The sequence below is a fragment of the Salarias fasciatus genome, chromosome 22 (genome assembly GCF_902148845.1).
Source record: "Salarias fasciatus chromosome 22, fSalaFa1.1, whole genome shotgun sequence".
NCBI classification, from domain to species: Eukaryota; Metazoa; Chordata; class Actinopteri; order Blenniiformes; family Blenniidae; genus Salarias; species Salarias fasciatus.
Window position 1 is genome coordinate 12846364 of NC_043765.1, and position 72089 is coordinate 12918452.

The window sequence follows — 72089 nt, forward strand, 5'->3', positions numbered from 1 at the left end:
TCTGAGTCTGTGAATTCATTCATTCATTCATTCATCCTCTGTCCCGCTTATCCTGTTCAGGGTCACGGAATCTATGAATTGTAATCAGAAAACTATCTTGTTAAAATGAAATACAGCTCAGAAAAATATTTCTCGACTGTGGCAGTCTTATTCTGCTTTTTTGTACCTCACTGTAAGATTAAAAAAAAACAAAAAAAAAAAAAAAGGAAAACTATAAAAATGCTTCACAGTTTGCCTTGTCAGCTGCTATTAAAAATGTTCTGGCAGTTCTTTTGTCCATTAAGTTAATTTCATTGCTGCATTACATCAAAAAAAAAAAACAAAGGAAAATGAACCCTTACCATTATTGAGGAAGTAAATAAGCAAATTCCTGTCCGTCCTTATGACGAAGCTGAAGGTGCATTTATCAGGGCATCTCTCCGTCCTGAAGACCAACCCCAACCTGACTGGTAATGTCACCAAGAACAAAAATACACATTAATAAATAAAACCTGAAACGTAATTCCGGCTTACTGAAGATAAAACGCCCTTCTCGTGCCGTGTTCGGAGGGGTCAAGGCGGTGCCGTGCATGGCGGAGAGGTTGATGAAGGGCCCCCGGCTCTCTGACAACTTATTTTCGGTGGGTTTATCCGTCAACCACGTTGATTCCATTAGCCGGGACCTGACAGCGAGTGGCTGTGCTCCAAGCTCTATCAGTCTCACATCAGAAGCCAGTGAGAGAAAGAGAGATGGAGAAATAGGGGAGAAAGAGGCAGAGGGAGGTAAATAACGGCCGGGCCACGCTTTTACTGTACGGCTGCTCTCTAAAACAAGCCTTCCGAGGTGATAACGGTATCGAACGCGGTTGATGTGGTGTGGCTCATACTCGCGTGATTAACAGCGGTGTTATAATCTCAAGGCAAAAGTTTCACTCATGAATTATTTTTGACAATAAGTGGGAATAAATACGACGAGGGTGATGACAACGGCCATTATGCCGGCATTAGAGACCAGCAGCATTATTCCGTCCCGGCTTGAAGTGGGTCAAAGCCCTAATGCCGTCTTTGTGATCGTGACAAAGTGTAAAGCGACTGCCACCGCCGCCTTGTTATACCCTTTTCCCACGCACAGCCACATAAATCTCCTCCTCATTTACTGCTCGCACGATTGAAATTCAATTCCCCGGAAACTGGTTCTAAAAAGATACTTCAGGTCCGGCAAGTTATCGGTTTAGGCTCCTCGCATCCCCATTTAGGCAGAGCTGAATTAGATCTGAGGAGAAGGGAATGGGGTCAGAGCGTCATATTTCATGTTTAAACCAAAGCTCATATTTTTGTCCGAGCTTCCTCACAGCCTGGCAGTCGGTGCTGGAATTTACTCCCAAGTCTGAAATTACTTTTTTTTCCCCCTCTTTTTTTTTTTTTTTTTTCCTGATGGATTTTTCTGCTCTCAGTTCATCAAGCTCGACTTGTTAGAACAATTTCCCTTCAGAATGTTCCAGGGTTGGATCTATCCAGTGTAATGATGATGGAAGTCATACTAAACAGTTCTGCAACGTCTGTCACGGGCAGAGGGGCAGCTTTAGCTCCGAATAAGTCAGCGAAGGACTGAGAAGAATGAAATATTACTCATTTTGGGGGTAATGAATTTGAACATGATTAAAAGTCCTTTATTCTGTTGAGCTCACACCCAAACAATCCACGCTGGTGAGAACTGGCTCAAAGTCGGCGTTTGACAGAACAATTTGTATGATGCCTGAGAACTCATTAGCTTGAGAAAGCTAATTAAAGCTTTCTGAATGGTTCCTTGACCTGTGAAATCTGCAGGTCCAGGCAACCGTGAGAGAAGACGGAACAAAGTAGAAATCTTGATTAAAACCCAATAGGAACTCGCCGCAGGAATTGATCGTTTAAGCTCATTCCGGGTCACGTGGGTTCGACCCGGCGAGATCTAATTGTGCTTTGAGCAACATTCGCTGAGAGAGCGGACGGACCAAAAACACATGTTACATACTTCAGCTGAAACTGATCAGTAAACCTTCTCATCCCAGAAAAATGCATACAGCAGACAGTTTTCTTGAACTTTTTTTTCTTTCAATAGTTTGCCTCTACTCAAGGTGAAGCCCCATGCATAGTATCTACATCCTTATTTCTTTTGTGTGAATACTGGGAAAATATGACTATTTTAAGTACAAACAAAAAATATACTATTAGTTCAATATACAGTAGTTTGGCCAGTAAATGTAGGTTATTCTATCTAATTGAAATCATGTTTACCTTCTTTATCATGCATCTATTAAAAATCAACTCAAATCCAGTCGATAGATAGTTAGGCATTGCACTTTGGAAGCAGTTTTGAAAAAGTTTAATTTTCACTGATTCGTAGCACCGCTGTCATAAACACAAACATCCAAAGTGTCAGGAATGTTTGCTGTTTTCATTTAAAAACATTGTGTATACGGGGCTTCAGAGCAGTTTCAGCATTATGCCGTCTTTAACGCTGATTTTTGTTTGACGTTTGTGGAACTTTAATTAGCAACAGCATTGATATTTAATCAAAATTTCAAGACAATTCCTCTGTCTCTTTTTTTTTTATCCATTTTTACACTTCACAAAGTCATCCTCTGGACCACATGGACTCCCTGGGGAAACAGTGTTGGCCCGTGGGCCATATGTTTGAAACCTCTGATTTAATTTCCTTTCCCTTGAATGTTGTTGTTCTTATCTTGGTCTCTTTTTTCATTTGCTTTCTTTGCTCCTTGTTTTGCTTCTTCTTGTTCTTCTTCTCTTCATTGTTGTTTTGTCCCTTGTCTTCTCCTTTTCCTTTTTCCCTTGAACTTCCCATTGTTATTGCTGCTATATGCTTTTTTTTTTTTTTTTTTGCTTTGTGTTTTTCTTCTTTTTGGAAAGAGGAAATCAAAGGTATACCTTTGTTCTATACTAACAGGGTTGTTGCTAGTAATTCAAAAAATATGAATTTCAATCATATTTCATGCGTGTGTTTATGTTGTTTATGTAATATTTCAAGTGTAGCTATTATTTGTTGTAAATTGTTCAGTAATTGTGTAGCAACATAATTCAGAATCTTGCCTCTCCTGCAGTCTTCGGCTCAGCTAGTGTTGCTACTTGCTGGCATAATGGCAACGCGAACCACAACTGATCACACATTGATCCACTGGCAGGATCATTTTGTCTTATTGAAAAGCCTTAGTTTAAGTGTGACGGGTATTTTGAACCTCACAAAGTGTAAATCTTAACACATTTTAATGTAGCTTTACATCAAGGCTGCCTCCTTTTGTTTGGACTGTTTTGTATTTTGAGGTGAGTCACACGTCCCAATACTTTTGCTCACAAAAGAAAAGTCTGGGTTTGGACAAAAGGTGCTGTCTTGTGAACTGTGTGTCAGCTCCAGGTGTCAGTCGATCGGCATAAAAACTGAGATTTTTTTTTTTTGTCTCATATTGATTTTTTTTATGTCCAAACCAAATATTTTCAGTCTCCAGTCAGTATAAAGTGATTGCTCTCACTGTTCCAATGCATTTGAAAGGGAGTGTGAATGCATGAGCTTTTTTTTCTTTTTTTCTTTTCCTTTTGTCCTGGTCTTCATTCTGGAAAGTGAAGCCTGATTTATTTGAGCAACCTGAGAGCAGGTGAAGCCTTGCCCCCCACACCCGTAGTCTCGGTCTCGATGGTCCCGAACCACAGGACGGTAAAGCTGGATTAAAGAACACAAGTTTAACTACAAATGTCTCCACAAGAAATCTCAGCTCAGAGTATGAGCTGCCAAACGGTTGCAGGGAGCAAATCTAGCCTGATCTTTAAATGCATCTCTCTGCTGCAACGTTGCGCTCCGCTGTGAGTGAATATCTTTTAAAAGTCACGGGGAGGGGTCAGTCACTCTCCCGCCCGGTGCGTCATGTGAATTTCACTCTATCGAGTTCACTCCAAGGTAAATCCTTCCAGAGTGAGAGACAGATGATGTTTTATTCAGGGACCCCCTGCTCTGCATTTCAGAAACAGTGGGGCCGTGTGGATGTATAAAGCAGCGAAAATGCAGAGTGGAACCTGACTGGGCTGTCCAAGCTTTCAATTTCTGCATGAAAATTCAGGGTGAGACTCAAAACCCCGCTGTACGTTGCGGGAGCTATGTAAAGGGGAGCACTTCCAAAGATCTCCATGACCTTGGCTAAATAGGGAGCAGAAAGGAGGGACAAAGGAGGAAAAGAGCGAATCCCACAGGTGTTCCTCCTGTCTGACCTGAGCAAAATGGAAGAAAATGGGCTAAATTCTTCTGAGTGCCTGTAGGAAATTCAAGTCGAAGACCGAGAGCAGAAGGGGAAAAGGAGGTTAGCGCCCTCTGTGGAATTAGAGGCACTGCTCCCCCGACTGAGGGCTTTGGAAGACACAGCCGTTCACACAGGGGATTGTCTGGCAAAAAAACGGGATCGTGATCTGAGCTACTGTGATGCATAAAAGATATCATCTGCTGCTGTGCGGGATCGTTTCAATTTACACGAGTTGCCTCAGTTTCAAAAGTTCTGTTGTGAAAGTAAGTAAAAGTAAGGGGGGAAAAAAGTTGCTGTGAACGGTTCCCGCAACGTCGGGGTTAACTTCAGGGCTGGATTGGAAACTGTAATGTCCACGAGAATCGATAACTTTTAAAACCTGAGAGGCGAACTGCTGGAAAACTGCCTGTTGAAATCTACTGAATGAACACAGCAGAAAAATGAAAATAAAAAATAAAAATAAATAAAAAATCATAATCCTGAGTGTCAGTGGGCTGCATCGAATATGTTACTCTTTTGGCACACTCAGCCTCCTTTATTCGATTTCCTCCATCTTTGTCATCTTTTTATATCATATTTACACTGCTTTTATTCAGCCTCCCTTTCTCATTTCTCGCACCCGCACACCAACACTCATTCGCACGCTGTGTGACGGGTTCGACATGATCTTTCATTCAGGCCAGCGGCTGAGCTTAATGTGGTCCTGGGCTCCTGAGTTCCTTCCAAATGAGTTTTTCTATTATGCTTCTCCTCTCCATCCACTGCAGGGTTATTCCCTCTCAGCCATGTGGTCATGCGAATACTAAGCTGCCAACTACAGTGTGTGTGTGTGTGTGTGTGTGTGTGTGTGTGTGTGTGTGTGTGTGTGTGTGTGTGGTACACAGTGAAAGACTAAACTTTAATGCATCTGTAAAAACAAGAAAAAAAAATCTTTTAGTTTTCAGTCCAGCACTTTTTCTGTGATTGGCAGTGCTTCTGTCTACAGTAACACCCACGCATACGGTCTGCAGTGCACCCCCCCCCGAAGAACAAAGCCCAATCCTCCTGTGCAGAACATCCATTAGAGTTCTAAATTAAATCACTCTCATTGATCATTGTCCCTTGTTATCTCCCGTCTCTGATTGGGTGTTCTGATTCCCTTTTGTTGCACTGCTCATTAGCATCCCTGCAACCCGGCAACCGATTCCCCAACCCTGCCCGCACTTGCTCAGCACCCAGCCATTGATCATGGGTCTGTATTTACAAATACAGAGCCTTAACGGCATTATCGTGTGAATATGCCGGAGCATATCTGAGGCATGCGTGCTCACATAGTCATGCATGATGCACAGTATGACCCAGAAAATGCTCGCTGCTGCTGGTAAAAACTGCTAATTAACACGTTTGTCTTTAAATGCAGCAGCTCATCTGTTGGCATCAGCTCCTACTATCAACAATGTATGACTGGGCAGTTGAATAATTAACAAACGGCTAATGAAACACCAGCCCGTGTTTTTATTGCTCTCTTTTTGTTTTATTCCTCTATGCCATCGCAGTGCCAAAGGGCACCTTAGCAGATTTAAAAAAAAAAAAGACCATCTCAACAGTAGTAATTACTATAAGACATGGCACACTGATGCTGGGAAGCTCTCCAGTAGGACAAATATTCTGGATGAGGGCGAATCATTTATACAAGAGAAAGCTGCTTCACAAATCTAACTCGTAGTTTTGAAGAGTGCTGAAATGTGTCGTCCCAGATATATTTCAAGTCCATAAGCCTATATTTGGCAAGATTCTCTCTGATCATTATCATCTTATGATCCTCCTCACAGTATTTTATGTTTTTTTATGCAATCGCAGACAGTGTGACACAAACAGAATGACTAAGTGGAGGGAGACTGTGGCAATATGGGCCTCTGTATGTGTGCGGGAGAGCATTACAGAAGGGTAAAAAGATATGCCAAGTATGGAATAATGGTTTGGCATGTGTGAAAATGAACACAGTGATTGGGATTAATGACCTTATGGGAGCCTAAAGTGGGCATAATGAGCTGGAAAAGGCATATTCTAGATAAACCCACTGGAATGGTAATGGAACAAACTGCTGGAGTCAGGGACCCGCGTTGGGAGATATCGACTGTGGATCTGGACCTGATGGATTTCATTTCGGCGCACCTCAGGGTGATGAAACTCGTTGGCACTACATTATAGCCAACTTTCTTTTCCACCATTGTGCGGTTCAAGTGTTACGTTGTAAGATATCGATCAAAAATGATCGCGTGATTAATTTGAAACCGCTAATGGATTTCTCTACTTAGCCTTGTCGCGTGCGTTTGTCTCTGAATACATGACGAATGTTATGTGTGGAAATATGCCTTCTGGATATTAAATCTGTAGATAGTAGTGTGTAAAAGGAAGCATGTTTGTGGTGAATGAGACAAAAGCGAGTACAGTACCTTAGCGTACAAGCAAGTTGGGATAATAGTAATTGCATAATATATATTTGAAAAGTTGACTCCTACAAATACACATTAGAAATAAAGAAATAGAAGCAAACATTGTTTGTAACCCCTCAGCTTCTTTTCACTGTCTTTCACAGAGTTTGCACCATCCATTGAGTTGCTGGCGGCTCCAGGGACAGATGTCTCTGGTTGTCACTCACGTTATTTCAGTGGGAGCTGCAGGAGAAAGCACCAGGGAGAGGAAGTGAAGGGTGTTAAACTGGCCCTCTAGGGGGATCACCTGTTCCTAATGGAATAGTAGGGGCCGGAAAAGAAAGGGAAGGCTGAGCTGGAAGACGAGGGGGTGAATTGAAGGGTGAGGAAGATGAAATGAAGCAGAGAAAGTAGTTTTTTGGTGAACATGTGTCATGCACAGCTGCTGTGTTGGTGCCTGATAGCGATGCTCGAGGCTTTAGGCCTCAACTGTGGACACTGCAGCAGGGAAGCGGTCAGGGGAGGCATGCAGGGAAGGAAGGCAAAGGTTTCGTGTAGGTAAAGAAGAACAAGAACAGAGCGAGGGCATCAGAGTGTGATAACACAGTGGGATGATGGAGATAAAAAAAAGACTGCTGCACAAAAGAAGATCTCTGCCCCTATACAGGTCTTGCCTTATATTCTGAAATCACACACATCCTCTACCACTCCCAGCAGACTAATAGTCTGTGATAACTTTTATTCTTTGAGGTCCGTCAGCAGTATGGGTCCACGGGGACCAAGCCAACAAATTTATGAGGCCAGGTTAGTGAGTGGTGAGGGAGATGACTCAGGGAATGAGCGGAGGACTGTTTAGGTAAAGCTTTGGTTGCTCTCCCAAAGGTCCTCTTGATCATCACAGTTGCCCCCAGGAGACTATGACTCAGTTCAGTGCTCGTCTGCTCCCGTCACACGCTCATCATGTCACGGAGAGAGAGATGTGGGCTCTGGGGAAGTACCCACATACATTAGAAGACACACGCTTGCACACACGGATGTCCGCCCTGCTCTTCTGGCTAAATGTGATTTTCCTTGACATCTGGATTCATTTTCATCACTCTTGTGTTTGTGTCATGTTGGTAAATGACTTGACTGTGTGTGTGTGTGTGTGTGTGTGTGTGTGTGTGTGTGGGTGGGTGTGTGTGTGCGTGCGCACATGTGGGTAGTTATGCGTTTATGTGCCATATGTCTGACAATGTTGGTAAATGGCCAGATCTCCAGGGCCTGATTCCACCTTGACAGAGAAGCAACCATCTGACCGTGAGGGTAAACCAATTGTCCTTACAGATGGATGTGCACACTTGGTGATGGAGGGGCTTCATGACCTATATTGCAAGTGGGATTGAAGTCAGCGCGGTAGGATGAGGGTTTTGTTCCTTTATTATACCTACTTCACAAATACACTTTAAACTAAAAAGGGACCTTGTGTATGTCGGTCTGAGCATAATGAAATGTGTTCGATGTTAGTTTGGGTGTAATCAAAATGCTGTTTGGTAATTAAAATTAAATTATCATCCCAGATATGACATCTTATGCAGAGCTGCAGCCAACGGTTGTGCTACGAATTGAACACATGATAATTTGGGTGTCAAATTGTGTCATTCCCAGGATCTTCTCTGTGTATAGACAACAACCCTTCAGCTTCAAGGGTCAGTAATCATAACCTACAGTTCAGGTCACTTGCATCAAACGTGAAATGAGTACTGATGATCTTTTCGTTGACATTTCTGGTTTGCAGTGCAAGACCCAAGTAAAAAACGGATAATTGATCATCTTGACTTTAACACTGATGGACTCCAGGACTGTTCACACTGAACAGTGCATTCTTTTTCACTGAACTGTTCATGCATAAAATCACAAATAAGTATGCAACTAAAACAGGTAACTCATGTCAGCATTCTTTAAATTAAACAAAGAAAAAAACAACTAAAAGTTAAGACATTAATGTGCATTCTAAAGAATTTTTCGAGAAAAGTTGTTGCTATTGGGATGTTGCGCAAAAGTTACGTTGCCCTTGTCAGTGTTGATCCCTTCTCTGACTGCAATATTTGTGCAATAAATTCGGAGAGTTATAAATGCAGCAGACCTTAACCTAATGAGCACCAAATAAGTGGGAGGAAAGTCTTTGCAAAGTGCGAGTTGGAAAGCCCTTCAAACTAACCCTGGTCACTTCTACTGAAGGCCTGAAGCATTGATGCAGCATTGGCCAAAGAGAAAGTACCCAGTACATTTAATTCATTGTTTGTTTGTTTGTTTGTTTGTTGCAAGAAATGATATGTAGTCAGCTCCTCTGTATACAGCACTCTTTTGGACATCTTGAAAATTATGCCACAAATCATGATGTATTTTTTTTTTTAATCAATAGACTGATTTAAAACTTGCAAGTGAACTAGACTAAACTGGAACCTTTTGTTGTTGTTGTTTCTTTGTTTTTTTTTCCCAATTAATTTATACGGTCTTCAGGGCAACAGATCGTTACAGGGCAAAAAATAAATAAATAAATAAATTGAAGTATAGTGTAGGAATTGAAGTATAGTGCAGTGTGGCAGTGGTTTTATAGTGGTTTCGGACTGCTTTGGGGCTTTTTTGTTGTGTTTTCATCCAATGTCTGCACTGGTCTTACGCAAACTTCAACCTTCTGTGCCAGTACATGCTGGTCAGTTGTCTCTACATTGGCTGTTGGTGTGAATTTGGACGTGAGGTTTGCTCTTGGCCAACAAGAACATTGATTTTATGTGGTCTTTTTATTTGTCCTCTAATATTTATCATTAATTTTGCAGTTTATAAAACAACTCTGAAAACAGAGTTGAGAGATATTGTGCCTGTTTCTCATGTTTACGACTAAAAAAAAAAAAACACACTCAAACAAGCAACACAATACTTGTCATCAAATAAGATTTAAAGACACTCTCCACAAAGTCTGTACAAGAAAGTGGCACTAAATTAGATTAATCAAATATTCTCTTGCAGAGAGTGTTGACACGCCTGATTGGATTTACTGTTGATGCACATCTCGCAGGCGTTGGAAAAATCCACGTCAAACACACTGTGTTTGCCTGCGCCTCTCTGCTTGTTCCCATGTGTCCTTGGACGAAAGCCAGATTCTCGAGACCCCACCTCAGCGAGTCCTTGATCCCAGCACAGAGACATGCACAACTGAGCAGTTTGGGAGAAGATGGGTATTCTGTGTGTGTGTGTGTGTGTGTGTGTGTGTGTGTGTGTTTGTTGACCCACTTTCATGCAGTGAAAGAAACAGAGGGGAGGGAGAGGTAGAGCAGCAAAAAGTTCTCCCCTCTTCCTTCCCCTACCTCATCTAACCGTCTCTGCCCTGGCATCGGAGGGATGCAGCGGTGGCTATGGCAACGCTGCAGTAGTGAGTCAAAAAGATGAGACTTCTTGTTCTCACTCGGTCCCTTTTTTTTTTTTTTTTTTTTTTTTTCCTTCTCCCTCCTGTTTGTCAGCTCAAGGCTGTTTCACGGATGTGCATCTAGATGTTGTCTTTATAATTACAAAGATCCATATCTTCCGATTTATTTAGCATGCATCGGAATGTTTCTTCTGCTTCTAATTTAGTGTCATTTGCATTAAATCACTTTTGCGCTCTTTTTTTTACTGTGGGAGGGGTGTAAAGTAAAAATGTAAAAGCGTATAATGTAAATGTTATCACACAGACATTGTTTAAGTTAATTTCACTCTTCAGTTTCGGTGCAACTTATAAAAAGGTTTGAGGCCCCAGCAAAAGAGATCATGTGGAGTATCCAGAAGGTCTTGTGTTGTTAAGAAATCCCGTTTGTTGTGCTTTTGACTTCTATTTCAGCTCATTTCTCATTCCTCGATAACACCTCATCTGACGCCGTTTCTTCCTTTGCCTCCTGGGTGTGCGTGTGTTTGTGTGCATGAGCGTGTGTGTGTGTGTGCATGCACGCCTGCCATCTCTTTTGGCACAGTCCCACCACCCCTGCCCAGCAGTTTGAAGCTGAAGACTCCTGGCAAAGACAGAAGGGCTTTTGGGACCCGCAGCCGTATGAATTTTTCATTCACTTCCCTCCGCCAGCTCTCGCTCCCTTTCTCTCTTTATCTCTCGTGCCCGCTCGTCCGCTCCCTCTCTCACTGACAGGCATTGTCCCTTGCTCAGTCTGCAATAGCACACCTGGTACCTGTACAAGCAGAGGGAGCAAACACACACAAGCACACAAACATTGCACACTTGCTCAAACACACTGTGCAGCCTACATACAGAGTAAACAGCTCCTTGGTATTCTGCTTGTTATTCTATTTCCTTTTTTTTTTTTTTTTTTTTTTTTTTTTTTGTCTTTCCTTTTTCTCCATCCTCTCTACTCCTCCTTCTCTGGGTCCCTGAGGCGGTGAATGAGGAGAGAGGGCAGGGGAATGCAGAAGGATCCTTCCTTTGGGGGAATGTGAGAAAAAAGGAATGGAAGTGAAGAGGGATTACACACACCAGATTTCCACGAGTTTGCGCAAAAGACACATCAGTAAAACAGTACAATGGCATCAACGAGCACATAACCAACCCCAGCCAGTGCTCAAAAAGCTCATTTCTTTCTAATACTGCTGCGCTCACTCTGTTGTCGCTCACATGCGTTGATGTAGACGGTAAAAATCGAGCGTTGAAATTCCATCTCCGCTAAGCCACGCAGATTAGATGGAAAAGATGAAAGAGAAAACAAGGAAAGGAGAGGATCGAGGTTTTCCCATTTTCTGTCATCCACCTTCCACATCACATATGCATCAGTGCACACATATAGGAGATAAAATAAAGACCGCGCGGGACAACTTGACATGTCCTTTTCAAGGGCCAGAAAATAGAGCTGTCAAGTGGCGGAAGCATTGGCGAGCCATTGTATCTGGACGGAAAGCGGTTGAACCCCAAGGCCATGACATTTCCGATCCCAGCTCCCGAGACATTTAAGATCTCAGTGGGTGACATGTTACCTGGGCCCACTGTCTTCGCTGCAATGTTTCGGACTTGGCAGGTCGTGGAGCTACAGGTAAGGCGGAGACAGGCCGAGATGGCGAGCTCTGCCGCCGGTGCCAATCCGCTACAGGACCTGGGTAACTGCTTGACGGGGCTCCTGCGTGAATCTTTGGGGAAAAAGTGGAAATAGTAGCCTTCACATGCTCCTTACACTCTTTGAACAGTTTGAAGATTCCCTTGATCAAATATTGATCAAAGCCATTACAAAGCACTGTGAAAAGTCACAAGTGTGTAGTGGTATTCACATTGTCCATGTATATGTGTGTGTGTGGAAGTGTGTTTCTGGTTGTGTGGCAGACAGAGAATGGCAGAAACAGAGGGGCATACAGATAGAAAGACAAAAGGCTGAAGGAACAAAGGTATAAATAAAGTAGGAAGAAGGGTACATCTCATGTGGCTGCATGGATAAAATGACTCGTGTTTTAGTTATTTTAGGGCATTTTCTGTTGGGAAAGGAATAACACGGTTTCTTTGGGGACAGTGACACCAGATTTATTGCAGACTCTGTTGTAAAGCTGTATTTTTGTGAGATGCATCCATATCGGTACATGTTCCCATATTCCTGTAAATCACAATGGGTGTTGTCATGCTGTAATACTGCATTTGTTCTATTATTAACTGACTGTGGAACAGCTCCAGTACTTGTAAATCACATAGTGCAGAGAAAGATTGAAATGACATGCTTTATTAAAGGCAGCTGGGACGAGTCAAGATTGGAAGGAGCGCTCCCCTTCCTTTCCCGTACAGGGGGCTCATTTACCTTGCGGACTTGACATAAGTTGGACTGCAGGACCGCAGCTGTTTACATGTGCAGAACATAAACAAAGGCGTATAGTAACTGTCAGGCGCAGAATGCTATTTCGGAGAGAAAAAAACATCAAATGAGCGTGGCCTGGCTGCATGCACAGCTCACACCACAGGTGCACATTGTCGTTGAGACTCAGAGATAAAACAAAGATACAGAAACACCTGGTTTTCATCCAGTTTTATCTCTGAAAATCACCAGTTTCTGAATTTCGCTTCGCCCACTCATGTAAATAAGCACATACTGTTGAAATTTTGCATGCAATACCAATGTTTTGGATGCGCTTCACATCCACACATCGTTTGCCAAAGTTACCGGTAATAATATAGAAGTTGCTTTTTCACCTGTAATTGCAGAGACGTGCTCCTGTTGATTGATGGGAAATTTGCTTATGTAGCTTTGCCAAATGCTCAACTCTACTAATTAGAAGTTGTGTTTTCCATATCGGACCTGGAACTCTCCCATTTCAGTGGGAAGGTAATGTGTACCTTACGGTAAGTAGTTTTGATTAATTCTAGTGACTAGATTGTACGCTGGAGCACATTGTGGTTAGCGCTCTCACATCACAGCGAGAATGTCGTAGGTTTAAATACTGGATATCCTTTCTGTTGTGGAGTTTGCATGTTCTCTGGGTATGATTGTGAATGTATGTGACTGTCTACTCCTCTTTGCTTCCCCTGTGATGGAGTGGTGACCTGTCCAGGCTGTACTCTGCCCTCACTCATAATATGCTGTCAGTGGTATGATGGTTGGTTATTTTTAACATTTATGTTCTTGTATTGCAGTCAAGGATACACTAAGTGGTTTCTTTCTTTGTTTTTTATAACAGAAAGGCAACCCCTATTAAAAAAAAAAAAAAAAAACCCTACATGTGATGTTTAATGACCATTAAGACCTTGTTACACTTTTATTATCATTAATATTCATCCATCCTTGTTCTATATTGCCTCTTCCAATCAGCGCAGTGTTGTTCAAGACAGAATGTTGGTCGATCACAAGAGAAACACAAAAGTACACATTCACAGTCACATCTATGGGCAATTAAAGGTTACACAGCCTTCTCACTACGACATCGCTAATTCTTCATAGAATAATTCATTTCTTTATTTTACAATACATTTTGATGCAGATTCTATTGGGAATGGCGCAGAGGGAAATAAGGCATGGGGACTAAGTCAGGAGAGACTGTACAGGTTGATAAAGTGTTCAACCCTCTTAACGCTGATAGGGTTTGACACCACTTTGTATATCTATCCATCATATTCTGTTATTTTTTTCCCATAGCGGTTTGATAAAATGCTGTATCTGCAGCGGACAGGGCCGTCTTGCTTATTTTCGGCAACCTGAAATTTGAGAACACATTACCAGCTTCACCAGCCATGAACAACAGCCGAGATATCCAGCTCCGCTCTGATGTGCTTGAAAGCTGCAAAGGCGGAATTGTATTCATAAAGTTAGAGAACAAACTTGAAGAAAAAATGTGGCATCAGACTGCTGTCTGATGCTGTAAGTTTTTAATAATGAAAAAAGTCTCAGAAGCAGCTGTAGAAATGAAGAAAATGAAGCAAAGCATTGTGGTCGAACTCGTATGGATGTTACTTCGTATCCCTGGTGCGATGTTTTGTCTACTGACATGTCTGGTGTCTGTGTTTCTCTCATAGTTGACTCCTCTTGGTTTCCATACTTCAATGTGTTGTTGGTTCTAGTTAATGTTTGTCGTCCGGTCATATTTGATTCAACTGTTTAATTTGAATATACTATATGTTCATGCCATTTCCACACATAATATCTTGTCTCATATCTGATTGGTGCTCGTTTCAATGCTGACCATCCCGTTGAAGTCCTGACAGGTCTCAGTCTTAGCCATCTTCTGTTTATGGCTGCAATAATGCTGAATAATGGCTTTGATCATTGATTACTCATCATTTTCTGGAACTATTTTTTAACTGCTGAGATTATATTCCACAAAATATTAAATTGCTAAATCTTCAGTCATAAAGTTTGACTGATTTACTCAATTATCATAATGGATTTTTTTCCTGAACAATGACATTGTTTCTCCCATTCACCCGCTCACGTACCAGAGCATTCATTCCTTCCATTGGGAACAGTGTGAGGGTTCAGGGATTCAGTGTCTTGCTCAAATTCTCAACGCTCTAATTATTTGTTTTAGTTCAGGTTCCTGTTTCATGTGTGCTGTTGTGTTTGATGTCTATGCCGCCTATGATCTATGTTCATTCATTCTGTTCCATTTCTGTGGTTCATGTGCCACCTCCCGAGGCTCAAGCGTCTTGTTGCTCTACTCTGTTTTGTCTTTCTCCTCAGTGTTTCCCTTGATTGTTGACAACTTTCAATTTTAGCTCCTTGTGTGTGCAGATGGGTTAGTCTGTCCATGGATCACTGTTGGTCTGTTTATGTATAGCTTCCATACCCAGTTTAGATCTGCAAAGCAGCCTGTTCTTTGGTTCATATTCGGGTTTAGTTTCCTGCTACACATTTGGTTTGAATCCAACTATTTGGCTTTTGCGATTTGCTGCTGTTGGGAGTTTTCTGTTTAAACGCGTTTCGTGACAGAACTAAAATCTGCCTCTGTGTTTTTTTGTTGTGTGTCCATTCACCCTACCAATCACTCTCATCAAATTTACACCCAACCAGTGTTTACAACGACCAGTTGTGATGAAGAGTGTCAAGTATTCATAATAACATTTGGCAGTTTACATGAATGAAATCAACAACCCCACATTTCCTCGTACTTCTATCTCGATTGTCAGGACGTGTTTTGTGACGAACCCATTATTCAATTTTAGAATATTTCTGACACTTGAAGTGACACAAGTGGTCACTACCTCTTTAGTTGGCAGATGTTTTTTTTTCCAGTAATTGATTAAACTGAAAACTGTTATTTCAGTCCCTGTAAAGTGAAGAAAACAGATTTTGTCAGTGCATTAGTGAAGGACTTAGGTGGTTTGATTGAATTCACATCTGTCTGCTGATGTGTGTTTTGGACTCTGTCTGAAGCTGAGTACTAATGGGCAATTCAAGCCAATTACAGCAGTATTTGTGGGGCTCTTGGCATTTGGCCTTATGAGGAGAGAAACCTATTCTGATTGGTTGGCCAGGTACTGAACCGAGAGCGACACAATTACACTCATTTGGAAGATATCCATTTGTGTTTGAGGGATTGGCTCCGTCTTCAAATGTCAAATCTCAGCCTTTTGTACGGTCGACAAAAAAAAAGAGCTAACGTCATAGTTGCAAATCTGGATACATAAAGGAACAACTCCTACTCAGATTGAATTAGATACGAAAACTCTAGTCAGTTCTTATAACAACGACTTGGTTAGAATCACATACGTTTCATATTCTTTCTTTTTTCTGGTGAACGAATCACAAGGTTCACATTTGAACAGGATGAGAGGACAAAACAATGCAGAGCGCATTAATAATGCATATTCTGAGCAACACAGACACTGTAAGTTCTTCTGCATACAGTATTGTATGTCTGTCTAACTGTACAAAATGTTGAATTTCAATAATCTGTTTATTTAAGTGTAAGATTAATACATGAAAGTTAATAATGAAGGCAAGACAGGACAAGGCACAGACAGGGCACATGATGCAATGAAGGGAGAAAGATGGAAGCTATGGTGGAATTTATCATAGAGGTAGTGCATACACCACTCAGTTTATGAACTTTTTTTTGTTTCCCGAACGATTTCTTGGAGGATGGAAGACAGTCAAATCTCTTTTATTCTCTTTTATTTTGAAACTTTATGTCAAAGATGCATAACCTGGACATGCTAAAAAAAAAGATAAATGATAGTACGACACAGAATTTTAGAAAAGAAAAACACATTTTTAGGAGACTGACACTACAACATTATTCACAACATACATTTTTTCATCAATGAAATTTCTAGGGTGAAAAGGGAAATCCATTAATGCCTTCAGTAAATACTTTACAACACATTGCCGTGAAAAGAAATATCAAAAGGAGACACTTAAATTAGTGTTTTACAAAACCTGGATTACACAACAAAACATCAGCATTTATGTATTAAAGACACAGGTTAAAAAAAACAAACATATTTAGAGCTCATTCAAAGATTCTAGATAGTATTTTCCTGTCATTCACAATTTGGGTTTAAGATGAAAATCTTGTTTGTATGACTGTGAAATGGTAGTTCAATCTACAAGGACTCACTTTCAGCTATAGATCTCTGTCACTGTAACAATGATTATGATGCGGCGTGCCAACTGTGGTTTTCAAGCCTGATTTTGCTCATTTCTACTTGTAAAACCTACACGGCACATTTATTCTTAAGCTTGGTATCAATTTTTGTTTCGAGGTAGGCTTCCTCAGGATTTTTACACAGTAAATTGAAAAACAGCTCCCACTAGTGGCACAACATGAAAACTGCATCATTTTCAAAACGCTGGCGTGTAAACACAAAACGTCTCTGAAACGAAAACACTAAAAAAACTTGCGTTTTCACTTGAAACGTTGTTGTGTAAACATCGCCTTATAGGCATGATCACTTTCAAAAGAATCGGGACACATCGGTTCTGATATATTGATCACGTCAAACTTTTTTCACATGCTCATAGCTTTATATTTGAACTCTGCATATTCCTTTCATCCAAATCATGATTTCTTTTCAAACTTAAAGAAAAAAGTTTCCTGTAGGCGATAATGCATCCCACTCGCCTAAGTTTTCTTTTTTTTTTTCCTCTCTCAACAGATGGACCCACCTGTACAGCGCCGTCTTCAAATAAAACAGACACATCTGTCTCCCAATAGAAGCCGTGTAGTCAGGTGAAGTATACATCGGAACATTCATTATGGGGAGTGGGAAACTGTCTCTTGTAGCCACAGTGAGTGCCAGATGAGTTCTGTAGGAAAGCTTGCATACATCTGCAAACATTGTTATTTCACAGTCAAGTGTTTTCTACTTCTGACTGTCAGGGCTCCAAAGAGCGGCTCCTCTGTTTTCTGCCCACATACAAGAGACCCCAAACAGGCGCACACTGCCCGAGAGACAAGCTGCTCTTGTCAAACCCCTAAAAATACACGCTCAAGAAAACAATGCATATGCAGTGTAACAATATATACATCCGTGTAATGATGCAGGAATGGGCATGTGGAAAGACTGCAGACATCTCCCCCCCAAGTTAAAAATGTACTGCTCTTCATTGCCGTCTGTATGATTCTATAAGTTAGTATTTCACCATTCTGGTCCTAGGGGGACTCCTGCCCTCGATGTTTCAGACGTCTCCCTGCGCCAACACACCTGATTCGAATGAATGGCTCTTGATCAAATTCTGCAGAAGCCTGATGATGAGCCGTTCATTTGAATCAGGTGCATCGGACCTGGGAGACACTGAAAAAATGCAAGGCTGAAGTCCCAGAGGAGCAGCGCTGGGAAAACGCTGCAAGAAGTAGTGCATACTTGGCTTAAAGATACTGACAGTTCCTATAAATTATTAAATCATTACCTTAAAGTTTGCATTTCTCCTAGTCTTGTTCCATAAATCACACAGGGACCCAAGGGTTGAGAGAGTACTGATCCTCTTTTGAATGTACTGGGGTGAAATATGGTATGACAAGGCTGGAAAAATAAATAAATAAGCAGGTACTTGTGTAATAGGTATAGGCAGCTGTTGTGCAGCATTGTTCTCTGGTGTTATATGTATGACAAGAGGAATTGCACATCCAAGATTTCTGCCATTTGGGGTGTTGAAAGTTCTGCAACCTATTGGACCTAATTTAACCTCCAGCTGTTTCACAGAATTAGGAATTGATTTTAATGCATTTGTGACACGAATCGAAGTAGTTGCAGCCACTGGATTCAAGGTGTGTTTCTTCATTGTCTTCATTTTTCCGAAAGAGCTGAAAGAACCCCATTTTTTTAAGGTGGCACCCATTTTGTATTTAGGCTCGCAATCATTCGGAAAATCAAATTTCACAAGGAAGGTGCCAGTTACAAGAAAACAACTAATGCATTAAAACCTGTCCAAATTCTCCAATATGACCCATGAAAACATGTGATTCGCAATTTTTTTTAACCATCTTTTAAACCCGTTATATATATCTATAATGGGGTTGCAACAGTTGGATGTACTTACAGATAACATCAAACAAAGTCAGAATGCACACTGGTCATGCTGAAACTCTATCAATATACTAATACAAAGAGATAATCATCCAAAACAGAGGCACCAGTAAGATGACAAGCATGTCTTTGGATGACAAAAAAAAAACCCCGGAGTCCCAAGGGAAACCTCCACCCTCACAGGAAGAACATCTAAACTCCACAAAGAAAGGCCATGACCACAAACTTTGTTGCTGAGATGTGTGGTCCTGCTGAAACCAAGATCCTGTGTTCATCCAATTTCTGTACTGCATTATCCTTCTCAGTAGTAGGTGATCACAGCAGGGTACACCCTGAATAGGCCACCACCTGGAGAAAACCAGCACAGGAACAGGGAGAACTTAGAAACTCAGAAAAAGTAACCAAGCCTGAGCTTGAACCTTAAGTGATCTTGCTGTCAGGAGAACGCTACTCTGAACATACTACACTGCATGCCTGTATTTTTTCAGGATAATCTAAAGTGAAAGCATTCAGATAGATTTGCTCTACCACAGCATGAAAATACATTTTTCTGCCATATTCAACAATTTATGGCAGCAGCGTCGTGATGGATGACTTGAGTTTGAAACGTGTGCCTGATGATGTGGCTTTGGCTCGGCTAGGTAGACATGACTCGCTATTGGTTCTTGAATTTTTGAGAAATCTTTTCTCCAGAAGTTCTTCTTGAAGCACAGCACTGTGTCTCACCCCATAAACAACCCTGATTTCCTTGAAGCACTGACTCAACGAGATGCTGGAACCGTTCCACGGGGCTCTTGGCCCACGCTGACTTGATAGCATCGCACAGTCACACAGTTCCCGCAGATATTCCGGGGCCACATTAATGCATCTGATGGCACATTATGCTGCTGGAAGCATCCATTCGAAAAAAGCCCAGACTGTGGTGATAAATGGCTGAACTTGGTCAGCAGTAATCTGTGAGTGGACTGCAGAGTTCAGATGATGCTCCGTCGGCACTATGTGACGGGAATGAGGGTTTTCCACTTTCTGCTTGGCGGAGTTCACGTAACCGCTGTGAGTTTATCTTGTAGTTTTTAAGTCTTTGGAGAGGAGCCCGCAGTATAATCCATTTGCGTACGTGTGTTTGTTCTCAAGCATCTTTCTGCTGTACGCTGCTGCTCAAAAACACTTTGCATTTATGGACTGTCTTCTGGCATAAGAACATCTTGCTACTCTCTCCCTGACCTCTTTCGTCTATGATGCATTTTTGTCCCAGGAATGGCCTCTGCTGTCACTGCGTTTGTTTTTGTTTTGTTTGCGCCGCCACCCTCAGTAAATCCGGTGATGCAGAAATTCCCCATAGTGATGGCTGATTGTCAGGTACTGGAACCAGCGCGTCTGTAATGATCGTACCGCATTCACATCTCATGTCTCTTCCGTTCTGACATTTAGCTGAGCAGCAACTGAGCCCCCTCAACTCTGTCTGCCTGCCTTATGTCTTATTTACACATCACTCAGTATGGGAAGGCAAGCTGTTTGCATAAAAGTGTGGCATGAAGTGAGAGGTTTTCCTTTTTTCTTGGAGAAAGATAGAGATGAAGACAAAGGAAAACAGAGGGAGAGATAGCCTGCAAGCTGATACAACAACAGAAATGCCAGACAGTTCTACTGGAGTCAGTTTTTTTTTTAATACTTATAATTGGATTCCACCCTCTTACCATGTTTATTTTAAAACTGAAAGAAAAAAAAAAAACCCGACAAAGTTATTCAGCTGTATACCTCATTATGTAGTAGTCCGTGATGATTTTGAAACCTGTAACCAGTGTGTGTGTGTGTGTGTGTGTGTGTGTGTGTGTGTGTGTGTGTGTGTGTGTTAGAGGTTTATGTTACTTCTTTTTCATACCGTTTTTATAGCAGCATAAAAATACTTTTTTCCCCAACATATATTTTCACCCTTTCAAAGTCACCAGTTGATTTAATGTCTTTTTCCTTGTGAGGGTTTCTAATGTGATTTTTCCTGAGGTATCCTCCTCCCTTCTCCTCCCTAATGTCCTGTGTAGCCTTCAGTTAACCATCTGCTTGGAAGGGAGCACATAGCAGAAGATGTGTTAATGAATGCATAGTTATATAATCCAGACCTGTAGTGGAGGAGAAAGACGGTAAGACCCAGTCGAAGCCAGACTCGCACTGCCTGACAAGGTATGAGGGATTCTTTATACCACCAGTGCCCCCAAGTGGTCTGAGAAGGCAGTCTCCCTCCTCCCTCTTCCTATTCCCCCTTTCAAACCTGACACGACTACTGCCTTTTTTTTTTTTTTTTTTTTTTTTTTTTTTTTCTTTAAAGAGCAACCAAGGGGACACCGGAGCTGATGTATCGCACGTGACAAGCTGATGTACAGGTGGTATAGCTTTTTCGATGACCACTGTTATGTGCGGCGCATGCTGACACAGTAAACCACACAGCAAGGACGGCTGTTACAAATTAGTCCCCGGCCTTTCCTCTTTTTCTCCCACCTGCCAAAAATGCCACACCTGGCCCTTGCCCTGGTCTGCTGTCATGCCCCCTTATGAATCAAAGACACTGGAGCATAAGAGAGAGACAAGGACTTACAAGCAGTTGGCTCTGCCTCCCTGTTTACTCTTTTCGTCCTGCCTCTCCTTCTCTCTTTCAGTCTGTACCTTTTTTTCCCGCCCCTCCTCCTTCCTCTTCTGCATCTGGCTGTCTGGCTGGGTTGGATGATAAATCCTCAGTTGAGTTTAAGGCATCAGCGGAGCACAAACCGCCCGGGCTACGCTCTCTTCACATAGGTTAATATACACAGCAGGTCAACATATATGAGAATCCCTGCACGCCCAGTCTGCTCCGCGCCCGTCTACTCAGCCACAAACACATTTTTCTTCATCTCTTTCCATTTCATTTTAGCTGAACTGAGACACTTCATTGGCAGTCATATTTATCAGGAACGATGATTCTGATGTAGAGAAAGACACTGAAAGAAACAATCAGAGAAAGACATATGAAAGATGACAGCAGATTCGGACTATGTTACTTTTTGGAGCATTTTTACATTTTCACATTTTTGGATTCTTATTTTTAGGATATTATGAAATGTCTACATAATAATGGAGAATTTTTATACTGACTGGGAATAATAAACATAATTCCAAACAAGTATTTTTAAAAAAAAAAAGTTTTTTGTGAGACAGTTCAGAACAAATGAGGGGTTGTTGATCTATTTGCATACATCTTCAATCACAGAACTGTGGCTGTACCTTCTTTGAAAACTAGAACACATGCGTGAAGACCTAATGAAAACAAATCTGTAGTTAGTGGTGTTTTTTGGCTATTTTGTTGTGGAAATAATCTCTCACAGTAGTTTACAGACCCCCCCCCTTTCAGAGCTCCTGCATACTATTACTATATTAGCAATCTTTCTGTCTCCCCGCCTCCCCCTGCTCTCCGCCAACAAATTACCCATGTAATAAACGGGGACTGGGACAAGTAGACAAGCAGTGCTTCCCAGACTCCAGCCTGCTTCACTGGACCTGAACACAACCTTTTCATCTGTTGAGCCAGCAGGCCAAATCAAGTGGTCTTTATTAAAGTCGCTTTGATGGATTCACCTCTGGCCTCCCCCACTGTGATCTATCGCCTGTCCAGCCCTTGGAGGTCGTAATAAACTTGTTTAGCAATGGGGTCACTGCATGAAAGCAGAATGCATGTGTGTGTGTGTGTGTGTGTGTGTGTGTGTGTGTGTGTGTGTGTGTGTGTGTGTGTGTGTGTTAGTGTCTATGCTCACATGGGGCGTCAGCGGTTGTTTTCCTGCTTCCACATTCAGTCATGTGGCTCGGGTCCATCGTCACAGGCGGACAGGACGCGGTCGTATATCCACTGCTGCCGGCGTTAAGTCCTCTTGTAATCATATTTGTAGTTTCCCCTAAGATTACTGCGAGGTGGCATCATATATTTGTATGTACACGTTTAAAATATGGTCAGACACAGCCGTGGAGCTGTTATCCCTCTCCTAATGGAGTAGTAAATCAAAGGCAGTTGAGCATGTGCGAGTCCTTCAGCAGGATCAGTGAGGCCAAACACAGAGAAGCTATTTATTTGTGAAAATCAATGATTTCCTCTTTTGTTTAGTATTTCCATTAAAACAAAAAAAAGCACCTACTCATTGTAATAATCAGGACATGTCAGAACGCCGTGACCCGACAGAACCATAAGCTCATTTACGCAGCTATATTTAACTCCCAGCGCTCAGAAATGAATCACATTCAGAAGTTGCTAAAGCAAAAACGACGATATTTTTAAACATGCTCTTTCTGTCTTTCAGTAAATGAACCAAGAGAATTAGCCAGCGGACATCCTCGTGAGTCATCTCCCACTTAGCGAATGCTCGTCCCCGGCGAGCGTCAGCAGATGCAGGTTAGTGTTAGTTGAGGTGAAACCCGTCCGCTTTCTAATGGGTACCACAGGGATCTGTTATTGGATGATTCATCAGATCAATGGTGCACGGCAGTCCTCATCTGACTCGGCGAGTGCAGCGCGCACCGGTTCATGGAGACGAGCACCTGGCACTCCGGGTTTTGAGCTCCTTGAACTGTGTGTGACTTGATCACTTTTACAAAGTCATTACTGAAATCAGAGCTTTGTTTCCAGATGTTATTGCGAAGGTTTTATGTTTGAAATTAAACCAGTGAAAGCATGCAATGCGCACTTTACAAACAAGGTCTCTCTCTCTCACAAAAAAGAAAAAAAAACATTTTATTAGGGGTGTGACTCAGAGGAAAATGGGACATCTGAAAGGGAAGATACAGCAAAGGGTAAACTCACAGTTTTTCACAGGGCATTTTTATGAATGACGGTAATGACTGAAGCAGATCTAGCTTTCACTCAGCTGTGTAATGAATATACTGAACTGCACATACACTTTGCACATAATCAAATTTCAATGGAGCAAAACTTGCGGCTTAAACTTAGAATTTTGAATCCAGGGTTAATACAAGCAAGCTGTCAGTATGTTGTATGAAGGATTTATTGCTGGAATTAAAAAAAATATAATATTTGCTTTTTTCTTTCAGAAAACCATGAACTTAAAACCATGAACTCTGTCTATCTGTGTATCTATCGTGAATAAGAGCGCTGTCTGGACATGAAAACAACAGCAAATATCGACCTAAAGGAAAACTGGGATTCCAAACAGCAGTCTTGCATAGTCCTCAAGTTTGATCTAAAAAGGCTCATATGGCTGATGATGAGTGGAACCACTGGGGTTGTCAAACATGTGGTCGAAGGACCAAAACAGGCCCATATCAGGCCTCCAATCCAAGCGAGCTTGCATCACTCCGTTATTTATTTACTTTATTACTTACATATGTTTTTGTTTTTTGTTTTGTTTTGTTTTGTTTTGTTTTGTTTTGTTTTGTTTTGCTTTGCTTTGCTTTGCTTTGCTTTGCTTTGCTTTGCTTTGCTTTGTTTTGTTTTGTTTTGTTTTGTTTTGTTTTGTTTTTGTTCCTCTTCATGATGCAATATATTCTGGTCTGACTTGTGGTCTTGGAAAAACAGTATTTTAGTCAGAGGAGAAAAATTTCTAGGTTATTCTTTGATCATTATGACATTAATGACTCTAATCCAGGGCTTAAAGAGTTCCGTTGCCACGACGGAATTCCGTCAGTTGAAAAAATTTAGAAAAAAAAAAAAACGTATCATGAGCGCATATTGACTGGGTGCCTCTTTGCGTGCTTTGTCAATGAAGTTGTTTCATTCATTTGGTCTAAAATGTCATATGCGCAAGGTTACAGGCTTTGTTGTTGTCGCACCTCGTCACAATAAATCTACCGTGATAGCAAGAGTACATGGGGACTTTTATTTTGTAGGTGATGCAGGAAGTACATGTACATATTCACATTGCCTTGAATTTACAGCCGAAGAAGAGTTTCTCCGCTGTAAGGAATACATTTATCATTGCGGTTTTGAAGACATGACCTAATTTACACAATCTACAAGAAAAATGCAGCGTTTAAAGCACACGGGACCTCAGGAGCTACTTATTCAGGCTAGCTAGCTCCAGCCGGGGGAGGACACCGCGGGAGTCAGAGCGTCTCCTCGGAGTCTGTGAACCAACGCATGGAGGCTGTCCGTTTTCAGGCCCGCTGAAGTTAAAACTCGGACTCCTGGCTAAAAGTTAAATCATGTCAGGGGACTCAGAGGGCTTGCCTAGGTGATGCTCAGGTCGGAGAATGTTACTGCGCCCTCAGCCAGTGGGCTTCGGTGCTTTAAAATACGAGTTGGAGAAATATTGCACAGCCGCGGCGACGGCATGGATAACGATTCTATTTTTAGAACAGCTACAGCGACGACTGTAGAGGATGGAGCGTGGCAAACTTTTCACCCTCTGTTCACCAAACTGCTGGAAGTCATTTCTTCGTGGGAACAATGGCAGAAGAACAGGTAACTGGTACACACTGCTATTACTTGCTGTAGCTGTACAGCCACAGCCTTATGCTCATTACAGAAAAAGATATATCAGTCACTGTTTAAAATGATTCTATGTTGACAGAATCATCAGTAACAGGCAACGTTAACTTACAAGAGCAAGGTGACTGGAACCTGCTTGAGAAACTTTAGATGTATTTGGAAGTCTGAAACATCCAAATGAAATAAAATAAATTCACTAATGTTTTGTCTGAATTCACAGTGAAACAAAAAAGGCGACTATGTGTTTTTTTTTTTTCCTTTACAAAATTAAGTTAAAATGAATGAATTATGACACAGTAAATGAGAAATTGGTACTTGAAGTGAACCACAGTGAAATTTAAGGTCTTCCTGAATTGGAAAAAATGTTTTGTTTGATGCTGACTGCAGGAAGGTTCTGCTCTGTTCCAGCTTTAACAGGCGTTATCCTATTGATGACAAGTAAAGCACCCAAGACTGCTTCCTGATTATATATTATATTAATATACTATTTTAGGGCTTGTTCAGTGGTGTTTTCTTTTATAATTTCAGTTTTTGTTTTTACTGTGGCAGGTGGACAAAGATGCTGGTGGGATGAAGGATGAGGAAACCCTGTCAAAGTCTCTTCCTCATTCTGGAGCTGTGTGGAGGCCGGCTTTACACTTTCTGTTGTGTTTTCTCCTCTTCAGTTTCATGCAGTTTTATTTTCACTACAAATTCTTGTCAGTTCCTGAATGATTTTATTGCAGAATATCATTGTCAATAAAGATTTTATTTTTGTTTCAAACTCAAGCCAGTCTTTTTTAATATTTACCAGTCTAATTATATTGATTCATATCTATGATTTCATTAATACTGGTTTCTGCTGCTCTTAAAGCATTGAAGAGACCAGAGAGATTGTTTTACCTACCTGTACAGAGCCCAGCCTTACCTCGCAGTGAAGCTGTGTGTTTTACAACCAGGAGCTCCAAGTCTGCAAGAAAGACCGGCGAAGAGGCCGGGATGCAGGGCTAAACACTTTTTATTTACAAAATGTGAAAAACTTCACAGATTGTCAGTTATCAGTGTGTGCATGGATGTGGTTGTGTGTTAAACTATGACAAAAAGCTGTGCTTCTGAACCCACATGAGTGGCGTTCCACCAGGCTGGCATGGCTGGCATCCACCAGCCGTTGTGTGTGCCTTAGAGAAAGATGAGGAGGAATTTAAGTACAGATGTATCCTACAGAGAGACAACCAGTATGCAGCCACTGAAATAGAGGTTGTCACAAATATTTGAGTCCATTTAGTCTCCATTTGAGGGTATAAATATCAGAGCAATTCAATAATCCTTTCTGGACAGTTTTATCTTCATAAAGAGATAGTCTTAAATCCCTGTTTAAAAAAAAGACAGCAAATCAGTCAAAACAAGAGATTCAATGAATACAAATTTATGAATTTTAACAAATTTAACCGTGGTGCAGATTTGGCTGAACCATAATATCGATGCTGTTTGTTGTAAAGGACATTGTTCAAATCTAAATTGAGAAGAAAGCACAAGGTTTCACTTAAAAAAAAATCTCGAAAATTTTCAGTCAAATCATTTTTTTTTACTTTAACCCCTGCTCTAATCTGGCCCAGTTGTGATCAAATAGGACTGAATGTGGCAGGACTGAAACCCTGCGTCTACCTCATCGTGTGTCAGTTTCTCGCTCTGATGAAGATTTCATGGTTGAGGAGGATTAATCTGCTCCTCCCTGTCATTTGTGCTGATATCATCATTTGGTTTCTGCTCTGCATCAACCTATTTGCTTCAAACTGCAGCTGCACTTCCTTGGGACACATATAAACAAAATTAAGCGCCGCTGAGTTGTCTTACTTCTGTCTCTTTTGTTAATGTTCCAGGTGGTAGCCACATAAAGATGGCATTCAGAAAATCCTCATGCTCAGTAGTCATGGAAACAATACACTCCACCAGTTGGTGTGGCATTTGGACCAGCGTGGCAAAAATAGGTTTGAAAACGAACCGTGGCAGTTGCAGCGTATCAGTTTTACATTTTGGTCCCATTGGACAATTCAGTGAAAATTAAATGACAATCCATATACTTTAAACATCTTGTTTGTCATTTCTCTTGTGCTGTACATATTATGTTTAAAAGTTATTGACACATTCAAACATTTGAAAGCTTTCTTATTTTATTATAAGAGTATGGTTTTGGAATATTGTTTCTAAAGGTTAGGTGATTAAGTGATTGAAGTTTTGAGTTGAGCTGCTAATTTCAGGTATGCGTTCAGTTTTTGAGCCGAGCTCGTATCCTCTGTCTCCTTCCTCTTGCAACGGAACAATCCTTGTTAATATATAGCCTGGGTACCTTTGTGAATTAACTGGGTGAGTGTATTTCCTCATTCAGGAATTCAATTAAACCACAGTCATTTGCTGGGAGTCTGCATATGTCTCCGGGCAATTACTAAAGCACCCCTCCAACGTGTCCAGAAGCTGAAACGCAACAGTCTTCTTCGAGCTCTCTCGACCAAATTGTCCATCTCCTGGGTGTTGTTCTTTTTATCGCTTCGGAGTTACATCCATTCCATAGTCTGACATCAAGGATGAGCCATCAGAAGTTAACAGGGCGCACCATCATGGTGGTCATGGTAGCCATGAGATTTGGACCCTTCCAGTAGTACCACTTAATTCCGTTGTAGCGTACCACACTGGACGAGGCGGGGTAATATATGCCGTTCAGGTTGGACGGACCGCACGCATCAAACCACCATCCTGTAGAGGAAGTGTGCCAAAGAGATCAAGGAGAGAAAAAAGAAGAAGTCAGAATCTGTCATATTGAAGCTCATGAAACGTAACACCCAAATGTTCAGCTGGAAGTCATGCAGTAACTTTATATTGGCGCGGAGGGAAAATGAAATGCACTTTGGGACATTTACAAGAGGGGAGTGGATAGAGATGTTTAACAAGATGGGTTATAAGGGGAGACAGATTGCGGCGGGGGAGGCTGAGGAGCAGCGGTCGGACTCGGTTGTACCTCCTGATGCGAGCTGTGCACACTTGCAGGTGCAGCGGTCGTTGTCTCTGTCCTTGGTGCTGAACTGGCTGCCGCTGTGGGTGAGGCTGCTGGTCCGTCCAGCTGTGCCGCTGAAGCCCTCAACATGCAGGCTGCAGTTCATAGGGTGCGGGGAGGGAGGGAGAGAGAGAGAGAGAGAGTGAGAGAGAGTGTGTGGAGTTCAAGAGAAAAAGCTCAGCCGCAGGCACCGCTATTTATTATTTACAGCCATGTTGGGCAACTTGTTGGCAGTTGCTAATGGCAGTGAGTGAATGCTGCCTGAAAACAACCTGACGTCTCCAAAATCTTCGAATAACGTGCGGGTTAACTGAACACAGTTTGTTCATGTTTACCAAACCGCCTTGTCCGTGGTTCTGTAATACGGTGGGGTACCGAATGCACAAGGCTCAACGAGGCATGCATTCTGCTTTTACCGCTCACTTTTAATTTTTCCCTCCTTATTTGATTTGTCAGCGCCCAGGGGCACATCTGACTTTAGAAATTCATTTTGGCAAACAAAGCAAATAGCAGCATCTTAAATAGGGCACAATCCAGTGTGCCTCTCTTTTTCAGCTCCTTTTTTTTGTCACTTAGAATATGCAGGGAGGGAGGGGAACCTTGGGTAAAACTTTTGCTGAGTGCTGTATCAAATTCAAGTAACATTGCATGTATTTCTTTCCACAAAATTAATCTAAATAAACATAGGAAGGAAATATGTACTCATGTGAGCCACTTCAGGGTCTTTTAGTATGTACACATTATAATAGCTGGTTGTCATAGTTGCTTGACATCAATATTAAAACTAACATAAAGAACTTTGCTTTGTGAAATAGCCCCTGGAAGAAGTCTTTGTAAATTGAATCGCTCAATTATTTTTTATACAGCAGACCCAACAATAGTGTCTGTTGAAGTGTGTGTGTGTGTGTGTGTGGCTGTATGTGTGTGTCAGCACTGGTTGGAGTGGAGTGGCCTGAGGAGGTCAGTCGAGCTGTCTGGCCTCTCCTCTGCCCTGTCATTCTGTCTAGTTAGTGCCACACTCTCCCCTCAGTTATGTGACCCTCCTCCTCCCACTGCGGCCCGGGGCCACGCTGTCTGTGATGACTAAATGAAGAGTCCTCCTCCTGAATTTGTAAGTTCACAGAGCAGGACAACACATTATGAAGGGAGGCATGAGGGAGAGTTGGAAATGACAGCGGTGCAAGGGGACGGGAGTCGCGACAGAAATAGCAACGGGAGTGGGGTAACACATAAATGGGTGTCTCGTAAGGCAACTTAACTTTTTCAGCTCGTGATGGATTGGTGATGTGAGTAAAATCTGAAAATTATTAAATTAGACAGGAAGGCGACCGCAGGCCACGGGATATCCTAATGGAGGGATGGAGAGTGCCAGTTTCTCAAACTCCTCAAGCTCTTTGCTTTGGCTGTGACTTCCAGATGTGTTTGTTCAGCTATCCCATTAAAACCACGGACCACAAGCTAACCCGTGTCAAGGTGACTTGTCTTTTTCTATTGTTGTTGCATGTTCTCATGTCAAAGATTTAGTTTCATTAAAAGAATTTCCATTACTTTGACTATAAGAGCTACTATTCTTGGCTACCTCAGAGAGGAAGCTGGTCTGTCATGTGGATGATTAATGCATGAGTCTTATTACTGAGTTTAGTGTGAAGACCCTCGTGCTTCTCAGGGGACTGTGCTGAATGCGGCCGGGGATGAGAATTGCTCGAGTGGACCAGCTGATTCTGTTTGTGAGGGAGCTGCAATATAAATCCAAAGACTGGGCCGGCGTCTCCACTGCTTCACAGTGAATCTGCTTCATATTGAACTAGTTAGGAAGAACATGATCTCAGATGTAGCTCGCTGCAGAAGAGTTATATTCACTCAGGTGCTCCACCTCACACAGTGTAGCCTCCAGCCTGATTGTGAAACGTTGTTTTATTGCTCTAATTATGTGGAGGAGGGGAACACGCTATTATGGATCTTGGAACATGTGATTATGACTTGTCATCAGTTTTTTATGAGCTTTACAAAAACAGGCTGAGATCCCTGTGATCTTATATGTAATCTAACCTGAACTGTTTTGGATTGTATTTTATCTCTGACTGTTTTGGAGGAAGCGTGGCTTCAGCACACCCACACATAATCTTGTTAGTGATTGCAGGGTTACCGGGGGGTAGCTTTTGTTTGAGTTGTCAGTTTCTGGCAGGGGCAGGTATTTGCAGAGCGTTCCTGTTATACTCCAGTGGATGTGGCTCCCCCAGGGGAATTTCAGGGGGCAGCGGTAGCCACAGTGATGGAAAAAGAAAAATGGAGGCAGGCAAAAGTGGCTGCGTGCCCTCCACTTAGCTCATCTTTTTGAATGACATTCTTAAAAATGGTCCAAGTAGTGCCTTAACTTCAGCCCCTGAGGATAAGAAAGCTGAGAAAACGAGAAAATAGAGGGGAATTTAAACCAGTGATAACAGTTTCTAATCTAAGACTCTTACATCCAGAGGGAAGGTAGTGATAGAGAGGGTGTTACTGCATTGCAATTATGCCTTTTACAATAGGAGGCTCTTAATAAAACACTTAGACCGAGCTGTGAAATAAAGCACCTTCATTATAGTCCTATTCATGTCACATTTCTGAGAAAGTGAAAGAATAAAATTTTAAACCTGAGTGCATAATAAGTGATTTACTTTAGCGTGCTGTCATATCTTGTCCTATCGTGTGGAAATTACAAAACACTCTTTGTAACTGGATGTTTTATTAATTCACACAGGGAGCTGCGATGTGGAAATACACTCAGAGTGTGAATAAATATCCATTTATTCACTGAAGATATGTGATGCCGTTGAGTTACCTGTAGTTGTTGTCCTCCCCGTCGATGTAGAAGCGGCCGTATTGTGAGAAGGCTTCGTTCCCTTCTCTGTCTCTTAGCTGGATGTGCAGGCTGTATTCCTGGGAGCTGGTCAGCTTGTGGATGATATCATTCCCCAGCCAGTGCTCCCCCGACGGCTCTCCAAAGCCCTGGATTAGACACAAAGACGGAGAAACAATAGCAGAGGAAAATATTCAAACAAGGGGGATGATTTTACCAGCGACCTGCCAAGTATTTTTGGGAGTTAATATGAAAATGGACCTCAATTTAAGAAGTCACATTTATCATTCTGATGGGTTAAGACAGTTCACTGAGTTGAGGAAGTGAAACACTCCACTCCCAAAGCTGAGGTCCATTCAGTGGAGACCTTCATTTACCCCAGTATCCTACCACAGCTCCTCCAGGACCTGCAACACTTCCATAATTTGAAAGCTGAAATAACAGCTGGTTTTGTGAACGGACCCCACTTCAGAAGTGAACAGGAACATTAGATTTCTTTTTCCTCCCTGGCGATGGTAAACAACTATGCTCAATAAAGTATTTAGCTCAACACTCAGTTGTGTGAAAGTGGACACACGTGCACCAGCCAACTTTTGATCCTCCTTGAAATAGGGTCAAATAATGATGTTTTCCTTCAGCACAAGCATAACACAGTCAAGTTTGAAGTTTCCGTGCAAGGAAAATATTAAAGAATGTATGGTCCTTCAGCAGAAAAACCAGCATTGTATGTTTTCGCAGAACTGACCTTGCATTGATAATAACCACCACTGCAAACCAGCCTCCAATGTCAGATAGACTTTTTGACAACTTGTCCATGTAAAATACCTTTAGATACAATATTTAAGGGTCTTCCTTGCTGACAGTCCTTTATTTTCCATTCAGATGTGGACTGACTAGTCTTTTTCTTGTTGGAAATGTATAATTCGCTTTGTTAGTGCTGAACTCAGCTCCTGTTGAAATGATGAAGGATTTGTAACTCCAAGTTTCCCATCACCCTTGGATGATTGGATTGCCACAGTCCACAGTTTCCAAACAAATTGTCTTTCGACTGCAACAAAAGTGCATCAAACATAAGAGTTCGTGTCTCTTATATTGATCTGGAGAAGAATGGTTTTCTTTCATTGGGGAAGTTTGTACTGTACAAACAAACTGTACCAAATGTTTTGTTTCACTGTGCAAGCATTAATTATAAGTAACCACTTTGAAAAGAACTGATCATAATTTGATCAATTTAAGCATAAACTGTGAATTTACCTGTGCGCTCATACCCAGTTTGTTGACTGCAGTCCATATTTAAGAGATTTAAGAGAAGAAACAAGCAGACGAATCATAACTCATGCAGATTCCTCCACATAGCTCAGTGGTCTGATGAGAATTAAACCAATGCCTTGTGTTCCCGAGCTTCCAGATTCGAACCAAAATGAATGCCTATTGGTAGAATTTTGAGCCAGAGAGCATGATAGTGATAATGACCCTCTACTCACCAATCTGAGACACAAAATGTGCCATCATTATAATCTCCATGAGCCTGATTGTTCAGCATAAAGTCGTTGTAAGGAAGCCCTTCTTTACTGCCTTTTTCTAATATCTTTTATCGCGTTGTGTAATGCTGAATTGGAACTAGGAGTGCTTGTTTTGATGCAGCCAATGTCTCGACAGAATAACAAAAAAATGTGACTGGACCGTTGTCATTTACAATGTGATCACACAGCCGAATGAATGGAGAGTGTGTTTAAAATACGATTAAACATGCAGCTCTGCAGAGACCTAATGGGATCAATTTATATTATGCCTGATATCATCTAATGAGGGATACATCTTCTTGACCTTTCTGCTGCAGGCAAGGAAGCAAGGAATCGCTCAGCAGCTGTTCAAAGACGGTAAAGGAAGGTTGTGTTTTCAGCCCAGTTATGTGATGTTAATAAATGCAGACTGGAGTAAACTGATCTCATTTCCTGACTCGCAAGGTGATTGCAAGATGGCGTATAAATGCTTTTTGTGAGAGTGTGTGTATGTGTACGTTTCTTTGTTTGTATTTTTAGTGTAGTATAGATGTGATGTGTCATTTCTAAAAACACTATGAAAACCATAAAAGTATTGTAAGATATTGAAGTTATTTTGTGTCTCCTGTCATGTCCTGACAAATAGTAAATAGGAAATTACTTGATGATTTGTGAGTGGAATTCACAGTATTCAGCTGTCAGGGTGCACACGTCACTTGCTCACTTTGCACAGGCCTCAGTTGTCCAGTGGCATTCTTTGCCTCACGGCTTTGCACAAGCTGGAATTCCTTTTAAGGGATTTATCTCTGGGATTAATAACTTTATTCTGTTCTATTCTATTCTATTCTATTCTATTCTATTCTATTCTGTCAGAATCTCCAGGGATATTGTCTCCTTTCAACGAAAAAGGACACATTTTCTGAAGTGTGCCTTCAGATTCATGGTCAGTTTTGTCTCGCTGTCACAGTCTCTTGTTTGTTATTGGTGAGAGCAAATATATGGTGAGACCAGCGGAGCATTTATCATCTGATCAGCAGGCCCGTCTGCGACATTTGATCACCTCTTGCCACAGAATGTGAGAATATGAAGTGTAGACCGGGGCACTGGAGCGTTTTAGTCCATATGTTATCTGCCATCTACAGGGCCCCTGTGCTCCCACGCCCCAACTGGAGCTAAATATTTATCATCCACTTGAAAAAATATTGTCCTTGAAAGAGTTTTTTAAGCTTTTTGCGTGCATGTGTGGGTGTGCGCGCAAGTGTGCACGTTTCTTTTCCATTGTCCCTTTTTCTGTTTGCAGTCACAGAGTCCTCCCTGCATTTTGTTTCCAAACCAAGTCGTGGCAATTGATTTGCTGGCGTGGGTGAGAGACGAATTGCTACTCTGCTCAATCAAAACCCCAAACCAGCCTCCCTCATTTGTTCGGTGTGTAATTTGGGAGTCAAAGAGGTTTGCAAGCAATGTTTATTTCTCTGTTTTTCTATCCCGCAAACAGAGTATTGCTTCTACTGAGAAAACCTGTGATGAGATTTTTAAAAGCATTATTTAAATTCCAAACAAAACATAAGCCAAAGGTGTTGAAGCGTGGTGGATGTGAGCGAAGTGCCGAGGCATCTTCATCATCTCTTGTGTACAATTGTATTATATCCTGTTTTGTTTTGAGGGTTTGCGAGTGAAGATACTATTACTGTCATCATTTTGCAGAAAAGCTATTATGTCTTGAGGATGGATACAGGGAGTAGTGCTATGTGAGTCATTGAGGTACATGACTGCGTTTGTGCATAATTGTGTGTATTTGGGTGCGTGGGAGTGTGCTCGGGGAGAGGGAGCCAGAGCAGGTGCAAAAACATGGGGGGGGGGGTGATAGAGAACATGAGGGCAGCCAAATACAACAACCGCAGGTCACCTGGGATCACAGGCAGCCCGGTCTCCCACGCCTCCCTGTGCCAAACCACCCATGGACAGTTATTGAAACCTCCTGTCCAGTCCCGCAGTCCTGCTCCGTGCAACCCGTTCTGATGACAATCCAGAGCCTGTTTGTCGTGCAGAACGTACCGTCTTGTATTCCCTCCACCCGCGGTGGAAGTCGACGGAGCCGTTTCTGCGGTGCTGCAGCACCGTCCACCCGCCGCCCCTGGTCTTCATGTCGCAGAACACCTGGAAACAGACGACATTCAGCAACGAAGTCTTTACTCCTCAGGGCTGGGTGACAAAAATCAATATGCTCCGAATACGGCATGTGTATCGAAAAGGCAATGCACTCACTGGCAGGTTTCAAAGAACACACAAAGTGCCAAATGATTGCAGTATAAACCCCCAAGGGTCGGCTAACTGGATTCACCACCTGTCTCCACCTACTGCCTCTCTAACTCGCAAAACAAATACACGGTTTCCTGCACACCACCCTATACAAAACACTCACACTCATGGGAGTGTGCGAATTGGCGCACGTTCATTTTCAGCCCACCAACTAATTTGAACCTAAACCTAAACATTTCACATTCTTCCTAATGGCATGCGCTTTTTAGCCTCGTGAACCAGCCCCGCCCACTCCACATCCACCCCAGCTACTAAATCCAAACGTGGATGTGGAGTGGACGGGGCTGGTTCACGAGGCTATGCGCTTTTTGTTCTTCAAATAAAAAAATAAATACAATTAAAGGCCCCACAACCATAGTGCAGGCATATACTTGTGTTCATCACTCAAAACAAATTACTGTTGACTTCTTGCAGACTTTCATTCCTCTTTAGCTTAACTACCACCTGCACAAGTATAGCCCTTACTCTGGCTAAGTGTGTTGACACATTTAAATCCTAAAAAGATATGTCGAACAGACTCCGTCACACATCATGGTTTTGTTCATTTTCTGCATATTTAAATGAAATTCAGCGGTGACATGCCCTTGTGTATGCTATTTTCCTCATGTTCACATGATTTTGGTCCCTTCAATGATTCCAAATCCCTATAATATAAAAAAGTAAACAGAAACAGGTTCCCTTAAGAGGTGCATGCATGCTAACCCACTCTTGTTTCTGTATTTATCATCCACTCTGTATGGTTGTGTATTCATCTGTTATAAAGAAAAAAAAAATGCATTTCTGCATTCTTAGGTACTCAAACTGTATATATGTTTTTCTGCAGTTAAAGAAAACTTTTCAACCAACAGTTTAATCCAGAAAATGTTCCAACATTCGCTTTGCTCTACACTAAGGAACTGATGTGGAGTCTCATTTCGAACCACATAGTGAATGTACGTTTGGTATTCTACAGCAGCTGCTGGGAAAACTATCTGGATTTTTATCAGCTAAATGCACTCTCCTGCTTACCAGCTTGTCACTGACTGCTGCGGAGTGTTAGACAGGCAGCATGGGGCAGATACACGCCAAAAACCACGGTCCTTTCTGTGAGGAAATGAGGCTTTCAAAAAGTTACAAACAGTACGTGTGTGGTTCTTAAGTCTTGACAGTCTGTGAGAAGTTGCCAAAATACTCAGGATCTTTAAGTAAGAGAAGAATTGGAAGGAGATGAAAAATATAGCCAACGCCAAACGTGTAAAGTTGATTTGTAACACAATCCTCTTAATTTAAACAGATGATAATGAGTGATATTTTGATTTTAAGACCATCTTAGCGGCAGTGATTGGCTCTCATTGAGGGCATTGAGCCATAACTTTCATGCTGTGCTGTTTGACAGTAAAGCATAATTAGCCCTATATATAGAAAAATATAACATGCGTGAACATGGACTAGTTTGTGCTAGAAAGTGAATTTACAAGAAATAAAACACATATTACCATTTCAGTTTTTTTTATGGATGCCTTGAAAGCTAGAGGAACAGGGAGAACCCTGAGTTTCAGGGTGTCATACAATGATATGACCCAGGTGGGGAGGGAAAACTAACATCTCAGCATGTTCTCTCATCCCCTGAGGGGCACTGAGTGGGAGGATTCAGAGTTTTTAGTTACACAGACTGTTTTTTTTTTTTTTTTTTTTTTTTCCATGGTGGCAGATGTCATATGCAGATAGGTTTGAATGAACAAAAAGCAACAAATACTGACGGATCTCATGAGAGATTTTGAAATCTGAATTGGTCTGGGACTTGCTTTAAGACGTTGATGTTTTTTAAGTGTATCCAGTCTCGCTAAGGCTTGTAATTAAATGATTAGTTAATATTTCCCATGAGTGGTATGATTAGATGTTTCCTTTTCATTGATTTTGAGGATAGAGTGTCCATTGCTGCAAATTAACTTTCACATATTTTTTCAAAGCTGTACTATTTTATTGCTTCAGATTTCTGTGTTTTTTCTTGTGCATTGAAAACTATTTCCACCACCTTGAATCTAAGCGCTGCACATTAAAACAGAATTTGTCTAGCTGGTGGCTTAAATGTTATCCTTCAAAAAGAGCTAATGTGTCAAGAAAGATGGAGTAAAAATGCTGGTTTGCTCTCCCTAAGGATCTTTTTCCACATACCCTCCTGGTTACTTTTTGTGTTTTGTTAGAAACTAAACGGGACTTTTCAGCACGTTCCTCGAAAAGCAAAACTAAATCAAGGTCAGTATGCGCTCATTTCACACACCCCACAAAAAAAAAAAAAAAAAAAAAAAAAACTGACTGGCAATACACTGTGATTATCCTCTGGCACATTCAGCCAGTGTTCCGGCCTTAAAGGTATCACACTGAATACAAAAACATTCTCTCAAAATAGAAATTCTCAATTTGAGCCATTTTCTAAATGTGCGAATTACTGTGATTCAGACCAGATCCACATTTATGGCTCAAAATTCACTTCTCACCAGCCAAGAAGGAGGAAGTCTAGGTGGAAAAACATTTCAATAAAATGCAAAAAATGTAGAAATTATCATGACTTTTTTAAAGGACAAAGCCAAGATTAGTATTTTCGTAGGGATTTGAGAGGAAAGAATATATCTACCCTGTGTATTTGTACAAAAACTTCTAATGTGCTTAATTTGATGAGTGCTGTGCTTATGCGCCCTGAAGAAAAATATCCATAACAGAGTTATGAAAAACTTTAAAAAGATGCTGATTCAAGCAAAGAATTATTTGCTGGGTAATCATCATCATCGCCGTTATTACTCACAGCCTGGGTTAGTGTGGATGAGACGGATGTATGGGCTGTATATGCAGCCGGTATCTGCACCAGGCACACATGCCTTTTGTCTCCGATCCAAGTGAGAAGGACCGCTCTCCGCTTGGAAAAATGGGGCAATTTGTATCTGCCCCACTTTCATGCAGCCACCCGGCTCGCGGGCCACATCGGAATTAGATGGCAAAGATTGAAAGCGGCTATGATTTGGGGAGTACCAACTTGTGTCGGGTGGAAACGTACATTGGCCCCAGTTGGCAAGAAACACATGGCACCGGTGCCCAACACCTGGCTGCCTTGCCCATAGGAAATGAAGAACAGAGGCAATAGGAGATGGTGCCAACAGCAAACTAGACCGAAAGTAATGAATAACAGAAAACTGTTTCGCTGTTATCTAAGAGCAACGACCCCGGCCAGGAAGGATCAGCTCCCGGTGTGTGTGTGCCTCGTCTCATTTGCAAATGCTGCGTATTTGACATCGGCGGTGGCGCTGCCCGAGCTTTTCTGACTTTGCATTTAGCGGCACACATTCAATCATCACAAAGCTTGCAGGGCCAAATGCTGGAGCTGTTTATTATCTTAGCTTTTAGTAACACAGCATGGCATCTCCATCAGCCTCTCCACCAAAGCCCCAACAAATTACCATGACATCAGAGCAGTTTGTCCTTCCAGTATTTATTGCAGCACAGAAAATTGTAAGCCCACTGTATTATATTATTATGTGTGCGTGAGATCTTACACAATCTGGGAAAAACCTGTTAAGTTAATACAAGAGAAACTGATGTAATTGCTGTTTAGTGGAAGACAGCTGAATGAAATGTCTCACAAAAGACAAAAAAATAAATAAAGTTTCAGGCGTCAGACTCAGTTTGGTGATATTTATGAGAAAAGGCCAATCGTCCTTAAAGCCGAACTACCTTGACAGTCTGATTGAAGTTGTGTGGACGTATGCTGTAGACTCCACTCTCTTTCACTCCGGCTCGCAGGATCTCTGCACAGTCCCTGAAAGCAAGCGGCTCCATCTTCGGCGTGCTGGAGATTTCTGCAGAAACATAAATGCCCGTGTTTACAGATGGCAACCTTATGGGCTCCGCACACAAATCCCAGCCCCATATGCGAGTTGCTTTGCAGCGTTCGGCGTTAAGCCCGGGGTGTCTGCAGTTTAAGCATGTATGTAGTGGGTCTGGGAATTAAATGACAACCTCCTCGAGGCTATGTTTGTTGTTGCAGACTGCCTTTTGCCTGAATAAAATCCCGTTGTGCTTCCCTATTGATGCAACAGTACTGTCTTATGTAAACTTGTGTCTTTTGTTTAAAGTAACCAGATTTGACAGTGCATTTTTTTCTTTTCTCCAAACACAATAAACTTAGAGAGGCTCACCGTTGCAGTGGCTGACCACGGCCAGCAGCTGCTGCACAGTGTCTGTGAGCGCGGCCTGCTGCCTCTGCAGCAAGGTGCTGTTGAGAGTGGAGCTGCCCAGTTCGCCCTGAAGCTGGCTGACCAGCTCACTCTGCTTCCCCAGAAGGTCCTGCAGCTGCTGCTTTTCACTCTGCAGACCCTGCAGCTCCTTTCCATACCGAGCCTCCAAAGCTAGGAGTCTTTGTTCCAAAAAACTGTCAAAGACATACAAAAAAAAAAAAAAGATCTTTCTTCTTTAGTGTACAGTTGAGAATTGAAAATAAAAATTCCAGAAGCATTGCAAGATGCAAATTTGAATCTTTTTAAGGGAAGTTACAGGATAAGAAACAGTGGATGCAGGTGCAGAATCATCCATTCAGCGTTTACTTTTCGCAGTGGAGGTTACACAAATTTGCACATTTACACAAATATGATTAATAGACATCAGCGCAACAGTCTCATCGGGCGAACCATCATCTGAACACCTGTATCACAGCAGCACTCGCAGATGGCCCCGCATGCTCGGCCTCTCCATCATCGCCGTGACGCAACAACATGACTGTGTGTGCGTGTGCCTGCGCGAGTGGCACGCCCCCACCTCCAAATGAAGATCATAAATCCCTGCAGCTTGATCTTTATGGCTTTGACTAACGACTCTGCAGCAGTTATTTATTGAAACAATCCAGCCACCCAGATTGAACAAGCTACTTCTGAGCTCGGCGCGCTCGCAGCCGCTAGACTAAAGATGGATCCTCATTCGCCGCCGCTTCAGGTGGCGGCTCAGCATGTGGCCCCCACAGAAAGAAAACTCGATCAATCCAAATCATTTCTTTCTCTTTCGCATCGTTTCCATTTCATATTTGCTTTGTGGGAAAACACTCGATAAAAGTGGCAAAGCGAACTAACAAATTGTTCCCTATTGTGTGTTTTTCACTTTGAGAAAAAGTCAAATAGTCGAACGTGGCGTGGAACCAACAGCGCGGTGTGCTTGAAGAGTTAGAGGAATTGTCAGAAGAAATACAGCATTTAGGATCACATTACATCCTGGGAAATTAAATTTTTACGCTCATGATGCTGTGCTATTTATTATCACTGTTACATGTATGTTGCTGTTCATCTGCTGTCGCTCTCCCCGCAGTTGCGCTCAGCTTCTTGCCAATCGTATTTTACATGTAATTCTTACGAAAACAAACAAGTCTCTCTGCCCTCTTTTAGGCTTGGCAGCCATTCAGAAACTGGCTCCGTGCCCTGGAGGCACAGCACCAGTTGCCTCCCACAATCTCCGCAGTCCCTATTTCCCTCTCAGCCCACATCCTCCAGGCTGCAAAGCGGCTGCTCCCTTCCTAATGTCACGCATCCAGTCGGAAAGTATATTCTTGTTAGCATATATTTATTTATTTACGTGCCAGCGCCCCGCCACCGCCGTGAAGGAGCAACTCGCGGGGCAGAGCGGGGCCCAGTAGGGACAGATGTGTAACAGGTGTTTGTGCTGAGCCACTGTGCACTCTGTTGACCATGCTCGGTGCTGACAGATGGAATCATAAACAACCAGACAGAGAGAGAGAGAGAGAGCGAGAGAGAGAGGAAAAACACCTCTTTTCTTTTTATAACACCAAACAGAGCCCAGTCCTTAACCCCCCCTGGCCTCTGTTTGACCTCGTGTTCCTCGAGAGAAGAATGGGAAACCCCTCCTAACACACTCTGCCCATTCAACTGGCAAACACACACACACACACACACACAGGCAGACACAATACACATTATTCCATCATTAAATGCCTTGTTGTTTTAATCTGTTGAGGTCATTTAGCATACTATTTTCCAATTATTGTATCTGGCGGGCTACTTTCATGCACGTACATACGCAACGCGCTGCACTATGAAAAGGTCTTTTCAAATAAGTTGCCGCTCAGTGTGAAGCAGCTTTTTTTTCCTGAGAAAGCACTCTTGTGCATTTTATGTTCCCCACAGCTGCTCATTTCATTAGTAAAGCAAATGCAAAGAGGGTGAATAAAATGGCACCAACATCAGTAAGTAAAGCCTCTCTAATGAAAATAAAGAGAGAGCCAGAGAGAGAAAAAAAGCATTGGAGTAGATACACTTTTACACAGAATGGCGATTCTGGGAATTGAGGAGTGAAAACAATCACAGAAATAATTGCATGGCAAGATCTTGCGATTTGCAAGACTGACCTTGCGAATAACCTTTACCTTAATCACTGCTCTAGCACTTAAACTGACATAATGGATGTGAAAATGAAGTGACTGTGCTTTGTGAGAGTCCTGCCGACTGTCGCACACTGGAAGTCGTGCAGCGCTCAAAAATACACTTGCCTGAATGGTCCAATGATCTTTTTGAAGTGTCTGTGTGTCTGCGTGTGCGCTCTCACCTGTTTTTATCACTGAGGCGTGAGATCTCCTGAGTCTGCAGCAGAATGTGTTTCTCCAGCCGGTTAGTGAACAGCGAGTATTCGAGCAGCTGTATCTCCAGGCGGCTTGTCTGGTTTAACACCTACGGATCAATAAAAACTAAAGAATAATCATCTTAGCGAGCACAGATGAAAGGAGAGATATTAAAAGTGGGGGGGAGTGGGCATAAAAATAGGTTGTCCACCAGATGAATTCATAAAAGGCCCCTTGGGGATAAACAGTGTCGCGCAGCACATCACAAAGCTCATAATTCGCCTCCTTTGATCCTCTAATTAAAATTGGATGATTCCATCCACACCTGTGACATGTTTTCAAGTCGGTGATGAAACAAAAGCTTCAACAAAGCAGCTTGGATATTTGCACAGTTGCAGTTTTTTCTATCAGCTTTGATAAGGCGAAAAGAAAGCATGACGGACCGGTCTGTAATAACAGCTCTGTGCCATGATTGAAGACACATCTGTGTTGTGCTGCTGAGCTTCATGTTTTAATTGGCTTGTTGTCAGACACCAAGCTCCGCTCATTGTGTCAATCAGTCTGTGGATCCAAATACCAGCTGTTTCAAAGCGCTCGCTGCCACCTTTCGGGCATGGCTTCTCAGCGGGATCCATCTAAATTATATTTAATCATCTATTCCCGGTGTTTCATTAATTTTTTGCAAGGGTGAGACTCTGTGCTTCTTCATTTAGACTCAGTTTAAACACTGTTATCAAGTGAAAACGCAAAACTTTCACTGTGTTTTGGATGTCCATGTACATGACAACGGAGCTCAGAGCCACTAAAGATGCTGTTGTTTTTTTTTTAATTGCTCCCAAGGTAGAACTTTAAATAGAGATAGTGAAAAAGGTTTTTTTTTAATAAATGGAGGAAAAATGCTGCTTAGTAAATAGTTCTGCACATGTACAAGTAGATGCTCTATAATGACATTGGCGGCCTCCAGAGTGTCCTGACTTCCATTTGACATTCTCCTGCAACTTGGCAGTTTTATAGTTGAGTCACTTATAGAAGCAATCAAACTGCCTGCCGTCTGTCGATATGAATGTCGGTGTACTCGCTGTTGTTAATGTTTGTAATGCATTGTTCTCTGCAAGCAACTGTATGTGTGTTTTCATTACAAAAAACCAGCACCGATTAGCGGCCCTTCATGCTAACTACATAATTTTTAGTGCTCATCATTTTTAAAATGTTGCTGTCTAAGTGTGAAACTTTTCTGAAACCAAAACAAAAATGGTGCATTTTCACTTGGAACGTTGCGTAAACGGGTTCTAAGATCGGCTGCAAATGAGTTTCCCCAGATCCGCTCCATGCCCACGCTCACCTGGGTCTCCACGTCGGTCAGTTTGCGAGTCTGCTCAGCCGACTGGCTGAGAAGGTTGGTCCCCATCTCCAGCATGGCGGCGGTCTGGGTGTGGACCGCGGTTCGCTTTATTTCCTCCATCCCCGAGCGCACATTCTCCTGGATGAAGTTATCCAGCTGCAGGGGAGAGTGAGCAGAGTCTGAGAGTTGCATTCAGGTCAGTCACTTCCTCCACTTGCATGGCGGTGATGATCATATTTTAGCGGGCGGCGTCCCTGTGCATTTGCTGACAGCTTGATGCGGTGTGAAAGAGGCAACCTTCAAGTGATCTGTCTTTTTCACCTCAATCTTCTGCGTCACCGTGATAGAGTCACTGAATTTAGTATCCCTCGGGTGTTCCATGTGTCTCGCCACGCATTTATCTATCCATCTGCAGGTCCACCTCAGGCAAATGCTGCCCGTTACGTTAATAAAATGATGAAATACACTATCATTTCTCTGGGTATTCAGAAAGAGCAGGGAAAGTATATACTTGGAGTTTGACATGGCTGCATTCATGTGCAGAACTTCAGGGACAGTCGCCAATGCTGAGTAATCAATCACAAGCCCCAGGAAATAAGCATTAGCAAAAAAACCCATTGACTGTTGCACCAGGAGTAAAAATAGGATGGCATCCATCTTCTTCCAATAAATGGAATTTCTTATAAAGGTGATCCGTCTGAAGAAATGCCATCTGGAAGTCAAATTCTGCGTTTGTGGCCACAAACAATAGCACTCAGATTGCTGTTTAGTGGGCAATGGCCTGTGCATTTGCAATAATGCAAAAGAGAATATCGAACTGGAGGACATTAATATTTATGAGTTTTTCCAGAGAGAAAAGATCAGACTCTACTCATTAAACCACACAACTGAAAAATTAAGTCTCTCAGGAGCAAGCCATCAGAATTAGTCTGCTAATGAGTGGCTATCTGCAGAAATCGAAGGGAATTCAAAACCCGACTACAATTGCCTGTTTTTAGCTTTTGTTTCTTTTTTTTTTTTTTTTTTTTTTCAACAGAAACAAACAATTCTCGGAGAAATGAGGTTATGATTATGCTTTGCTGCAAGAGATGATGTCCCTTTTTTTCTTGAATGGAGTTCAAAAATACACAGTGGTCTAATTGAGATGTGGGTGCAATTAAATTGTTTGCCTGCCAGTAATCTTCCTTTCTTTGTCTCTTTGATCCTCTTGAACCTTCATCCTAACTCCCTCTTTTAAAAGTGTCCCTCATCCCCGCTCTTGCTTTGCAAATCCATCTCTCACATTCTGCTTCTTCAGAAAGAGTGAGACAGCAGAAAAAGAAAAAAAAAAATCTCTTCATAACAAAGTTTATGAAGAGATTACCAAGCGGATTAAAACCAACTGCAAAGGAAGAACCAAAGATCCCGGCATCATAATCAGCCTTAGACATGGAAGCCGCTATCACCCGCCTGTCCAAAACGTTCCTATTACAGCTTTTTTGTGCCAGAGCTCAATCCAGAAGTCTTGCTACACTCCATCTCCCACTGCCAATTGCATTAATTGTGGCTCTGTCACACACTTTAGCATGCAGCCAGATAAATCGCTTTGGGGATGTAGCGTAATTCTGTTTTACTGTGTGAAAGAAGGGCAGAGCAAGGATCAGGGTTGAGAAAATCGGGGGAGTTGTAGCACTTGATATCTTAATTATCGAGGCAATACATGCATTTATTCTGGGCTACCATTGCAGAAGACGGTGGATATATGTCTGCAGGTTGTTAAGGTAAACTGTGCAATGGCTGGAGGCTCATTAAAAGGACCGATGGGCGAGTCAGTGCAACACTACAGTTTTTCTTGAGAGATACATGTACTCTTGCCGTGGCCTGTTTGCTCAATATTTTTAACCATTAATATCGGGATCTCGTTTGTTTGCGTTTCTTTCCTGGCAAACATTAAAAATGTTGCTCACGATGGCATAATAAAATATTCAGGAGGATCTACCTTGGCTTTTCTGGATCACTGGATTGATGTGAACTGGAACTAATGACGATAAGAAATTCATCCAAATATTTATGAAGCCTTTCGGATCAACTGTCGTGTTTGAGATCCTCTATTTTCTCACATTTACCTATCCATTAATTCATCCTCTCCTTATTACCTGATTTATCAGAGTTTGTGTTGTTCACAGCCGGAGCTTTACTGTGTTCCACCAAATCAAAGCTTCACATTTTTTCATTATTTTTCTTTTCGAGCAAATTTATCACATTCCTCATCGTCCTTATCTCTGTTTTGTGCAAAGTGCTGCCTTGCCAAGCAAAATGCTTGATGGAGAGCAGATAAACTTCATACAGAAAAGGAAAAGTTAGACACTGGTTGTTCTCCAGTGTCATATTAAAGATTCAAACAAACAAAACCATTCAGAATTCAAGGACTGTTACATGCGGAATGTGCAAAACTCGCATATTTTCTCACCCCGCTCAGTTGCCCAACAGTCGTTCAGGTGAATGCGAGTGTTGTTATGAATTGAAGCTGTTTGATTTGTTTGAAAAAGTTTCATAGTGTAAGTTTGAATTAATGATTCCGAAAACATTAAAACATTTTCTCTCCTTGAAATAACATTTTTGAAGAAACTAAAGTCAAAAAAGGACGACCTCCATTTAACGGTAATGTTTTCTTTTTGTCCCATTCAAAAATACAGCTAACAAATTTAATTTGTGCTTTATTTGACAAGTCTGTAGAAATATGAACTTTTACTTGTCAACTGTTTCTCTTCAGGCTTATGTTGGCAGGAGTTAATTTTGATTGTCAGACTGTACAATCTGCACCTTTCTGTATCTTTTTCGTGTTTGTCTTAAACACTTCACTTTCACAGGCTTGGGACCAAATGTTGCTTCACAGTCAGTTTTCACTGACCTCTCAGCTGGGGTCTCTGTTTTGGTTGATGCCTGCTATTCTTGCTGACACAATACCGTCCCACCCAGGCACTGACAAATAGCACATTTTCTTGAAAAATTCAATTGACTATTTTCTCATTTTGCGAGGTCTTCCCGCAGCCTGCATTCAATCCTCAGGGGTTCCTGTTTTGGTCCATGGACGGCATATTCAACACCATTGGGGTACAAGCTCCATCACATACACGCCATAAGTATTTTTACCACGGACAGTAGAGTCACATCATTTTCCTGGTAGTTTCTCCATATGCTGCTCATGCATTTGCAAAATTTGAGCAATAAATACAGTTAAAAAAATGATATACATCTCAAAAAAACAGCACAGATCATCATGTAGGACTAATTAATTAGTGATATTTTGCTTGATTCACATTCTAAAATAACGTTACTTGACGTGTTTATCAGCTAAGAGAAGATACATTTAGTTAGCCCCGCACTAAATAAATAAATAGAAGAGGGAATACATATACCAGTGGGATGATTTGCCACTCCTATCCAAACAAAAAGTGCCCTGTTTATGACATTCAGACCAGTTTATTCTTTGTTTATATCTGAAAGAGCAACAGTGACGTGAGCTACGGTAGAACACTTGAAGTGATCATGTTTAACCAGTTCATTATAATCATGTTTCAATGCCAAAAAGAGAAAACATGCATGAGATCAACAAAACAAGTCAAGGGCCTCAAATTCAGCCTGTCCAAGATGGAAAACAATGTGTATGTCTTGGAACAAGAATGAAGACCCTCTGAATAATGTGACTAATGCGAGGGACATGCTTCAGTGTTAGTTTTAATGAAATATTACGAGGCTAAAAAATCAAGTCAACAGGGGGTAGCTGAGCTACCTTGAGCTCCATGCAATATGTCAGCATTAGCATAATCCCAGCAGCTTCATAAGAGCACTAACAAAAAGCACGCTCAGGGAAGCAGAGAGTGAAAAGGGGGCAAGATGGGGGGTGTTGTTCTGTCGGTGGGAGGGTCCGTCCAACGAAAACCCAACACCAGTTTCTTCTTAGAAGCACGAGCGAATCAATCCCCAGCGTCAACACGATCCATGTTGTGTTCATCCACTCCGTGCTCTCTCTGTGAAACATTAAGTGTGTTCGCTCCTGATTCTGGCTGTGTGGGAGTGTGTTTTATTTCAAGGGGTTTAGACTCACAGACAGGGTCGCGGTGTCCCAGGGGAACTCGCAAGTGAGATCGTGCAAAGTTTCACAGAAATGCCAACACACACATGCCTGAAGGTGTTTTGCATGCTCACCCTAAAGTCCTCCCAAAAACTTATGCAGATAAGGCATAATGAGCTCCACAAGGTGGTGAAAAGGCATCACCATCTGGGGGTCAAAGGGTCCTCTTCCAGTCCACATAACTGAAAGAAGCTCTCCGGGGTCACGCTGTGTTTATGTGGAAGTCCCACCTACAGTGTAATCATTAATGCATGGCGTTAGCCTGGTGGGGGTTGCTTGCTGAAAAGTTGGATCTTTGCGTTCTTTGCAGACGTTACGCCGAGAAAGTTGGCAACGGAGCTAGACGTGTGTCAGCCGAGCTCTTCTGCGTAGATGTGTGGGGGATTTAAGCAGCGTCTCCTTTACGGCCGGTCATATCATTTCTCCAGTTGGAGGTGAGAGGCTACAGTGGGGACGTGCTCGGAAAGACGACTTGTGATTTGTATTCTACAGTTTAGCTTGTGCTTTTCAGACTGTATGCATGAATAATGTACGAGACACGTGAGGAAACCTGCGTGCACTTTCTCGGTCTCTGCATCCTTCTGGTGCTCACTCACACACACAGGCACACTCAGCGTCTCTTGGGATTTATCACAGGGAACCAAGGTCTCCATTTCATAGGCTGAGCAGCAGTGTGCACGTTGGGGGATATGAGTGTGTATTTCTGAGCTTTTGACTGCGTGTCAGATGAGCGAGAGCAGGATAGACAAAGATTTTGAGATCAGCTGGTCGATAAGATTCATTCATCATCCCGGCACAGCACAACGGAGCAGATACACCTGACTGAGATGAATAGAGAGGAGCTGCGAGAAGGAAAGCAAACAGAAAAGAAAGCGACAGAGGCACAGGAAGAACTTTGGCATTTGCAAATCTTGAAATATTATTCAACTTGTTTGCTCTCTTGGCCAATCCACGCACAAATGCTCATAATCAGCCCAAGGATTAGTGTACACACCATAAATATTCGGAGATGGATGCAGACAAGAATAGTGAGCCGGGCGGAGCGTGGGCGTCACGTCAGTCAGTCAGTCTTTCCTAGACAATAGCCCGACACTGATGCTGCACCCAGATGACCTTAGCAATAGAAACGGTATTGTGAGGGAACTTTCAGTCGCATTATTTTGTTTCGCTCAGACATAATCTCGACTAAACGGAACTGGAAAGGCCAACTGTGCAGTGAAGAGTGATTCTGAAATGTGTCTCGTACAGATAAAAATTTCATAACCAAATAAACTTCACATTATATTTTAGATTAAAGTGAAAGCTTTGGAAAGACTTTGGCTCATCAAACTGACTCAAAGCATGAGTCTGCCATGAAGTTTCAGTTCATTTCTTGTCTGTATGCATTATGGGAGGACTCATTTCTATGGTTTAACAGTTTAAGACATATTTGGCTCAAATGCACACCAATTGTGCAACAAATGACTGATGATCCAAAGGTCTGGAATATGAAATCTGAGATGCAGCAGGCTACAGCAAACTTCCTTCTATTCTTGCGTACAGCAGTGAGTCCCTGCATCCCACTGGTCCTAAATTCAGACCTGCATTCAAACAAGGCACTGTCATGCAGCCAGACATGCATACAACGAGCATCCAGGAAATCCCAGCTAAGCACCAAATTTATCAATAATGAAGGCTCGTGGAGTGTCAACAGATGTTATCTGGAAGTGTGCTTCTTGGACATCCTGCTCTTTGCTAAGCTCGGCTTTGTTTTCAGGTTTGTAGAATAACATGTAAAAAGGCTATTAGTAACAAACTGACAGGAGGAGGAAGAGCTTGGCTGGTGTCCTTACCTTCTGCAGCCACTGAGTGTTATTCTCCATGGCGCTCTCCAGACTCTCCAGTTTCCTCTCCTGCCAGGAAGGCCTTTCCTTCTGGGTCATGCTCTGCTTTGATTGGCTTGTATCCAGTTCGACCTCAGGTGGCGAGTCCCTCTGAAGGGTGTTGGTGACCTGGAAGTCCTTGAGAGGGTCGCAGTGCTCCACCTCGGGGAGGATGAAGGTGTAGCTGCAGAGTCCGTGCTGCACGTGATGCTGCTGGCGCTCTGAGCCGACGGCGGTGGCCCACAGGTGAGCCAGGTAGGCAAAGATCAGGGCCAGTAGGCGTCCCATGTCAGGGTCAAAAGGAGAGGGAAAGGGGAGGGAGGGAGGAGGTTGAGGAAGAAGCTTAAACCACCTGCAAGAGTTGATGAGTTGTTCAGAGTGCTTTCTCCTTCTGTCTTATGTTATATCTCTCAAGACGCTGAATGTGTCTCTCTCCTTGTTTTTCAGTCCAACCCCTGCTGTTCCACCCTCTGTTTTATCACTTTGTCCTCTTTTGACCAGTCTTCCAGCTTGTTGTTGCATCCAGAAGCCTCCTTCACCCGAGTCTGTGCTCCCGCTGTTCTTTCGTGAGTGTGGACAGAAAACACACACACACACACAGGAAAAAGGGGATTGTTTTTACTATTGTAACTCCAACACTCAGCCAGCGGGTGCAGCTCAGCCCAGGAAGCCAGCAGCAGACCTCCCTCCTGCCACTTATCTCTCTTCTGAATAGTTGCTTTCCTCGCTGCCGTCGTTTGGAGCGGTTGGGGTCCCGGCGTTGGTCTGTAAGAGAGGGGAGAGCGGAGTGGCCTGCTTCAGGATGTCGGCCGAGGCGGCGAGGCTCTTGAAGTGCACAGAGCGAGAGAGTGAGTGAGTGGCACATACCTCTCCACACACACACACACTCCTCCTCACACATAATCGGTCAACCACCCTTCCCACTTTTACTTTCTCCCTCCCTCTCACCGTACTTCTGTTCGTGGGGGTTAGAAGAGGAAGCAACACAAATGCTCACTGCAACTTACAAGAGAAAAAAACTGTAGACTTTCTCTTCCACAGATTCGTGCTCATATCCCTTTTGCCACTTTCTCTTCCACTTTGTATTTGTCTGATTCAACAGAAATGAATTCACTTTTGCTAAAACATGAAACAGCTTCACTTTTACTAACTCAGATTGAATGTACTCTATTTGTCTGACAGGTTTATCTCTCGACTATCCAGTATAGATTTGGTCAGTGCACATGCTGGCTGTGTGTCTAATTTGACACCTTTTGTGAGTAGAACTCTTAAAGACTTGTGCACCTTCTTTTGGCAATTTAAGATGAAAATACTTTGGAAATATGTCTGGAAATAAAAATCTTACAGTCTAGCTCAGTTGCGGCGCCGCAGTCTTGAACAAGTTTTGAACAGTTTGGTCCTTTATGCTGTGATACACTATAGGAAAGCAAAAAAAAAAAGTTCTAAGTTGTTTTTTCACTGAAAAAGTGGAAGCCAAATATCATATTACTGTATAGCACTCGTTTTTACTTGGATATGGTAGATCCAATCAGAATGATACCTAGAATTAGTCAATACTATGAAGCTCACAGTTCATCAGGGAAAAAACGAGATGAGCAGTGTTGAGATGTTGAATGCTTTTCAGCAAAGAATATTGTGTTTTTCTTGAAATCTGATTTTTTATTTATTTTTTTTGTGTGTGTCATTACAGTTGCACACTGTGTTTATCTTACTGTACACTGTGCTCAAAATTCACTGTCTCACTTTCGAAACACAGTGCAACCACCTCTTGGCATACGTCATGCTGGAATCATGAGTGAAAGCAACGGCTAACAATATAAGCCATGGCGCTCTTTCAGTTTCCTAAAAGTGACAACATTGCCCCTCGGAAAGTATAAATAAAATAAGTTGTAATTACACCTTTTAACCAAAGGATTGTACAAACCAATATAAACTGAAAAAAATTCATGCATTGCTACGAAAGATTTTAATTTCACTTCATTTTAGGTTTCTTTCCAAAAACCTGCGCAACAGGCGTTGGAGTCAATGCTGCTGTTTAATTGCTCATACAATTTTGTTGCTCTCACAGAAACTGGCCTAATTCGGCTTTGGCAATCACCCTTTGTCGAGTTTTCTGCTTCGGATGTCTCAGTCACACTGTCTGTTGCGCTCTCTCTCTTTCTCTTTCTTCCATTTCATCCATTTAGAATAGTCCAAAAGGACAAACTCGCAGCGGGGCACCATATTCACTTTAGGAACACTCTGTTTCTTCTCAGTGTTTTGGTTTGACAGTCGTCAAGCGTAATTTACTCAAATAAGCAAAACAGATCTCTCCAGGGATAAGGTGGGAGAACGTTGCTCCTTCACTCTTCCAACACGAAGGCTTCTGTTTGCCTCCTGTGGTCCATTCTCCCAAATCCTCCAGTCTTTTTTTCCCCCTCATGTTACATTAGAAGACCAGTGGACAGTGGTGAAAGTGTTCATTTTGTATATGCTTTTCATGGGCTGTAGACTCTGGACCCTTATCTTCCAAGCATGAGCATTCCACAATGCCACTGTAGTGTGGATGTTTAATGGCCGAGCAGTGTGTGGCCACGTCACTCAGCATACCGATTCCTTGAATCTGGAGGAATCAGTCATGTTCGTGCTGTATATACAGCAGCTGCCTTGAAAACTTCATTGATTGAAAACAAACAAGGCTACATGACAACCTTGTGTACAGGCAGATGGTGCGAGAAACGCCAGAGGGCCTTTAATTTAAGAATATTCTCATGTCCATTTGGTTGACCAGTGGTGAAACTTCTTCAAGGAAGTAACTATGAAAAAAAAAAAATCAAGAACCAGTGGCTTGGTCTGGACAAGTGCCAATTTTGGAAACATCTCTAAGATTTTAGGCAGCACTACAATTGTCCCAGGTCTTGAAAATGGGCACAGACACCAAATTTTCATTGGTTGAGAGGATCTATGTCAATATATCGTAATTCATCTTTGAATGGATGTGCAACCACAGCTGTGTGTGGAGAAGAACAGCTTCCTACATGCTGTGTGTTCACCCTACACATCAGGTCCCTGACTGCCATCCTGATTGTGAGCACTTATGAGTGACAACCAGCTGGCAACATTTGGCCCATGCAACGATTTTCAGCTGGCGTTGTAATGAAATTGCTGCATTCTTTGGAGTCACAATACCATTTGCAAATTTCATAAAACAATACTTTGGAAAAAGTCAGGAAAATGGGTGTCAAGAAGGAAGATGGCACCCCAAGAAAACAGTTTCTTCATGCTGTCAACACAATGGGCAACATTCTTTGGATTTGCGGTGAAGGTTTGAGCACAATGTGGCCGATGACTCTGCCCAGACAATGCAGAGCACGCTTCATGCAGCCCTTCCTCAGACTCACTGGGCTGCCAGGAGGCCGGTCATGACTGCCATTCACCATCTTCTATGGTGTCAGCAGCATGCACTGGAACATGAACATGGTGAGGATTGTCTCATCTAGCATTGAGTCCTCATTATGCCAAAAGCACTTGGATCATAGGTTCAAAGAGTGAAGGAGAACCGAAATAGGTTTTCTGACTGATGGTCAGAAGTTCTTTCGGTCAGAATGGTGTGATTGTGTCTCCGTCACTGAAAAAATAATCTTTTTCACCTTTGGAGGAAGTCCCAATGCAGATAGACACCAAGATCCAATTCTTTAGTCACTCGCGCATATCTCCAAAGTGTCGAACCAAATTCTACCAAGATGACATTGCTGATGTATTTACATCTAAGCGGGCTTTCTTATGGTACGTGACAAAAATAAATCAGCAGTCAGCTAAGCACAAATCTCCCTACTTTTTTTGCATGGTTTCTTAACCTTACTTCTTGAACCAAATAAGTATTATTTCTGGCAGAGAGACCTAGCACCTGGCTGTGTAAATGCGGTAACTCATTAACAGAGTATCAGGTCTTCAGATTTCTGGGTCTGGCTCTGTCCAGCTGAAAAAAAAAAAAAAAAAAAAAACTCGCCTCTTCATGTATTTCTGAGCTGAGTTCTTATTCAAAGCTGTCACAGTGTGATGTTCTTGTGTGGAAAACTAGAAAAACAAGGAATGTTTTGCTTCATCCTCAACCTCCCTCTCGCAGTGTTGTTTTATTCCATGCAGTGTTTCCCATATTGGTCGGACATCAAATTGACCTGCGTGTTGATTTAATTAAAAAGACTCCCAACTACCGTTCACAGGAGGAAGAACTCCCTGCAGTTGTTCTTTCTGCCAATGATAATACTCACATGTCACTTCGTGTTCCGTTCTGTTCCAGAATTGTGAAAATGAGGTTGGGGTTGTCTTTCGGAGATGATTTATGCACAAACAAAAGCTTGCTGCTGTTTTTATGTGCAAAAAACATGTTACACATGAGACTTAACTTGAGGTGAAATGAAGAAAAGACATGGTAAGTGTATTGGGTAACAATACCCAACAGAGTCATGATCTCGTGTAAACTCACTGACATTGCAGTACGAAGAGGGAGAAGTCAGAAAGTTGTTCCCATGGTGGAGCCGTTCTGGAGAATTTAAAATGAAAAGAAAAAAAAAATCACATTTAATTGCACTTTTTCCATATAAAGCCTGAAGCACGATGATGATGGGATTAGATTTTCTTGGCAGAGGATGGGACAGCGGACAAATAAACCAAGTGGCAGAGTGAGCGAGCAAGTGAGACACACTGGAGAGCAATATATTGTGATTATTTATGGAGATGGCTCAAACGCATGCTTCAGACCCGTTATGTGTCCAGATATACCTCATGCGTCATCTCAACATTTCCAGTGTTCAGTCACAGTGCAAGAGTGAATAATTGAAATCCAACCAAGTCTGTTTTTAGTTTCACAATTGAATATGAGTGAAAGTAAGAAGTGGCGATTGGTGGACGATGAGAGGAATTTGACTGATTTCCAGTATACAGCCATAAAACTAATATATGCTCAAAGACCAAACCTCCACTGTTTCTGAAATACTTGAGAGAAGTGTACCTTCTCAAAGATGTTCTTTGGCAATTCAGAATAAAGTTACAAAATTTAAAGAAATGAAGACAGTACTGTGGTTCCATCCCCCATTTCCACATGACCATGTGCCGTCGTGTCCTCGGTCAAGACTCGGAAACCCAAGTTGCTCCCAGTGGGATATGAATACCTTGCATGGCAGCTGTCACCACCACAATACAAGTGAGTGAGTAACTGGTGATTGTCACTGATCATGCAGGTGCATTGGCATTGCTCAAGCTGCTTAAATCTGCTACATATGCAGAGCAAAACTAATTTCTCGTGTGTTGCTCTTCAGTGTAATTTTTTTTTGTATCAAACTTGTTTGTGATTTGCCAGGAGGGCTGAGTAAAGATCAACTCAAATTTTTGGTAAATGTCAAATTTCCTATTGAGTACTTTCAATGGAGTTTGCTACAGATCATTTCGTTCTGCAGAATGAAAGCTTCAGTTTAGGAAAACGCTCAAATAGAGTCACTACCAAGACCATTCAAATATCAGTTCAGTGTTAAATTTGTAGCCCAGAACATGGATGCCTGAGCTAACAGGAAGGTTATTTGTAATGCTTTATGTTAGCAAAATAAGATTGTTCATATTAGAAATGCAAAAAGACCTGAACAGATGTAACATTGTGTAAACATATGTAAATTTATGTATTGATTCATTTGTCTACTCATGTCAGTTTTAACTGGAAAATGTAGTTTCTTGTATCAAATACAGAGAGGCAATTAAAACGTGAATAATTGCAATTAGATCAATACAACACCCGATAGGATTATTCTTTTTAATCGAGTCCTGCTGTATCCATATATAAATAGCAATGTATTATTTTTTTTATTGATTTTTATAATTACTTTTTTAATTATGCAAAAAATAATGCTGAAAAAATATTGTACCTCCATCATGAATAATCCTCCCCTTCTGATTTTTTCACAGATCGTAACCAATTAAAAACCTTTTTTTTTTTAATGTACATAGACATTACCATGGATAATGAAATATCTGTTACATGATGAATTATGTGCTACAGTAAAAGCCGTTCAGTCATTTCCACTATTTTTAGTTTCTAGTTTCTCAAATAAATTTAGAAACACCAGGAAACACCTCGCGCTTAAGGTTAAGTGCTTTTGTTTATTCAAATCTTCATTTCAAAGACAAACACATTTTCTTGCCATATAAAATAAAGTTTGGTGTAAAAGGAAATCACCGTGGGCCCATCAGTCATGACATACTGCAGTTAAGTGCATTCCCGGGAGATCACCGGTTGTTTGGTTTAGTGTCTCCTGTCAGGCCGAGGTATTTCCCACTGCTCCCTGCGGACCCTGAATCAATCTGCCTGCAGGATTTGAAGGTGACATTCACCATTCACCATCCCAAGCCCCCCCCCCCCTTTTTTTTTTTTTTTTTTTTTTCATTGGTCTTGGCCTAGAGACGGGCTTTCTTTTTTCAGGTGAACTACTTGTCACCTCAGTCTGTCCCCAGAGACAATGCAGTGACAAAAACAAGAGCAAAAAAGAGTGAGGGGAAAAAAAACAACAATAATAAAAATAGTGGTATATTGTTATTTGATTTGAAACTTGTTGGAAATGTTTCCTATGTTGGAGGCTATCCATAGCAATTTTGTTATTCTAGCGGAGAGGTGGGGAGTATCTGCCCTGTGGTACGGCTTCGCACAGTGGGACCCATCACTCCACACAGCAATCTAAACCTTTCTCCTGGGCGGGGAGGAAAGACCACAGTAAGAGCAGCAATGCCCCAGATTACCCTTAAAAGTTGCTGTTATTTTAAAGCCTCTCTGAAACACTTAACACCCTCGTCCACTCTGAGCCTCACTCTCTGTCACTCACAGAACCTTTCCCGTTCGAGGTGCGTCAGGCAACAAAGAGAAACCCGAGGAGCGCCGCTGTCCGACCAGACTGTCACTATCTGCAGAGGTTTAATGAAAAAGTGGGATAGCAATAATGATGTTAGCATAGTTTGGCTGCCTCCCGTCATGCTGTTTCTTGAAGAACAAGGCAACTAGGCAACAGGAGACCCCGGGGGAGTCGTTCTGAAGAGAAAACAAAGTTTAAGCTCTGCTAATGTGAGCTGGATATAACGTGTACTGGAATGAACCGCGTCCGACGGGCCAAAGGAGTGGGGAAGTCTTTCTGGTTGATGTTCGTTTAGGACGTGAGGCGCAGCTAAACCGAAGCCCTGATGCGTTCGCTCAGTTTCAATTCAAATCCCCCCCCCGTGCCGAAAGGTGCCTGATGACGACATAATCGCCAACTGTCAGGTCCAGCGGAAACAAAGCCCCACATTCAAAAGCCGGGGCTTGAATTGAAACTCCGATGCCACAGAGAGTGATTCACCCGCAGCCCCTTTCGATTGTGTACACGCTGATTTGTATTCATTTCCATGGAGACTAAACAAAATAGAGCTGTCAGTATCCTCTTTCACGACACGGGAGACTTTTACCTCCCCTGACCTGCCTATCAAAGCTGTCGAGCTATTCCAAGGAGAAAATTCCTGCGCTGGCAAGAAAAATCCATTACTGACCATAAAACTGGACTGTGCTGCAATTTGAAGGAGTGGAAGAACAAAAAATGTAGTTGAGAGTAATCAATAGAGTTTGATGTTGTCAGAAAAGGAAAATAATGGCATTGATGAATGACCAGCTTCTCAATCCAACTGTAACATTCAGTTAAATGCTAAAAGTAGACGAGGTGAAGTGTTTTGAGAATGTAGCACTCATGTACACAAACATGCCAAGAGCTGAAACAGACGATTTAATAGCCCCCATAAAAACAGGAACGTTCGACAAAGCAGCTCCAGATCCATGTGTCTCTTCATCGAACCCCATTCCTCGGTTGATCCGTCTCTGGATGAACAATACCTCAGATTCTGTTACGCCGCTGCACTGCCGCTCTGTCTTTATTAATTTTACCTTTAAAATTGCTGTTTTTCTTCCCATCTGTGACACTTACAGTCTATGTGAGAGCTGCCTGACGCATTGCTCAGAGACCATTATTCATCTCAAGCTGCCGCTTGTAAAACACCACGAGCACCAGCTTGATGCTCGGGCCCAGTTAGCTGGATTTAGAGGCAGATGATGACTTTGTAGCATTGTTGTGCATTTGTGCCAGTAAAGCTTCCTGCCAGGTGATGACTTGAGAGGAATTTCAAGAGAATTTCACCAAAATTGGGCTTGCCATTCCTGGCCGGGGTGTGATGATCGCACAGTGAATGAGCTCATGCACAAATATTAAAAAAAAGCTGGACTATTCGCCGTTGGTAAGACTTCTGCTTTATCCAGTCGCGGTTCATGTCAGATTTTAAATGTATGTTTCCATTCTGTTTCCCCCGCTTTCAGGTTGGACAAGCTTTCAGTGGCTCCACACGTTATTCAGCTATAAGGGACTGTAATGTGCTACATATGTGATTCCAAAGTGCAGTGGGTGAGTGAGGTGGTGTGTGTGTGTGTGTGTGTGTGTGTGTGTGTGTGTGTGTGTGTGTGTGTGTGTGTGTGTGTGTGTGTGTGTGTGTGTGTGTGTGTGTGTGTGTGTGTGTGTGTGTGTGTGTGTGTGTGTGTGTGTGTGTGTGTGTGTGTGTGTGTGTGTGTGTGTGTGTGTGTGTGTGTGTGTGTGTGTGTGTGTGTGTGTGTGTGTGTGAGCACGATTAGGAGGCACCGGCCTTGTTTTGTAGGGAGATTAGGTAATACACAGCATTTTATGGATGAAACACATATTGGAAGCAGCTGCTTCTACCCAGCTGTTTCTGCATTGGCTTTGTTCTGTGCTGAGTTTCAGGAAGTCTGCCCCACTGCCCAACAGCCCGACTGCTGCTGCCTTCCAAACTAATGAAAAAAAATAGACTTCGGCCCCCGTAGGCTTGAATTAGTTTACTGAATGTTACTGAAAGTGAGTTCTTTTGAGATGACAGCAGCGTAAAGACACTGAATGTTACCTTGTGTCGTGGCCATGATAGTGATTCATGTCCCCGTATGTTTGGGAGAGAAGCAGAGAAATAAGTCAACGGTCTAACGCTCCCCACATGGCTTTGCATGTCTGTACTTACATTAGCGCTCGCATGGAACACGTGTAATCTGATCTCTGACCCCGAACACAGTCAGTAGTCCGTTTCCTTTTCCTGACACGAGCACCTGGGTGCAGTTTTCCACTTTACACTTTTGTACCCCGGGGGTTATGCTTTGTGTGAGTGCTTGTGTGTACAGATGTGGTGAAAGCATGTAGTGTAGGCCCCTAGTGTCCGGCTCTGGAAGTGGTAACATGGTCACTAATTAGAGCTCATTAGCCTGCAGCCTGTCACAGAGCCTGTGTGTGTGTGTGTGTGTAAACGTTGATGTTTCCTTGGTGTGGCAGATCCATGCTGCGGTTTTGCCTGTTATAGCCCAGATACATTCCCCCAACATGGAGATTTAGCAAAGGTGGATAGATCTGTGAAACTTTACAGTGCAAATACTTAATTAATTGTAGTCAATTATAAATAGAACAAAGTACTGTTATAAATGCAATCAAATAAAATTACCGGTCACACTTTATTTGAAGCACCCGGTATAACACATTATAAGTTGTTATAAACACTCATAAATGATCACGATGCTTTACGAGTATAACCCACTTTACAGCATAGGGTTAGGGTTTGGGTTAGGTTTAGGGTTAGGTCCTGATGTTATAAAGCATTGTGATCATTTATGAGTGTTTATAACTCTCGTTATACAGTGCTATAATGTACTTATAATGTGTTATACAGGGGTGCTTCAAGTAAAGTGTTACCAAATTACCAGAGTAGTAGTTACTCTTGATTTCAATTTAAATGCTTTGAAAATAACATACTTTCAGTTGGATTTAACTGTATGTATGCTTATCCAACCACAAAGTATACAGAATTTATTTTTTTAGGCACAAATTTCCTTAAAAAAACAAAAAACTATTCAGATTGAAATACCTGAAATATATTAGGAGTAAAATTACCAACTTAAAAATACCCATTTAAATATGAATTCTCCAAAAGGAGTCATTTCATATTAGTCAATATCTTTATGATATTTAGCATCAGAACTATCTGTTTAGATCGTCACATTGTATCATTATCACTCTGAAAATATCAGCAGGCATCAGCATGTTTAGCATGTAGTTGAAAACCAGAACTGATTTTTATGAAGTAACTTCATAAAGTACTTTTATAACAATTATAAAATAAAAGAAATTGCAGGAGTTGAAAAAAAAAACAGCTAAAGTTTAGACACACATATTTCTACAAAATATATATAAAACCAGGGGATGAAGCTGCCTTCATCTGGAGTTTAAGTGAAATAACCCCAAAATTGATTTCTAAAATGTGAGTTAAGCAGCATGAACCTTGTCCTTTGTAAACCTGTGGCCAACACGAAAGCTTGATCTTTAAAAAACTGCTCCAACCTGAGAGTCTTGGACTCGAAAACCAATGGAAATGCAATAAAGACCCCTTCAAAAACTGAAATGTGCTTGCCCCTGAGAAGAACTTAAGACGTGCATCTGAGATTTGAAAAGATAGCCAATGATTTGAGGATGATTTGTTGGGACAGTTCTAAAGAGAATTGCAATAATGCAGTCGGGATGAAAGCATGAATAATTTGTTCCATTTCCACCCTGGAGACAACAGATCTTAACTGAGCGATGTGCCTCAGATGAAAGGAAGAAGCTGCCTGATGTGATGATACGTGGACAGAGAATTGTCCGGAATAACAACAAGGTTACGCGGGCCGCGGTTGACAGAAGTGCTCAAGGACCCCAAATCTCTGTTTGATCCTTAGGATGGAGGCTTTGGGAGCAGTGATAAAAGTCTTTGTTTTTTTTTTTCTCTATTTAACTGTAGTGCTGTGTATTGTTGGGTGGAAAGTCAAAGATTTTATTCTGAATCTGCAGCACGAGTCTCATGTGGTCCGAAAGAAGTGAAACGCCGCCGTCTGCATACAGATATCAGAAAGAGTCAGGAGTCGATATGAGCAATGCTGGGGTTAGTGCAAGTTTCTGAAAATCGGTGACTGATTAGAGGTAATCCTTTTAAAGTGGTGGATTTGATTTATATCTTGCTAGAAATAAAATGCACCTTGTTATTCTGAAAAGCCTGTGTGTGTGTCTCGATCTGGATTTTCTTATTAATGTGCACATAGCTTTTTCATTGGAGTGTCATTTTGGGACACATTAGCTGAGCCGTCAGCCCTGTTGGAGGAGGAAGATGCCCTATAAATCAGATTTTTAAACTGATCACAGCAGTGGCATAGGGAAGCTGAGGCGTGCAGGGATATCCAGACATGATGAGCTAACAATAATGTTCATGCAGCACAAATACTGTGGATTTAGACTAATGTCAACTTTGTAAAATCACAATCTGCTGTATTGTTTGTATGAACTACACGTCGCTGTGTCACAAATTTAGAACGTGGATCAACAAATGATTTCTGTAGCTCTCCTTCTTCTCACAAAAATGAAATAACTTTTAGTATTTGTAACTGTGTTTTCGAGTTTGATTATGATAATGAATTACTTTACAGGGGCAGACATTGTCACACTTTAAGGATGTTGTTCCAACAATGGACATGCTTTTTCACAAGCAGAGTCGTATTTTTTGTAGAATGTTAGACTTTCTGATATTCTTAACATAGTAAAATATTATTGCCAAATAATTTTGGGATCTTTATGAACTAAAAAAAAAAAAAAAATCTTGTGCATGTTCGATGTCTTTGAAGAGAATATCTGGAAAGTCTTTTATATATAGCCTGAAAGTGTTGTTTGACTTTACTGCACTTTAGAAAAGAATGGATGCTTTTTTTGAAAATCCATTTATCTATCCATTTTTCATACCGCTTTATCGATCTCAAGACATTAACACACTGCAACTGGATATGGACCAGGCTCCAGTCCATCACAGGGTGAACTGAGAAAAAAAAACAATCACAAACACATCTGGAACAAAAACACATCTTTTTTGGATTTTCGACTGTGGAAGAAAAACAGATTACTTAGTGAAAACATGCAAACAGTGCATAAAAAGCCTCCAAATCAAACTCAATCTCAGGAAATTCTCGCTCAGAGGCGATAGTCCTGAAATGTATTCCACCATGCAGCCCTGGTGTAGAAATGGGTTTTAAAAAAGACTTTCTCCCCTTCTTTCTTTTTCCCCTCATTTCATCTAAGTAATTAATAGAGTAAAGGTCACAAGAGAAGGAGTATCTTCCTGATCCCTTGATTTTCCCTTCTGCTACTTTCTCCTGAGACTGAAAGTGGAAAAACACAGTTAAAGTTACATCAGCTGCACAAAGAGAAGGATTGTTGTGGCCACCTGCACAGCTACAGTGTTTTCCAGACTTGCAGATAAATAAGTGCTTCGAGACCTGAAAGCAGGACGTGTATAGGCTGTGAGACGGTTCGAAAAACAAAATCCTATATCGCACTTCATCACTTATACATCGAAATGTAACGAGATAAGGTGGGAGGTGAAGAATGGCAAATATGCGCTTCTCTGTTTTGCCGCTACGTTAAACCGAACAGCATGTGTGAAAGAGTAAATGATGATTGTTACAATGTGATCTTTTCAAACGGCTGCCGAACCGAATTTCCAAAAGAAAGCCTTTTAACACAGCGTGAGGACATTTTGTGTCTACAAAGAAACACTTATTCCTGTTTACAGACATGTGCATGAACGTAGATGATCTCACAATCTGATTGAAATATGCACACACACACATACACACACGCGCACACACATACGGGAACATCTCAAGTGGATCTCGCTGAATTCCTCAGAACATTATGTCCCTGTGAATTATGGTTTTAATGCTTCATCTGTTCCCATTAGGTTATCCATCACACCAGCACTCACTTTGTCATTGAGCAGTTTCATCAAGGGGGGGAGAGGGGTGCGGGGCAAAGGGGGGGGGGGGGGGGGGGCGTACATGTGCGTGAGTGGGCAAAGGGGAGAGCACGGAGTTGAGAGAAGAAGAGAAATAATGGAAAAGGGGATGCAGATAAGTGGCTGTAAGCAAAGAGATTAAAAGGAGGAAGAGGGATGTTGATATGACCTGGAGGGTGATTAAATGGTCGAGCGACAGCAGCAGTGACAAGGCAGAGCAGAGAGAGGAGTCGTTTAGACAGATTGATGGCGATGAGGGGGAGGACCAGAGGTCTCTCCCATACCGATAACCACTCACAATCGCTCTAAACAGGCTGTGTGCGCTTGTATTTGGAGTCTTATTTGCCTGATGCTCGCTTCCCCCGCTGCAATCCCGGTCTCAGAAAAAGCAGCCTTGACATCAGGTGGGACCCAAACAGTATTAAAACACAAACACGTGGCTGTTTAGACTTTCATGATCCAAAAACACCAATTGCAGCTCTGCCTCAGCTCTGGATTCAATTACAGGCTCTTCCTGAGTGGCTTTGTGTTTGCTGGTGGGGGAAGAAAAGAGAGAAAGTGTCCTATTGAAGCAGCGGATTGTTGACTATAACTCACAATTAAGAATGTGCCCCCCACTGCAAGCTCATTACTGGGGCTGAGCTCTACAATGGTACGTGGCAACTTTAACGGCACATGTTGTCGTAGCCTTTGAGATTTTCTGGTGTGGAAAAAAACACATCTCATGCAGTTGTATTTGTTTGCCTGGTAATCAAACACAAAAGGAAAGTACATTTCAAGGCCCTAATGTCTAAATTAGTGGATTTTTAGTTTTGACTGGCTTTTCACAATATTACTGTGTTGGTTCAAATATAAGACAAAGTGTCTTTGTTTTTGTTTTTTATTTGTTTTCTTGGTAATTGTTCTGAAAAGTCAACTTTTTATATTCAGGGTCTTTGTCTTGTTTTCTAAATGTCAAAAAACATATTGTGGTACAGCTGACATTCCCTGAAGAGGCTTCCATCTAAAAAAAATGGAGCAATACAGCAATCACCAAGCAATCAGTCAACTAAATCAGACAGACAGGTGGAGTTTAAGCTGATGTTGATAAATACAGCTGAGAATTAATAATAACTGTGTAGCTGCTGAAAAATAGAGTGTCACTGAATGCAGCGGGCAGTCGGAGGAGATCGTACCGTGGTCCTCAGAGTGGTTCACAGACATAGAATGGAGACAGAATGATAGTGCGACTGACAGATTGAATGAATATACCCAAAACTGCTCCGCATCTCTGATACTCAGTTTAAAGCCAGTCTGGGCTGGAGGGGGACATTCAGGTCTTGTAACAGACTGTCTTTATGGAGAACGGTGGTCCACCAAGAAGCTGCTCAGTCTGAGGACGAAACAACCAAGTGGGACTGGAAATGCCGATCAAACGTCTGTATTTTTACTTTTATTTTAGATACCAACACTGGAAACAAGAGTGAAAAATCAGTGGTAGTGAGGTTCAGTGGGAATGAAAAGACAAGTTAAAATGTTTATTGGTTCACACAAACTCAGTTCGACCGCCTTCAGTCATCTATATTAAAACAAAAAACAGTTTTTCCTCAAACAATATTTGGTCTGAAAACCCTGTAAATTGAGGTGTCATTTCTGATTATTTTAAATCCACTCGCTCAGAGGACACAGAGGACAGGCACTACTTCAACATACTAATGTGCAAGACAAAAGATTAATTTTCTGATCTGATAACCAAGGGAAACCAAAGCTGATATCACCAATACTGATCAATATCGATACTCACTGGTGCATCAAAATCACTTGACGACAGAAAAATGCACCACATGAGCCAATCCAACCAAACTGGTTCATTCATGTGGGACCTTGAAAGCGTCGTTTCTCTTTTCATATGTGAAAAAGCTCCTGGCATGCCGGCGTTTGTGATCAGCAAGCCTGAACATTGATCCTTGTAGAGTCTCGTTTTGGTGTCTGAAGTATCAACATTTAGCGCAGGCCACCCAGGCCTTTATGTGGCGGAAATATCCATTCAGGTGGAGGTGTGCAAGCAAAATGTTGTCAGCAATATGGATCACTGGCCACAGAGGGTTTCAATCAACCGTGCAGTCGGAGAGGAAAGAGCTCCGCAGCTCTGTCCAAAATGTCACTGACAAATGTGCCGTGCGAGAGCACTGAAGGTTGAGCGTTGCAGGGCAAAAGAGGGAGGAATGACAAGGATTGAAAGAGTGGAAGATAAAGAGATGGATGAAGCTGGATATGAGGCAAAGGTGGGGAGATAACGCAAATGAAGAAAAGTAGTGGTGGGAAGAAGTTTACAGAGTCCAGAGACGGAAGGGCACGAGAGGACATAAAGCCAGAGGGTAGGCTTACAGTTAAAATCTAAAGAAATCCTATTGTACGAGATCAGCCGGAGGGATGAGAGGAAAATCCTCCACAGTGGAGTCTTCTACCAGTGCTCGATGGGACGAGTAGGGGGGGACGGCGGGAGCGTCACAGCTGGGCCGTTTCATAGAAGCCTTCCCGGAGAGAGATGAAAAACAGACGGGATGCAGAGGCTGTACGTTCATCCTGGATCTCTCTGTTCCTCCCTCGGTGCTTTCACACAAAACATTGTTCGCTGTTTTATAAATTCCCCCACAGTCTTAATCTGATTACTTTACAGCATGGCGCGGGGAACGCACGGAGTCGTGTAGCTGTGTTTTGCCTTGAATGACCTGTGACTGAATTTGTGTTTGTGTTTCCTCATCAAGTCATTTGGTGGCGCTATAAGGTACGACTGTTCACGCGTACGACTGTCTGCGTCTCTTTTGTTTGCCCCGTGGCCGGAGTGTATGTCGGACTGAGCAGTACAGACCAGAAACTTGAATGGAGTGTAGGAATCAAGCTGCTCATCTGGCATCTGGTGTTTCACAAGAACCTCATTTATTTGTGAATCCATGTGCATGTGTGTTTTGGGGGGTATCGGTTACCAACTTGTTTTTGCAACTTCTGCGGAAAAATCGTCAGAATTGAATCAGTTGCAGGGCTGAAGGTGAATTTGAGCGGGTGTATTGCAGTCTGTATGCGTGTGTGCGTGCATGCACGTCTGTGCAAAGGTGCTCAGACATTTTTTAATATATTTTAGCTTAATGGTCTTTAACTGTGCTCTATTTGTCTATTTGCGCTTTATATCCTGCCGTGGAAGGTAATCACTGTGAATTTGTAAGTTGGACCAAACACACTGGAGCAGGTCGAAATGACTAAAGCAGAACCGTCTGTCCTCATTCTGACCTGGCACAGTCTGAAGGCCATTTGTACTCTTGTGCTGGATGCCCACACATCTGTAGGCCTGCAGTGAATTTTCCTTCAACAAACATAATAAGATATGAATGGAAAAGTGAAACTCATCTCAATTTTTTTAACCCACTCCAGGCCTTTTCTTTTGTCTAAGATTTGATTGAACAAAGTAAAACGGCTGTTTTTTAGTAACTCCTGTCAAACTGCATTGTTAACCATTATATCTTTACACACCTTGAAAACGTGGACACACTCCTGCATATTGCATGTTGCACATGAATTGTGTTCAGAAAGCCGTTAATTTACCAACTTTATTAATCGCCTGTGTGTGTGTGTGTGTGTGTGTGTGTGTGTGTGTGTGTGTGTGTGTGTGTGTGTGTGTGTGTGTGTGTGTGTGTGTGTGTGTGTGTCCTCCATTTTACTGCCCGAAACACCAGCAGATGAGATAATTATCTCAATCACCTTTTTTATACAGGAAGTTATACGACTCAGTGATGATGAATGTTGGAAGGTGGATAAGCATTTTCTGCTTGTAAAAAAATAATAACACTCCACTGCTTTATTCTTTTCCTTGATGCAGCTCTGGACTGCTGTTGGAAAGTCACAGCAGGCATCAAGGTTTCATTATGGTTTTCTTTGATAGTTGAAGTGTTGCTTTGGAAGCAGCTCATGTGTGCATGCCATCCAGATGCGTAAGGGTAATTACAGTTTACCTTTAAGAACTTTTTCATTTTACAGTTCCAATGTAGATGTAGGCGCTTGTTTACGGCCTATTTCACGAATCGGTATTCCTCAAGGAACATTAAATGCGACAGTATTAAAATGTACTGACAACATAGAGAGTTCCTGTTGTGTGTGTGTGTTAGTATTTGTGTGCATCTTTGCTTTACTGTGTGGGGTCCGAAACCGCCAGTTCAGTAGAATTGAAAACGCTTGATCCTTCAATCGTTTCAATCATGGGGTTAAGACGTGCTTGAGGACAGATGCTACGGCTGGGGCAGGGTTCAGGTCACGGCCGTTAAATTTGAGATTAGGGCGGTTCAGTGTCTGCACCTCCAGGTAATGCTGTGCAGACGTGTGTGTGTGTGTGTGTGTGTGTGTGTGTGCATGCTTGTATGTCGGCTGACAGCCACACAGCAGCTCTTTCAGATTCTGGAAGGCGCTTCTGTATTTCTCTACTCCATTTTCAGAAATAAATATGGTAATGTGTGTTTGTGTTTTCACGAAGCAACTGTAAGCATGACAGCAGCTCTTCTCTCAAAGAGCGCCAGAAATGAAGTTGTTCATTGTTACAGATCAACTTTCTTACTATGTCTGAGTCAATAAGTGTTCAAACTGTGGCTCTGGAGCCACAAGTGGAAGAAAAAGATGTGTAAATGACCAATTTTATCTTTTTTTTTTTTCTAAATAATATATTTATACTAAGTGTATCTTTTAACAGGACATCCTATAAGTTTCAAAATATTGTAGTTGTGTCTTAAAAACTATTCTTTTTTTTTTTTTTTTTTTTATAAATTTTGGGTTTTCATTTTTTCCAAACAGAAATTTAATTCTATATGACCAGATTTTTACTTCCACTCATGTTTATTTCCTTTTTATTATCTGTTCATTGTGTGGACAGAAACAAGAGCCAGCTAGAAATTACTTGAGAATGGTCAAACTGGCTAAAACAAATAAATGAAACAATTCGAATAAGTAAAAAAAAAAAAAGATCAGTGCTTGTGTGAACAATATTTATGATCACAGTCAGCTGTGAAACTTTGAGAAATATACATCACCGTTGACTGACGATTAAATTTACATCTGCGTTTTGTCACGTAAAATGAGCGTGTTTTTCCTCAAATGTTTTATATGGGTGTGTTCGTGAGAGAGTGTGAGAGACCTGCAAGTGTACTGAGTCCGTGTGAAAATGCATGCGTGTTATCTCATTGAAGGCTGAATGCTGGAAATTAGAAACACACACCATCCAAGCAGGTTAACATTATGTGTTATCTTTTGTTGTTGTTTATCCAAATTCAAAAGTTGGTCTCCTGTTTGACATGGAGACACCAGGACAGAGATTCAGCTGTGTCCTGATGTCTCCATTCAAGTCCTGCAAGGGTTTCAGAGCTTGACTGTGTATGGCCATTGTTCTGCTGCCTTGGCCCATTCTGGGTGCAGGAATATTCAATATAACATTGGCAGGCGCTCTGTTGTGAATATAATCTGATTTATTTAGCATTCCCTTAAGAAAATAACTGCTTTTGCAGCACACAGTCATCAGCCTAACACAACATTTTGTACTCATTCTTCAGAGAGGGGGAAGTAGAGACTCGGAGCACCCCCGACCTGCGCAGCTTGGATTGTTTTTGGACGTACTGAAGGAACCATTGTAGACTGCTAACAGCGGGGTGTTCGTGCTCCAGCATGCAAACTTACCACATTTCGTTGCTTTTCACGGGAAAAGAATCACAAATGAAAAAAATGAGAAATGCTTATTGGAAAACTGTCTTTATTCCCTTTTTTTAAAGGACCTGCATCATGCTTTTCTAGCTTGTCCAAACTCTATTATTGGCATTAACATGGTAATAGTTTATTTTTGGCGCTAAGGAAAAGTCATTTTGTGTTAAATAAAGGATTTTCGGAGGTTAATTCTGAAACCCGGAAGAGAAAACGCTCAGTTTCACTGAAAATCCCGCCTCTCCCCCTATGGACTTTGACTGACACCGAACTTCAACCAATCAGAGCTGCATTAGCGTCTCTAAGGGTTAGCTTTAGCTCTTTAGCTTTAGCTTCTCTACACGCAGAGACATGCCAAAACTTCTTTCCTGTTAGAAACTCACCAAGTGCAGACCCTTCAGACTCTTGCTCTTGCTTGATTGTTGCTTTCAGACGATGGTTAAAGTTTATATCCGTAATCGGAGATGCAAAAAACATCAACACTGATTGCCGAGGGCCTGCGGGGGGGGGGGGGGTTGCGTGGTCGTCTCCTCAGTGGAAAATGCGAATCAGCTGCGTGCTGGTCAGAGGACAGTGCACGTGTTGTCTGCGCGGGGGTGGGGTGGGAGAAGAGGGGGGGAGTTCAACTTTTGTGACGTACTTAGGTTTGAAGAGTTTCAAACAAGCTGTTTTCTACCCGAAGGGAGGGGCTGCTGTAGAGAGCAGCAGGCTGAAAGAGATTACTCAGACATGCGTGGAAGAAGGCAAATAACCTTTTGCGGGTGGTTTTTAAGATAATTCAACTTTGGGGCATGCTAAAAACCTTAAAAAAGTGGATTTTGCATGATATAGGTCCTTTAAACATGGTAAGCAACATGCATTTGTAGGATGAGCAGCAGAGTTGAATCATCAACACGCACTTATGAAAACTGTTGCTTTACAGAAAGCCAGATGTGACCCAAGCGAGCCAAATGACTTAAAATTAAACCGAGAATGAGGGAAATTATAACACTGTTACGCCTTGTACACCTGACATGAATCAACCGCGCGTATCCGACACATTTCATCTGTCACCGAGGAGTGGAACAGCTCCAGACGTGCAAAAACACGTGGCAATCTAATCGCTAAACACCCGAAAAACATGAACCAAACATAATCCGCCCGCTTCCACTTTACATCTGCAACACATTTATTACGATAACTCTGAGTTATAGTTTGCTATTTATGATGTTTGAAGTTATAAGCCACGCTGTTACATCTGAGACCTCCTCCACCGAGCCAATATATCCACCAACTGTGTTTGCTGAAAACAGCACTTCATTGCCCAAAAACCTAAATCAAATTCACTGGAAGGCTGGGGAAAAACGTGTGGAGGACACGGCGATAATATTAGCTACAATAATAATGTCAGATTGTGAAATATTGGTCGGTTTTGGCCAACGCTCACATATTAAAGTAATGGAAAGTCTCCCCTGCATGAGATTTGATCTCTTTGATCCCTTATCTCTGCTAATGGTGCAGCGTGTGTTTGGGCTTCTGACATGTGCTTTGCTCTGTTGCCTGGAAACCTCTCACCTATTCAATAGCTCCCAGTGAGGTCTGTTTTCTGTCTTTTCTTTACTTTCTTTCAAAAAAAAAAAAAAAAAAAAATCTCCTCACTAGTCGTCGCTCTGTCAAGTTTGTGACTCCGGGCCAGTTCTCTCAGCGCAGTTGGGACCAGATGAAGTTCAGTCTGGGTACCAAGCCGGAGAGAGAAGTCGGATCCAACTTTCATTGGCTTTACAGATGTATTTTACGACCAGTGGGTCCTCAGTGACTCCGCAGTGTGAAGCCCATAAACGGGGAATGACGGGGACAGCTGACATTTTTCAGGCTGATGTCTTCAGATTTTGATACAGACCAGTTTTCATGTGTCGTCTCAAGCAGCAGGGAGCTGCTATCGCGGCTCGACAAACATATAAGTGGCCCCAAAATCGGAGTTATTTTTTTTCACAAACCCTGTGGTCAAAAGTAATATTAAAATACTGAGCGATGTAGCTTGTGAAATTAGATTTTTTTTTTTTTTACAAAAACTATCAATTATTATCAGACCTTTTTCAACAAAGATTGAAAACAGTTTGATAACAGTTACAGTTTGGAATCATCCAATGCTTGTCAAAAAAAAAAAAAAAAAATCACATGCTTTACAAGAATATAAATGTGAGAATGCATGTGTGGAAATGTTTTTTCTTCAACATCTAATTAAATGTACATTGACTTGTTCATCCAGTTTTTTTTCTTGCACAAAAACAGGCCGTATATACTGTATATATTTGCTGAAATGTATCGTATACCATAGAAATTCTCTGAAAGCAACTCTGATATAAACATTTTGCACAATTAATTAATCACGTATTCTGTGACCGTAATCAACTAGGAATCGTTCACTGCAAAAAAAAAAAAAAAAAAAAGCACAAAACGACAGTATGGTCACTTGCATGATTGATCATAAATACACTTTAAATTAAAATGCACGCCATTATCTCAGTCTTATCCTAACCCAGCTGACCTATCCTGTCGTTGCTATGACAGCTGACACCAAAAACATCAGTCTGAGCAAATAGCATGAAATATTTCCCCGGAATAAACATTGCTTTACTACAAAGCACCCAGTATTGTTACAAATTCAATCAGATTTTCCAGTGTACAAGAACACTGCATAAAATGACCAGATAGACGAGCAGATGTCAACCAATTAGGTCTGTGGATCATTCCCATCATGCTTTGCTCTGTCACACTTGATATTTGAGACAAGTCAGTAAAAGTGTTGAGGAAGGATTTGACACCCTGACTAAACAAATTTGTTTCTTTTGAAACTGCAACACCAAATATATATATATATATGTACAGGCCCCTCCGAAAGTGTTGAAACAAAAAAGCCAATTTCCTTGTTTTTGTTGTTCACGAAAGCCGTTTGGATCTAAGATCAAAAGACGAAAATGAGACGAGAGTTCAGAATGTCAGCTTTCATTTCCTGGTATTTTCATCTAGGTGTGTTAAGCAACTTAGGACATATCACCGCTTATATGAGACCACAGCATTTAAAGTTCTTCAGACGTACAGAATCACTGGCTCAAGCCTGCAGCCCATGACCATCACCAAACTGTTGCATTCTTTATTTGTGATGCTGCTCCAGTGTTTCTTCCAGTTCTTCTTTGTTGCTGTTTGGATGTATTTGCTCGGAAATGGACAGAAAAAATGTTTCTGTAGATTTTGCTATTCGTTCTGCAGTGACCGCCATCAGTTCTATCATCTATAAATATTGAGCCTGTTTCAGAAGCAGCCATGCACATTCAAGCCATGATGTTTCCTCCACCATGCTTCACAGATGAGCCTGTATGCTTCAGATCATGAGCACTTCCTGTCTTTTCTTTTTCTTTCTTATCACTGATATGTTTGGTGTTGTCTTTACAGCTCTCACAATTTTTCTGTCATCAACTTCTGTTGTTTTCCTTGGGTGACCTATTCACCATTCATGGTTCTGTTTCTTTGTTTTTCAGAACATTCCAAATTGCCGTGCTTGCCGTGCCCAGTGCTTGTCCAATGACTCTGATTTTCTTTCTTTTCTCAGCCTGATCGTCATGTTAGCTCACCGTTTTTCACAAGAAATTGAGTCTTTGTAGGTTTAAGCCAAGGCTGAAAAAGTCAGACTATTCATGCAGAGGTATTCAATGTTTGAAAAATAACCTAAAAGGCAACACCTGGGCAAAAAGACACATCTGTGAGACACATGTTAAATTATTTTGCTCACTTGAAAAATGGGTGGGTTCAAACAAACAGTAATACTGTATGTCCTGACTTGACCAGGACATAAAAGCTGAAATTCTGAACTCTTGGCTTCTATTCATCTTTTGATCTGAAATCTAAATGCCTTTCATGGACGACAAAAACAAATGAAATGGCCTTGTTGTTCCAGTACCTTTGCAGGGGACTGTGTCTCCATATTTTCTGTTTAATCCACCAGTTTGTTGTGTGTGAAGCAGCATGTGGTGACGTTACGTAACACACATGCACACAGAGTTCTGAAAGTGGGAATCAATCTCTGGACTCTGATCAGATTGTATACACAGTTAAGTTCAATTCACTTCAATTCAATTCAACTTTATATATGTAGTGCCAAGTATAACAGTCATTTTGAGGCACTTTTAGAGAGAAAAACCCAACAGCTCCTAAATCACCTCCTCTGATCTGATCAGAATTGTAATTACAGCCAATCTGATTGTCGTTTAATGTAATCACATATGTTCCAGGACATTACTTTCTGATGCATCGCTCAGCTCAATTCTAACTTTTGGGAAAGTGGAAGTTTCCAACTCACCCCAACATGACTCAGACTGTAGATTTCAAGAAAAACACTTTGAAGGCCAAAGACTGTATGTGAACATTCTTCTGCCTCTCTCTCTCTCTCTCTCTGACACACACACACACACACACACACGCCTTCAGATATCATTCACTGTCAGCCTCATGACCGACAACTGCATCACACCGCAGAATACCTCCATCCCCTGAATGCCTCAGTAACTTTCACGTGTCAGAGACGCTTTGACCTCCGGCTGAATGGAGAGATTTTCAATGCCAAGAGAATAACCTAATAAGGACGTTTCATTACAGATAAACTATAGATAAACTAAATATCCTCTGCCTGTATATCATCAGCCTGTCAGTGTGAACCTCTCCTCCGGCTTTTCTAAACTTTGGCTTTTGCACTATGATCCCTACAGGGTTCCTAATGACCTCCTTGGTTATCGCTCCAGTGCTACTCCTCACACCTGCAC

At 41.9% G+C, this 72089-nt stretch overlaps 1 protein-coding gene across 1 annotated transcript; it reads right to left on the minus strand.

Moving 5' to 3' along the window:
• Window positions 1-26564: 26564 nt before the first annotated feature.
• On the minus strand, window positions 26565-49513 carry angpt2b (angiopoietin 2b). Its single transcript, XM_030121313.1, has 9 exons — window positions 48658-49513; window positions 42712-42867; window positions 41357-41478; window positions 38950-39182; window positions 38486-38610; window positions 34517-34618; window positions 30942-31108; window positions 28085-28215; window positions 26565-27822 (listed from the first exon to the last, which is right to left on the minus strand). Exons 1-9 carry the CDS (start codon window positions 48973-48975, stop codon window positions 27662-27664), a joined length of 1515 nt encoding a protein of 504 aa, XP_029977173.1. The 5' UTR covers window positions 48976-49513; the 3' UTR covers window positions 26565-27661.
• Between the last annotated feature and the right edge of the window lie 22576 nt (window positions 49514-72089).

Excerpts from the sequence above, each read along its gene's own strand:
- angpt2b (XM_030121313.1), bottom strand. The coding sequence starts at position 48,975 with ATGGGACGCCTACTGGCCCTGATCTTTGCCTACCTGGCTCACCTGTGG. Across the intron at positions 34,619-38,485 it reads ACTTCAATCAGACTGTCAAG|GTGTTCTGCGACATGAAGAC; the intron begins GTAGTTCGGCTT and ends GTCTGTTTCCAG. Across the intron at positions 31,109-34,516 it reads GGTGGAGGGAATACAAGACG|GGCTTTGGAGAGCCGTCGGG; the intron begins GTACGTTCTGCA and ends TGTCTAATCCAG.